This window comes from Salvia splendens, chromosome 14 (assembly GCF_004379255.2).
Source record: "Salvia splendens isolate huo1 chromosome 14, SspV2, whole genome shotgun sequence".
Classification (NCBI taxonomy): domain Eukaryota; kingdom Viridiplantae; phylum Streptophyta; class Magnoliopsida; order Lamiales; family Lamiaceae; genus Salvia; species Salvia splendens.
In genome coordinates, this window is record NC_056045.1 from 8617120 (window position 1) to 8688829 (window position 71710).

Sequence of the window (71710 nt, forward strand, 5' to 3'; positions counted from 1 at the left end):
TGCTTTTAATCGCTGGGGACTGGGCAATACGATCAGCGTCGAGGCCGGACATGAGGTCCCATGAATTGATGCTCTCGTATCGAGCATCAATTTTGTCGATATGTTATTCAAGAGAAATGTTATAGGAATTGTTATAGGAATGTTATAGGAATTGATATAATTGGGGAAATAGATGGTGATTGTTTATATTTCAGCTCTATTATTTTCACTCCAAGTTTTCTTTCATTCAAAAGAAATTTGTGTATGGAGAATACAAAATCAGTGATATTTTCTTATAGTGATCTATTTTGTTAACATCAGTGAAGTAAATACATGGTAAGAGTGATGTGTTCCACGGTTAGAATGAAGTGTATGTGATATTTTCTTATAGTGATCTAGTTTGTTAACATCAGTGAAGTAAGTACATGCTTAAAGTGATGTGTGGAACAAAGACTGATTGTGGAGTGGATGATGAGATGATTTTGTGGTGTGATCCAAATTAAAGCAGCGGGAGCTTGTTTGTGTATAGTTTTCGATTGGGTAATTGGTAATTGTCTACTTTACTGATGTTAACAAAATACATTACTATAACAAAAAATCAAAGAAACATCACTCTGACTCTAAAACACATCACTGAAACCATGTTTTTACTTCAATGGTATTAACAAAATACACTACTATAGCAAAAAATTAAAGAAACATCACTATAATACTGGAACACATCACTATAACACTGGAACACATCACTATAACCATGTTTTTACTTCACTGGTGTTAACAAAATACATCACTATAGCAAAATATCAAAGATACATCACTCTAACCCTAGAACACATCACTATAACCATGTTTTTGCTTCACTGATGTTAACAAAATACATCACTATAGCAAAAAATCAAAGAAACATCACCATAACCCTGGAACACATCACTATAACCATGTTTCTACTTCACTGATGTTAACAAAATACATCACTATAGAAAAATATCAAAGATACATCACTATAACCCTGGAACACATCACTATAACCATGTATTTACTTCACCGATGTTAACAAAATACATCACTATAGCAAAAAATCAAAGAAACATCACTCTAACCCTGGAACACATCACTATAACCATATATTTACTTCACTGATGTTAATAAAATACATCACTATAACAAAATACATCTCTAATTCTCTGCCACATGACTTTATTTTCTCTGCTAATCTCCTCAACCCGTTTGCAATTCCCTCAATTTAAAGCACAGCCGCCTCTCTCTCTCTCTACCTACATCTGTTTTGCACCAAAAAGAATTCGATCGATCGAATCTATCCACCCACCGCTTTCCACCACCATTCAATCCCATTACCTTTTCCAATTAAAATTCTATACGAGTTTCCATTAATGTTTTCCAATTAAAACCTCTTCTCTCCAACTATGTTCATCTCAGACGCCATTTCCAGAGACTTCCTCCACTCCAATCCCTCTCACACCACCAATTTCAAGCATGACGCCGATTTCTTCACCAATCATGATCAACATCAACACCAGCAGCAGCAGAGCTCCGGATTAGCTCGATACTGGTCGGCGCCGAGCTCCTTCCTTGCGGCGCTTCTCGATTCCAACACCGATAATAACAGCAGTACCGGCGATGAATTGGACGCTTTCTTCTCCGCGTTCATGGAAGCGCCGCCGTGCGATCTCAACCCCCAAGAGTAGTATGAAGTGGGAAGATGAGTGAATTTGAAGAAGAGATCGAGCTTAACTTTCAAATGAGATAAAAATTTACGTAACCTAATTTTTTCTGTGCAATGACCATTATACCCCCGCCTTGTTATTGTGAAGTAAATTTGTGATAGATGGAACTAATTTCTCCTTTAAATTCGAAAATCACATGTATTAATATTAGCCATTGATTTTCTTGATCTTGTGGCTGTGATTTGTTCTCTAGTTATGTACTTAATGGGCACTTTCCCTATATCACTACTCTGCACCCTAGTGCTCCATATATATAGGTTTCGGCTGTTGAGAAAGTGGAAGGAGTGGCTTGGGTTAAGTGGGTAATGAATGAAGAAAGAAGTAGAAAGGGGTCGTTTCAAATCCCCCGAAATTCTCGACTACCAAAAATATGGCGGTTCATATTTGGTTAAAATGTCTAGATTAACCTTATATTGCATGTACCATCCTTCTATAATGCAACACGGAAGTAGTTTTATGGACACATTTTGATCCATCGATTCCCTACATCTAACGGTTATTATTAAGAAGGAAAAAGGATGTAAGATGTGAAAAGGAGAATACTGGTGATTTTGTCGACCGAATTTCGTAGTTAGTAGCTCTCGCCGATAACATATACTCAGAAACACCGATTCATTTCTAGTTGGTATGTGTCGACAGTGATTTAGGCGTCTTTTTTCAGTGATTTGGCAGACCCATGTTGTAAAAATTGAATCTTTGAATGCGACGAGGCGCAAAAATATCCGAAATAAATTGTTCGACAATTGGTTGTAACTGATTATCCTGATGTAGATATTGTGTTGTGTTAAATGGGGATGGATTTAGGTCTCTTATATTTCTGTTTTATGCCAGGTTCAAAATGCCTAAAAGAGGACGTCCGCGCTCGCAAGCCTCACAGGATGCAGGTAGATTGTCGTCGCATCTTGTGTTTTTCAGTATCAGTTTAGTTTATTGTGTATAATAATGGTCCCAGGTCTGTGTGTTGCTTGTGTTAACCGTGCTAGAGAATAAGATATTTAACATTACTGTGTGCATTTTTTTAGGCATATCGTGCATTATGTATCATTATCTATGCATTATATTGCTGTTGAAAATGTGTGTTGTCTGTATTGTTACAGAGGATTCAGATTGACGATTGAATATAGATTCTTTACAATATGGATTGACAGTAAGAATTATTTGGTTCATTGTATGCAATATGGCTAAGATTACTCTGTGCATTTTTGTAGGCCATTCTGTGCATTATGTGTCCTCTATGATTTATGCATAAAGTTAACCTGTAAATTTATGTGCATTATTTACTTTATTCTGTGCATTATGTAACGTGATATTTGCATTGTAGTAAGTATTTGAAGCATTATTTACGGTCATAGCTGTCGTTGTTAAGTATTATACACTAATTATTGTGCCATACGCATCATATGTTGTGGTATATGTATTAATGGTGTTATCTGTGGTGTTTAAGTTTAATTTATTAATTATTGCGACTTCAGCATCATATATTTTGCTTTACATATTAATCAGTAATCAAATTCAGTTCATAATGTGTTTTTTGGTCCATTTCAGATAACCAGCTTAGAGTCGACATAGACAGTGTTGTCGACGACATTATTCCAGTGGCCCTTGCTAAAAGATTTAGGGAGAGGTTAGCCGAGATAGGACCTGGGACCTCTGGTAGTCAAGGAGAGCCTAAACAACCTACGGGGCGAAAACAGGATCGACTATACTGCCGCAGAACCCCTTCTGAATTCATTGAATGCTTGAAACAGCTGAATCCCAGACAGAAGAGGGCTGTTACAGAAATTGGATTTGGGGCGGTCCTTGATTTCGACATTAAGGAAATCCCTCTGTATCTTGCATATTGAGTATTGAGGTCCTTAAATCTTGCCCGCTGCCAGATTCAACTTACAGGCGGTGAATACCTTACTCTTGACGAAGAGGATGTCCACATAACGTTGGGGTTCCCTCGTGGTCCACAAGTCATATCAAGGCCATCAACGGGCAAGCAGTCAAACTTCACATTTAATGACCTACTGGCAGAGAGATGCCAGAAGGGACGATTTAAGATGACCCCAAAAGATATTGCACAGATGATGATGGCCGATGTGGATGGTGGAGATGAATTCAAGAAGCTATTCATGTTCCTACTTGAAAATGCTTTGGTAGAAACTCCTTCTGACGGCCACTGCAAGCCGAAGATTTTACATTTTGTCGACAATGTAGCGGATATCAGAAATCTTAATTGGTGTGGCTACGTGTTGTCGGTCCTTGAGGCCACTTACCCGAGCTGGGCTAGCGGACAGTCTCCATTGTTCTCCGGGCCAATACACTGCCTGGTGGTAGGTTTCTAATAAAAAAAAGATGCTATATATTTATCATCAGATGCTGCATTATAATGTGTCACATAATGCATTATTTGTAATGTAGTTTGCATTATTGATCAATAACCCTTATTTTTTGCATAATTTTTCCAGTGCTGCAATGTGGACCGCGTGGTCCACATCCGACGACGCGTAGTACGAACCTGGCCTACGATGAAAGGGTGGACAACCGATTCCCTAAAGCAACGTGAGGATCTAGAACGCGACCAGTTTGGTACTGGGAGATTAGAGCCACGTGTAGACAAGGACAGATTGGTAGCGGAAGAGGAAATGCAAAGGCGAGCAACTATGGCTGCGGGAGAAGGGTCCTCTACGGGACTCCACAGAGCAAGGCGCCTAAGAGACAAGTTTGTTGGTTCTAGCGCGTTGATGGCCCACGCTATCTCTATGTGGGTTGATGATTTCATCAGTATCCCTCTCGAGCTACTTGACGATGGTTGCATCCGTGTGGGAAGTCAAATTGGCAGAAAATTGTTGGGGATTCCTGAGGAAGAGGAGGTTGGAGATGACGAAATAACAACAACCTTGACCCAAGCAAGAGAGGATGAGGAGGAGTACAGTCAGGAATGGATTGCTGAGATGGAGAAAATGATGGCAGCCTACGACAAAAAAAAGTCCATTACAAAAAGCTTTACACGGCCATCTTTTGTTTTAGATGGATTTGACTGCCCCGACCCGTTTGCCACACAGCCAACCCCCGAGGCATGTGTAAGCGCTGGAGGAGTACAACCTCCCAAACCTGATGGCCAAGCAAGTGTTGCACCGGATGTGGATCGGCCGTTAAATGAAGTGTGTCAAGGAGGCGCGACAATGTCTGCTCCATTAGGTGATGTTGCCGGACTTGGAGTCCCAGCATATGTGCACACCTCAATTGCAGCAACACACATGGAGGTGGTTGGTGCCGTAAGTATCCAAATTAGTTATTCGCGCACATAATTTTTGTTATTTTGATAACATTTAAATGATTGTTGTATTGCGCAGGAGACTGGTGGAGTAGGGAAGACGGTACACGAGCGAAGGGAGATTACGAAAGGTGGAAATGCTAAGGTGGGTTCGTCGGGTGACGAAACTGGAAGAGTTAGAGAAGGTGGTAAAGAGGTGGTGACAACAACAAAACAAAAATGTGTTAAGGTAATATCAGATATGTCATGTCCCGATGGGAGAGTCAAGGTTTGATTTAATTTAATGTATTGTATATCATAACATTTTTATGTGAACTTGTAAAGACACATATCTGATTGACTTGAAAACATAGGGAAAGGAAGATAACAGATCAGGCCTGACTAGGCATGCACAAGGGTCGAAAACCGCCGGTTCAGGGTCATGAACCGGCGGTTCAAGGGTCGGGGAATGTATGAACCTGAACCGGCCCGCCTAGCTCCCGGCGGTTCCGGTTCCGGTTAAAAAAACCGGCGGGTTACGGGGCGGTTCAAAACCGCCGGTTTTCGGCTTGAACCGCCGGTTCCGGGCCGGTTCGACGGTTCGACGAATTTTTTTTTTTTTTTTTGCATTTTTCAACTTTTCAATTTTAATCAACTTACATTACACTTTTCAAGTTTGTTTTTTTATGAAATATGAGTAAATAAAATTGAAAAAAATACGGATAAAGTTGCAATTTATTGAAATTGCATGTTTACAAATTACACGTTACAAGTTACAACAATTACAAATTGAAAACATATGGCGGTCTTGAAGTCTTAAACAAAATTTAAATACAAATGAGACTACTAGTGAAGAACTAATTACAAATGACAAGAAACGATGTTGAAGTTCTTAAACGTATAAGTGTATTATATATATACTCTTAACCGGCGAAGAAGATCTTTCTACATAACTAAATTAAGGACACCTTTAGCAATTCAACTTTAAATGTTGAGTTTCGTCTAACAATCAACAAATATAGTAGAATTGTCAAAAGTTTCCCTCATTTAGCCGTATAGAGAAATATACTTCATCGACTAGAGTATATACAAATACAATTATGTAATTGTTTTTGCATATACAAAAACATATGGCGGTTCAACCCTAAACCGGCGGGTTGTCCACGGTTTCCGTCAGAAAACCGCCGGTTTCTGACCGAAAACCGGCGGTTTCTGACCGGTTTTGCAGGCCTACACACTGACCCTACGGCCTAGCCTCTGAAAAGTTGCCGGAACCGTCAGAAACCGGCTCCCTAACCGGCGGTTTACCCCGACAAACCGGCGGTTTACCCCGAAAACCGGTGGTTTACCCCACGAACCGCCGGTTCCAACGGCTATACTAAACCCCTACGCGAACCCTACGAACCCCTAACCTACGAAACACTATTTAACTCTTTGAACCGGCGGTTCGAACCGCCGAACCGCCGGTTTTGAACCGCCGGTTCAGGTTCAATATATTGCCGAACCTGAACCGACCCTTCCGACCCTTCAACCCTTCTGCCGGTTCAACCCGCCGGTTCCGGGCCCGGTTCTGGTTCATGAACCGGCGGGCCCGAACCGGCGGTTAACCGCCGGGCCGGGTCGGTTTGTGCATGCCTAGGCCTGACAAAGGAAATGGCTTTGAAGCGTGGACATGAGAAACAGCCTGTAGTGACAAAGGTTTGTACTAATCTAACGTTGTTAGGTCAGATATAATGTGCATTATACATTGCAGTATGTGCATTATTTATTATGTTTCATGCATTATATTGAGTATCTTATGCATTATATGCATTATTTATTATGTTTGGTGCATTATATTGAGTATCTTAGGCATTATGCAGTATGTCTAATTATCTTATGAATTGTATTGTAACCTTGCATTCACAGAGACCGCCCCTGTCAAAGGAGAAGGGGATAGTAATTTCTGAGGCTGGGACGGGTGGTATTAGTTCCGACGTGCCATTGAAAATCGCGGCTGGACGTGTAAAAGGAAAGGAGAAGGTCAACAAGGCTAAGGAGGCCATCCGATCGGTAACAAAATAATAGATAACATCTTTTAAGGATTTTGCCTAATTGTTGTATGTGTATTGTATATTTGCAGCAGGATTTAAACGTTGAAACGACACGTTTAAGGAAAGCTAGTCCTGCTATGCGATCTCCTTTCAACGAGCGTGCTGTAAGGCTTACTGCCAAGGCTAACGGCAATGACAAGGAACTATATTTCTGGGTTCTGAGCACAGCGGAGACGCATAAATCGATCAGGTGTGTATTATTTGTGTTGCATTTGATGTGTGAAGAGGGTGATTCTCTTTACTGATTGTTTTTTTTGTATTTCATGTATTAATTTCTAAACTTCGCATTATGAAATTCTCATTGTGCATTATGTAATCATACAGTAATAGAAGTTTATTCTACATTAGGTTTGGTATTCTTTGAAAAAAGTAATAAACCTACTGGGATTTTAGCTTCATTATTTGGATTTGATAGTGCTTATGTAGGCAATTATTAACGTGGCATTTTATATTGATATGCAGGGATGCAATTGTTTACGAAGACTCCTACAAACAAACAGTGAAGTCCGAGTTCCTTTCACTGGCACCATTTAAACCTGTCAGCCCGGTCATCGTGGACACTTGGTGCTCATATTTGAACAATATGGAGAAGCTCAAGGCACCATATACAGCGTCCAGACTCTTCTTTTCGACAAGGCCATGCGTGAGTGAATCTATTATTTTATCTATTTACGAAATGAATATTACTCTGCAACATAAGTACCTGAAGTACCGACAACGATTGTAGGCACCATCGCTGATAGATAGCCCTGAAGAGTGGGATGAAGAAAGGAGATTTGCGTCTTTTTGGACCATTCTTTTTGAGGAGGCAATAGGAGCAGGATACAGCAAATGGGAGAAACACGATCTGGTTAGTGAGAATATAAACTTATTTGTATGAGAATCAATTGTTTAGGACATCTTACAATAACATTTATTGTTATCTTCGTCGTGTAGATCTTCTTCCCAATTTGGGGGAAGATACATCAATATGTGGTCTGTTTCGATGTGCCGGATGGCAAGATCAACATTATTGACCACACCCTCACAGAGTCGCACGCATCGTTCGGCGACAAATATGGAGACACACCATCTTTGCTGGTATGATATGTGACCACTCTATTTTTTTTCCTTTTATGCATTAAAACATATTTTGGTGATGCGGTAAAATTATGTATGTTTTTGTTTTAGCGGAAATTCATGGCTGACGCAATAGATAAGTGCAACGACTCCAGACTGGCTGATGTGATACGAAAGTGCACAACACATGTAGTTGCAATGCCGTGGCGGAACAACCTGTCCATATCTGAGAATGGTGTGTATGTCATGCGCCACTTGGAAACCTACTTTGGAGAGAAGGAGAAAGACTGGGAATGCGGGCTCACAGCGAAGGGAAACAAAAGTATTGAAATGTTTCGAATCAAGTTCGCAAGGGCGTTACTGACTTGTGCTCACAATGTCCGCGGTGCCGCAAACCAAAAAAATGCAACCAAGTTCTGGAAAGAAAAACCTGCAAATTTCAATTTCGAATGCTGGGTAGAAAATTATGGTTTGTAGTGCGTGACTCTCTGGTATTTGTTGGAAGACTTAGCATTTTAGATATTATTACAACCTTCAATACACTTACCAATGTTTTTGAGAAAGTCTTTTTGAATTGTATCTTGTGAGCACTCAGCAGAACCGTATGTGCATTCCTTTTAATCAGACGGATGAAAATACTTTTTGTGTACTTGGTGTATTATGTCCTTTGTCGTGTTTGTAATTTTGTTTTGTTCAAAATAGGTGGTCGTTTAACTGTCGTAATGCTTTACAGATGCCAAATAATGCACTAATTCCTGTGCGCAATGCAATGGCAACACTAAATAATGCATTTTTTTATACACCTAATACATATTAATCCATGTATGTAGTACGCATTTATATTTGTATATAATATCTGCTCCTAACATAAGTATTCGTAATATATTATGCATTACGAAACTTTCTTTGCGTATTTTACATGGATAATGCAACAATCGTTGGGCGTAATGCTAGCGCCTCAACTAAATAATGCATTCGTTTATTGCACACCTAATAATTTGCAACAAATACATAGTAGGCCTCCATTGTATGTGCATCATGTCTGCATATACTGTAAGTATTAGTATTATATTATGCATACACAAACGTTGTTTGTGTATATTACACAAATAATGCAACAATCGTTATGTCTAATGCAATTGCAACAATAAATAATGCATTTGTTGATTGCATACCTGATATAGTAGAACGTATATTTAGTACGCCTCGAATGTGTATATATGTTTTGTAATTGTTAATGGAAACCGTATAATGTATTAGGCCTTCAACGCTTGAGTTAAAATAATGCTCATGAAAAGTGTTAGGGACAGATGTTTAACCATCTAATAAACCGACATATTTTTCACCCAAACCAAGTAAACCAAGAGATTCTATTACAACCATCCTACTAAAAATAAAGAATCGACCAAAGGAACAACAAATGCAGGAATTTTTTTAAAGATATGAGTCAAGCTGGATTTTTCCCCTTGCGAGCATCCTTCTCCATCCTCATCTCTTTAAGCACAGGACAATTCCTAGAGTCGTGATGACCCATCTCATCGCAACCCTTACACCGTCTAAGAGGCCTAGTCGCATCCTTTATAGCCTTGTCTCTCTTTGAAATCAGACGGCTCGCCGAGCTGCTGGCGTGACCCTTCGTCTTCACAACATCGGGAGGATGCACTGCAACAGTTTCAGGACTTGCCATTCCGTAAAACTCTTCAACCATATGCCTCTTCTCAGCGACTGAGGTTACCGGATTACCAGTTTGAAGTGAGTTGCCAAGTTCTTCGACGCCAGCTACAAATGCACGTAATGCGCCGATGTCGGTCTCAAACTGTCTAAGAAACCCATAAAACATTGAAATCGCCTTCTTTGACACAGTTTGCCTATCGTCAGCGGATGAGTGAGTAAGCAAGCGTTCCTGAAACTCCCCGTGTACAGCCTTGGCTAAGGGCGTCTTCATCCATCTGCTTTCACAATATTTCTCCGGGATTTTTTTCACCTCATTGTTCCGAAATAGGAAGAAAATATGACTGCACAAATAACCATGGCGACCAAAAAGCTTGCATTCGCACGAGTAAGAATCATCCGTCTTGTCATGACGAACAAAATATGCATTGCGCTTGCTATCGCCAAGCTTGTATGTGTCAGCAGTTTCTCCTGACATAAAACTCAGCACACGACATCTGCCATTACCTTCGACTATTTCTTCTTGTATTTTCCTGAACATACTGTCGGTAAACAATGTAGAAGCATGTTTCTCGAACGGCAGAGTAGTTGCGAGTATGGGTATGGACGTGGCATCGTGGTAGTCCAAAGCTGTTCTACTATTCCGCTGGAATTCTATGGCGTGGTTGAAACTCAGGTAGAATTCGGCTATGTTTGCTCGGGGCTTCAGATAATTTGTGTAGAAACTGTTCTCTGATTCAGATATGGACGTAGTCCTAATCATCGAACCCATAGGAAAATCCCTAAAGTACGCCGGTATCCAGTACCTCCTATATGCATACAGTGTGTTGAACCAGTCGATGTCCTCCAGCTGATGATGTTCAACCAATCTATTCCACTCCTCCTCGAATTCCTCCGGCTCTAATAGGTCCGACCAAACACAAGCGTTAAACTCCTTTTTGAAATCGTCGTCCCGCAATAATCTGTTTGGTACCTTGACTGCCAATTTATGCATTATATGCCACATACACCAACGGTGACGCGTGCCGACGAGGACTTCTTCAATCGCTGATCGCATACCCAAATCTTGATCGGTCACAATCATCCTGGGTGCTACACCCATACAATCTATAAAATGTCTGAACAGCCAAGCAAATGCCCCTGTTTTGTCGCTGCACACCAACCCGACCGCAAATGTCACAGGACTACCATGATTATCCTTTCCAGTGAAAGGAGTGAATATCATACAGTACCTGCGGACATGACAACAACCGGTCGTCATAAGCATAATCGTATAATAATGCAACTTACGGCAGTACATAATGCAGTAACATCAAACAAATAATGCATACAATATACAATACATTAATAGAATATAACATAAACAACACATTATTTAGTTTTGTACCTATTTGTGTTGTATGTGGAGTCGAAGGACACAATGTCACCAAACATGTGGTAATTTCTCTTCATCACACCATCGCACCAAACAAAGCAACCAAGTGGTCAAATTCGTTAACTTCGTAGTGATAGGTGAAAGCCTCGGACATCTCCTTCTTCCTAGCCATGTCATCCAACACCATTTGTACATCAACTCCTTGTGCATATGCTTTTATGTCCCATGAGGCATTCCTGATATCCCCCACAGTGCAACCAGCCAGGTCAAACCCACCAAGAATCTCCTTCAATACCTTAAATGTAAGCGTGGGTCCTATATTCGCCCTGGAACAGTCTAGTATAAATTTGTGATGTACATCATCCAACTTGCGATTACTTGACATGAATTTCTGCTGTTCCGTCTCAACCATTTGATGGTTATGAATCTCATTGAACTCCTGAATTATGTATCCTGACGAGCAATCTTCCGAGAAAAACCTGAAGGATATATTAGCTGTACAACCACACCGCTTAGATAACTTCCTACGCTTGATTGTGAAACCAGAACGGGCATTCAACTGGTCATCCTCTTCACCCTTCTTCTGTCCTTCCCTATTGCATACAACTTGATACCACGTGGTGACATCATCAACCTTCCTCATAGCTTGTTTGCGCGTATCAAAGCCAACTGCCCGGGCATATATGTCGTAGAAAGCAAAAGCGAAATCCAATGACTGGAATTTCTGACCTACAACAGACTTCATCGAGGGAGGACATTCAGGTACAACAACCACTGTACATAATTGGAAAAAAGGGGTCAGCATAATATAACAACTTTGCAATATAATATGCTGACAAGTAATGCACGATTTTCACGATTTCAATATGTCAAATTATTCAGATAGACAAACACGTGATTTATGCATACGTATAACACATACTAATAAAACGTTGTTACGGAGTACATGTTGTGGTATATGTATTAAAAACGTTGTTTTTTACATACTACACCCTACCCCCTAGGCTTATTAAACCCTTAGGGGAAACAAGCAACGTGCGCCACACCGCGCAATCCAGACGAAATCTTTTTTACCCGAAACATTGCCTCTCACGAATTATGCATTATATAGAAACCTAAGTGCATTATACATCGTCAATACGTGCATTATATGCTTCGTCTCAACCTAATACCCTACATATGCCGCTAGCGAAGCCATGGAGAAAATTCTCAAAGCAATCAGTAATGTTATACAATGTCAACACAAAACACGATTTAATTGTTGATTAAAACCTACCCCCTACATACTACACCCTACCCCCTAGGCTTATTAAACCCTTAGGGGAAACAAGCAAGGTGCGCCACAAATCGCAAACCAGACGACCCTATCTTTTATACCCGAAACAATCTCGCTCACTAATTATGCATTATATAGACATCTAAGTGCATTATACGTCGTCAATACGTGCATTATATGCCGAGTCTCAACCTAATACCCTACATATGCCGCCCGCGAATCCTTGGAGAAATTTCTCACAGCAAGCAGTAATGTTATACCACGTCAACAAAAAACACGATTTTATTGTTGATTAAAAATCAATTAATCAAACTAATACAACTTGTACATACGACACCCTACCCCCTAGGCTTATTAAACCCTTAGGGGAAACAAGCAACGTGCGCCACACCGCGCAATCCAGACGAAATCTTTTTTACCCGAAACATTGCCTCTCACGAATTATGCATTATATAGAAACCTAAGTGCATTATACATCGTACGTGCATTATATGCTTCGTCTCAACCTAATACACTACATATGCCGCTAGCGAATCCATGGAGAAAGTTCTCACAGAAAGCAATAATGTTATACCATGGCAACACAAAACACAATTTAATTGTTGATTAAAAATCAAATAATCAAACTGCTACCACTTCTACAGAAAGATCCGCAACATTAAAAAAACATGCTACTTCATGATTTACCTTCTTCCATTGCTTAAGATCAAACTCTGACTACCAACGACTGATTAACAATAGGATTTAGATTTGTGATAATTGAAACCTTCCAAAAAAATAGTAATGCAGAATCATATACGTCTGACGCTTCTCTGCCTTCTTCGACGTGAGAGAAGAAAATAAACCGTAATATTTGCAAATGAGAGAATCATGGAATTTCCATAACTAACACAATATCATCTACCAAATCTGCCGTTAATCGATTTTTAATTGATAATAATTAAATGGAATCAGCAATTTTTTTAAGCCACAAGATTGCTGGAATTAAAGGTTGAGATTAAAAAGGAAAAAGGAGGAAATATGAGAAAAGGAAATGAATACATCCCTATATATATATATATATATATATATATATATATATATATATATAGGGGGTGTGATAAACTACAAACCATCTATAATACAAACTATACAAACTTTAATCCTACTCACTTAATACAATTAATCAACGGTTAATATAATAGATTTTTCTAATGTCAACATTTCATACAAATCTGTACACTCCGTTGACATCGAACAATCAGAATTTGTACACTCCCGTTGACATAATTTATACACCCTGTTGACATCAGCCCCCGTTGACAGAATTTGTATACTCCGTTGACATCAGCCCCCCGACAGAATTTGTACACTCCGTTGACATCAGCCCCCGTTGACATAATTTGTACACTCCGTTGACATCAGTTTGTATTATAGAGAGTTTGTATTTGATCACACCTCTATATATATATAGAGAGATTTAGTTACAAATATTAATTTTCAAAACATTGGCAATAAAATAATATGCATCCTAGTCCTCCCCGTATATATACAGATTTAGTTACAAATATTAATTTCAAAACATTGGCAATAAAATAATTAATGAAGTGAGCTCACAAGAGCATCATTCATTTTGTCCGAGGTATATATTCTAACAATTATTAAAGATAAGAAAATGTTGATACAAGCAATCAGATACTCAATTATTCCTGTATTGTTCTGCATAGTCAATAGAATTTCTTAATTTGTCTACGTCTGTTCCCAAAATTATACGTTTATTGTGTGTAATTTTAATCGCATCACTTCAACCGCATGATTGCTATGTTATAAACTGTGTTTCGAAATATTCTATAATTTTCATATCAATTGATGCCACGTATGATGATGATCACCTTAAATATACTTTAATATTAATTGAGTTATTATTAAATAAAAATAAAAACATATATTAGAACAAAGGATGCCAACTTCATAATCCTGAAATATATATTAATCTAGATCATAATATTAGGCTCTAATTAATTATAATCAAATTTCGAAGAGAAGATTGCTAGTTCATGGATCCAAAGTCTATGTTGCAGTTAATATCGAGTATTATTTATATATTGTCAAGAGATAAAGAATATATTTTTTAGAGCACATGTACTCCCTTCGTCTCATAATATATGACACATTTGGATAATAACACGAGATTTTAAGATATGTTTTTCATAAATAGATACAATTCTATTTAGTTATACCCCCAGAATTAAACACTACTCCCTCTGTTTACTATTTAAAGAGTTCTTTTGACTTGACACGAGTTTAAAGAATTAAATTGTTTAACTTTATGAAAAAAAAGTAAAGATAGCAAATGAGTGGAATGTGAGACCCGTTTTTAATACTATCTAAATTTCACTAATTGGATTGTCGTGTTGTTGGAAATAATAGAAATAAAAAAAATACTGATGCTAGCTGTTTTTCTATAAGAATTGTGCGTGGATATGCACGTGAAAATAACAAGAATATCGACATAAACAAAAAGGTCATTTTTATAGATTTTAAGTTTTAACTTCTCATTTGATATTGATCAGATATAATTATTCAAAATCACATTATTTGACATAGCTATATTATGACGTAAACATTTGATTGAATAAATTGGTTTTCGCATTTTCAGGTTTGTTGAAAACTTCCCGTAATGACAAGTGTTCAATAATTATTAATTTGCTTCATCGTTTAAATTTATCATCACATCTACAAAGCGTGTGACCAATGTGCCATCGCCACCGCCATCGCAATCGCTATATAATTATTTTTATATTTTTGTGTAATTAAATAGTAAATTATGTTTCGTAGTTGATAATTATGAGGGTTTAATTGATGGATATATATGTGTTCAGGGTGCTTTCTCAATGATTTTGTTTACCATTCAGGATTAAAGGTTATGGGGTGAATCAATTATAATACAATTTTTAAATTATATTTATTTATGAATTAAAAAAAGTTATATTAATCTTATAGTTATATTATATGGAATTCAATTTAAAATTGTAATGTTTTAATTTAATTAAAAATTGTTTGTTTAGTCAAAATTAAGTAAATCAGTAAATGGTTATAAAATTGTAATTTTGAAATACAGCTTACGAATTAAATAACCAACCAAAATTTGACATTTTTTAACTATGATTTTTTTTAAAATTTTATGTATATATAATGCTTCCTCCGTCCTAACTTAAGAGTCCTAATTAGCTAGGACACGGATTTTAAGAAATGTAAACAAATGTGGATTAAATAAGTTAGTAGAATACAATGACAGATATAGAAATTTTACTCTGGAGAGTCGTTCACTTTCTCAGTTAAGTAAAGGCAAAGAAATAAAATATGGCCAGAATTACATTGTGATGGCCCACCAAGAAAATGACGACTTCTTGTTTGAGTGAGTGGACCAAAAAACCCTTACACATGCATTGATTTGTGCAATTTAAAATCGGAGGAATAAAAAAATGCAGGGTTCAATTAGTCAATTTGCTTCCAATTCCGGGTCTAAGCTTTCAATGCATAATTGAAAACCACCTTATTGTCCATATTTGATTCTTGTGTATTGTGAGGTGAATAGTGCGGGCGCTGCCTCATTTGGAGGGCTCGCAAGTTTGAAATAGTGTAAACTGAACATGAGAAATTGTAAAGAATTAAACCCATTTCTATTCATTTCTTATAAACTGAACGGGTCCTGGGGGTACAAAAAATGTACGGCAAATAATCACATCACCTATTAGAAATAAAATAATACTAACTATAAAAAAAATCTGTCCACCCAATTTAGTTGAGTTGTATTCCTTTTTAAGACGTCCCGACTTAGTAAAGTCGTCTTATTAGCAGAGAAACAAAACATATTGTCGATCTTACTTTATTTTATATATCATACTATAATCGCTCTTAACTCTACTTTATTCTCTTTTTTATTTTATTTTATCTTCATTTATTTTGTATAACACAAATTTTTTATATTTAGTCCCAAAAGAAACGCTTTAATTAAATTAGGACGGAGAGAGTAGTAGTGTAACCAAATTAACAAGCTATATTCGTAAAAATGACTACTATATCCGCAAAACAAAATAATAAAAAATAAAGTACTATAAAAATATACACACATACTAGAATTATTTTAAAACAATCATACTAAACCATTAAAAATATTTTTGAAATAAAAATTAAATTGCAAACTATCACCTAAGAATATAATTCAGCTAAATGAAAAATGCTATAAACTGCAATATAGATCAGATCAATTAAGATCGAAAAAGAGGTGCTACCGCTAATTGGAAAGAAAGTGGCAGCAGGAGGAATCGAAAACGAGTTCGAAGTAAGGTAAGTGGAGCGCTAAACCACTGAACCACTAATGCTTGTGTGTTTTTACTACAATTATATATTAAGACAACTAAATATGGGGTACAGTCGTACCCCTTGCTCCCATGTGGCTCCGCCACGGGTGGAATATGAGTCTCACTATATATTACTTTTATAATAAAATGTAAAATGTGAGTGGAATAAGTCGGTGGATTGTGGAGCCTACTTACCATTTATAGTAAAAGTGAAATATGATTCTTAAGTTTAGGCAAAACAGAAATCTTAAGTTAGGACGGAGGGAATATAAAAGTCGGGTTCACCGCCGCCATTTGAAGGCGTGCATCCGTCGTTACCTTGGCGGCATTTCTTAAATTTACAGTCGAAATTGTTCCAAGAGTTTTCTGAGAAAATTGTACTCCTATAACAAAATTGATGTAGATTAGAAAGTAAATGTCTACGGGAGGAGAGAATGAGTGAAAGTATTACTAGGAGGAGAGAGAAGGTAAGACGGAATTACAGAGGATGAGAGAAATTAGTGACAATGAGAGAGAGAGGAGAGGAGATAATTATAAAAGTCAATGCAATAAAATTATTACTCTAATAATTTATATTCGTAGCATAGGTTGTGTTATGTGTCTCAGTTGATATAGAAATTTGAAGGAAAAAATTGAGAAAAGGGTAATTAAGTAAAATTATCTTAGCACTAACTATTATTATTAATTTATTGCATTGATTTTTATAATTATTTACAAAAATGACATTGTGTGGCGGGCCACATTATGGCTGCATAGCATTATTCTTGTTTATATATGTGTATTTTGTTTGTGTGGAGTGTGTGTTTGATATGTCCCTAATTTTAGAATTATTTAGAATTACAAATTTTTCTTTTATATAGAATTTAAATTTTGAAATTGAAAAATATAAATATTATTTTTATGTACTACTCCTCCGTCCCAAGAAAGATGATCCCTTCCTTGGGCGGCACGGGATTTTATGCAGCTTTATTTTGTGTATTAAGCAAGAGAGTAAAGTAAGAGAGAGGGAATAAAATAGAGATAAAATGTGTTTTTAATTTTAGTAATGTGTCATCTTGGTTGGGATAATCCAAAAAGAAAAGTGGGTCATCTTCAATGGGACGGAGTGAGTACTTTATAAGTTAGATTGGATACCCAAACCATCTATCGACATATGAGACGTAAGAGTTACATGTTTGACTTTGTAAGTGAGAGTGGTAGAATAAAGAATGCGGGTCACTTTTTTATACATTTGCTTTTATAATAAAATGCGAGTGGAGTGAGTTAGTGGAATGTGAGGTCCACTTACCAAAAATAGTAAAAATGAAATAAAACTTTTAATGGGGATTAAAAAATGGCAAATGAGATTTCTAATGGGGACTAAAGGGAGTACACTATACAATTTTCAAGCCAACACATATGTTTTTTTAAATATGAGTCTACTAAATTCTTTGCGAGCTTGACTATGTAATCTACCATATTTGAACTACTTGTGTCGGGAAGGGGACCAATTTCCTTGGACATATTGGTCGGCTAACCTGGTCGATGACTTACAGTCATGGTGTATACTAGTCTATGTGGTATTTGTTGTCTTGCTAAGACTTATTTTCAATTCTTTACTTTTTGTTTACTTTTTGTCCTAGTTAAATAGATAGGTATCTCATCATCGAATAGTTATGGCATGAAGAAAATTGAAACTAACTCCAGTTCTATTTGGAGAAAGTCGATAATGTATAGTTCCAAGAAAAGATTATTAATTTGTATTCACGCTAACGTGTTGGATAAATAAAACCAGTTTGATTTGCTTTTAAATCCTCAAACAAAAGTCTCTGCGCTCAAATCAGCTCAAATCAGCTCAAATCAAATAATTCTCTGGAGAGTCGTTCACTTTCTCAGTTAAGTAAAGGCAAAGAAATAAAATATGGCCAGAATTACATTGTGATGGCCCACCAAGAAAATGACGACTTCTTGTTTGAGTGAGTGGACCAAAAAACCCTTACACATGCATTGATTTGTGCAATTTAAAATCGGAGGAATAAAAAAATGCAGGGTTCAATTAGTCAATTTGCTTCCAATTCCGGGTCTAAGCTTTCAATGCATAATTGAAAACCACCTTATTGTCCATATTTGATTCTTGTGTATTGTGAGGTGAATAGTGCGGGCGCTGCCTCATTTGGAGGGCTCGCAAGTTTGAAATAGTGTAAACTGAACATGAGAAATTGTAAAGAATTAAACCCATTTCTATTCATTTCTTATAAACTGAACGGGTCCTGGGGGTACAAAAAATGTACGGCAAATAATCACATCACCTATTAGAAATAAAATAATACTAACTATAAAAAAAATCCGTCCACCCAATTTAGTTGAGTTGTATTCCTTTTTAAGACGTCCCGACTTAGTAAAGTCGTCTTATTAGCAGAGAAACAAAACATATTGTCGATCTTACTTTATTTTATATATCATACTATAATCGCTCTTAACTCTACTTTATTCTCTTTTTTATTTTATTTTATCTTCATTTATTTTGTATAACACAAATTTTTAATATTTAGTCCCAAAAGAAACGCTTTAATTAAATTAGGACGGAGAGAGTAGTAGTGTAACCAAATTAACAAGCTATATTCGTAAAAATGACTACTATATCCGCAAAACAAAATAATAAAAAATAAAGTACTATAAAAATATACACACATACTAGAATTATTTTAAAACAATCATACTAAACCATTAAAAATATTTTTGAAATAAAAATTAAATTGCAAACTATCACCTAAGAATATAATTCAGCTAAATGAAAAATGCTATAAACTGCAATATAGATCAGATCAATTAAGATCGAAAAAGAGGTGCTACCGCTAATTGGAAAGAAAGTGGCAGCAGGAGGAATCGAAAACGAGTTCGAAGTAAGGTAAGTGGAGCGCTAAACCACTGAACCACTAATGCTTGTGTGTTTTTACTACAATTATATATTAAGACAACTAAATATGGGGTACAGTCGTACCCCTTGCTCCCATGTGGCTCCGCCACGGGTGGAATATGAGTCTCACTATATATTACTTTTATAATAAAATGTAAAATGTGAGTGGAATAAGTCGGTGGATTGTGGAGCCTACTTACCATTTATAGTAAAAGTGAAATATGATTCTTAAGTTTAGGCAAAACAGAAATCTTAAGTTAGGACGGAGGGAATATAAAAGTCGGGTTCACCGCCGCCATTTGAAGGCGTGCATCCGTCGTTACCTTGGCGGCATTTCTTAAATTTACAGTCGAAATTGTTCCAAGAGTTTTCTGAGAAAATTGTACTCCTATAACAAAATTGATGTAGATTAGAAAGTAAATGTCTACGGGAGGAGAGAATGAGTGAAAGTATTACTAGGAGGAGAGAGAAGGTAAGACGGAATTACAGAGGATGAGAGAAATTAGTGACAATGAGAGAGAGAGGAGAGGAGATAATTATAAAAGTCAATGCAATAAAATTATTACTCTAATAATTTATATTCGTAGCATAGGTTGTGTTATGTGTCTCAGTTGATATAGAAATTTGAAGGAAAAAATTGAGAAAAGGGTAATTAAGTAAAATTATCTTAGCACTAACTATTATTATTAATTTATTGCATTGATTTTTATAATTATTTACAAAAATGACATTGTGTGGCGGGCCACATTATGGCTGCATAGCATTATTCTTGTTTATATATGTGTATTTTGTTTGTGTGGAGTGTGTGTTTGATATGTCCCTAATTTTAGAATTATTTAGAATTACAAATTTTTCTTTTATATAGAATTTAAATTTTGAAATTGAAAAATATAAATATTATTTTTATGTACTACTCCTCCGTCCCAAGAAAGATGATCCCTTCCTTGGGCGGCACGGGATTTTATGCAGCTTTATTTTGTGTATTAAGCAAGAGAGTAAAGTAAGAGAGAGGGAATAAAATAGAGATAAAATGTGTTTTTAATTTTAGTAATGTGTCATCTTGGTTGGGATAATCCAAAAAGAAAAGTGGGTCATCTTCAATGGGACGGAGTGAGTACTTTATAAGTTAGATTGGATACCCAAACCATCTATCGACATATGAGACGTAAGAGTTACATGTTTGACTTTGTAAGTGAGAGTGGTAGAATAAAGAATGCGGGTCACTTTTTTATACATTTGCTTTTATAATAAAATGCGAGTGGAGTGAGTTAGTGGAATGTGAGGTCCACTTACCAAAAATAGTAAAAATGAAATAAAACTTTTAATGGGGATTAAAAAATGGCAAATGAGATTTCTAATGGGGACTAAAGGGAGTACACTATACAATTTTCAAGCCAACACATATGTTTTTTTAAATATGAGTCTACTAAATTCTTTGCGAGCTTGACTATGTAATCTACCATATTTGAACTACTTGTGTCGGGAAGGGGACCAATTTCCTTGGACATATTGGTCGGCTAACCTGGTCGATGACTTACAGTCATGGTGTATACTAGTCTATGTGGTATTTGTTGTCTTGCTAAGACTTATTTTCAATTCTTTACTTTTTGTTTACTTTTTGTCCTAGTTAAATAGATAGGTATCTCATCATCGAATAGTTATGGCATGAAGAAAATTGAAACTAACTCCAGTTCTATTTGGAGAAAGTCGATAATGTATAGTTCCAAGAAAAGATTATTAATTTGTATTCACGCTAACGTGTTGGATAAATAAAACCAGTTTGATTTGCTTTTAAATCCTCAAACAAAAGTCTCTGCGCTCAAATCAGCTCAAATCAGCTCAAATCAAATAATTCAATTACTTTGAGATTAATTCAGATTAATTCATCATAAGATTAATTCAAAAACTAAATCCAAATATTTACTTCAATTAAATTACTAATTTATCAAGAGATTAGTAATACTTTCTCAGTCCCATAAAAATATGGGTGGATGAGATGACATGAGAATTAAGACAAAATTGGTAAAGTAAGAGGGATGAGGGGAATGGTATGGTAAAGTATGAGAGATAATGAAAATGGTAGTTAAAGTAGAGTTAGTGGGTAGTGAGACCTATATTATTAAATTGATATAACTTTCCAAAAATAGAATGCACATATTTTTGTGGGACAGACGAAAATGGAAAGTGCACATATTTTTATGGGACGAAGGGGGTATAAATTTTAGGGACTTAAAACACATGTTTGCCTGGATTTAATTTTGTAAATATTCAAACACCCAAGTCACCAAAGTAAGAGCATCCACAACGGTGGCGTCCGTCGCCACGGCGGTCCGCGCCGCTGGCACGGACGCCACCCGCCGCCGCTGCGCTCGCGCCGCTGGCAAGGCGCTGCTCGATGCATCGAGCAGCGCCGTGCCAGCGAGCAGCTGACGTGGCGCGCCCTCATTCGTCAACGGCATAGCCGTTGTGTTTAAATTTTTTTTTAAATCGGTTTTTAATTAAAAAAATCGATAAAAATTAAAAAAAATTCACTTCCCAAAAAAATTATATCAGTTTATAACCGTTTTTTCCCACTTTTTAATTTTTTTTTTTAATTTTTTTACCCCAAAAATACACACTTTCATCTATAAATACCCTCAATTTCACTCCCAAAAAATTCACATCAAACTACACAATTCTCATCATCATTCTCTCATCTCCATTCTCATCTTCAATCTATCATATCCATTTTCATCTTCATTCTCTCACACCCTACAACACCACTATGTCCGGTCACGACGATAACCCAAGCGGCTCCCACGGTTGGAACCCCGAATGGTTCGGTTCACAACCGTTTCCTAGTCCGGAAACGGACTATTCGGCCCCTCCTCTCACCCAAGATTCGGGTGTTCCGGGTGGCTACCGGCCATACCCGGTCGACGACCAAGGTGGCTCCGATGGGCGATACGGGTGGACACCGGAGCCTAGGCCTCCCGTCCCTTCCCAAACTACGACTCCTCCATCTCGCGCCGGTGTCCGCACACCGTACTCACCGGCGGAGATGGATAGATTGTTCAAGGCGTACTTGGAAATATCCGAAGATGCGGTGGTTGGCACGAACCAATCCGGCGATCACTTTTGGTGGCGCGTCTCTCGGCGGTACAATGCAAACCGGCCACCGGGAACGATCGAGCGCAACGAGAGTATGGTGCGCAACTGCATCGGCGAGCCAACGACGAAATTGGCAAGTTCAATGGCTATTTCCTCCAGGAGTCGCGGAATGCCGGGAGCGGCAGAAGCGAGGTCGACATCATCACTACGGCGCTGAGAACCTACCAATCCATGAACGGTAAGTCGTTCAAGTACCTAAATGTTTGGCAGGAAACGAGGACGCACCCGAAGTATCTGGGAGGCGTAACATCCTCCTCTAGCGGCTCCTCCAAACGGTCACGGTCGGCATCCCTATCCGACACCGGCGAAGAACTGGCTAGCCAAATCGCCGAAGCTAACTTGGGTAGCCCCGACGCCGGACCAAGCGGTTCCCGACGCCGACCGCAAGGAAGGAAGAAGGCGGCGGCCGAACGCCGTCGCGCCGCGACTCCATCTGCCCCCGCTCCCGAACCCGCACCCTATGTTCCACCTCCATCCCCGAACAACTCGTTGTAGGCCCTTTTGGCCCAACTCAATATGGCCGATAGGTCATCTATGACCCCCACGCAACTTCAAACGCACGAGACCATGGTATTGGGTCTCCAAAAACAATTGGGGTTGGTGCCGCCGGATGCGTAGTCCCCCTCGGGTAATATTAGCCAATAATAGTGTAATTTTTAATTTTTATGATTTTAATTATGTAATTTTTAATTTTTAGTATTTTAATTATGTAATTTTTAATTTTTAGGTTTTAATTATGTAATTTTTAATTTTTAGGATTTTAATTATGTCTTTTTTATTTTATTTGTAATTTGTAATATTTATTGTGGTTTTTTAATGAATTTTAGTATTATGGAAATGTTTTTGTGTAATTGAATTTTAAATTAATTGTGTTCGTCCTTGTGGAAGAGCACAGCTGTGGGTGTTGTGCTCTTGCCAGAGAGCAGGCAGAAAAAGTGGGGTCGGGCCCACAACCGTGCCGCTAGCAAGAGCACGGTTGTGGATGCTCTAAGAATCTAATGCTGCACAAAACTAGCAACACAAGAACTAGAATTGCATATATTAACATTCAATCTATACAAACATTAAGTTCATAATTATAGCTTAGATATTTGAGTTATGGTTTTTCCTTTAATTATCCTAAGCCTTGAGGCAGATTAAGGCTTGATTAAATTCTGTTGGTATTTAATTTGCTGGATAATTAAATCTTTCATTTACTTTGGTATCTTCCTTTAGGAAACCATTGTTCTAGAATTTAATTCTTATCCATGTCTACCATAAAATATATCTAAAATAAACAAGTTATTTAATTCTTAATAAGACATGAAAAACTAAATTCAAATTATTTCCATGTTCAAGATTAGGAAGAGAAATTTTTATTATTTAATGTAGTCTTACATATCTATACTTATTAGGATTCTAGATATATAAATATTAGGAAATTATTAAATTATTCTTGTCCATATCATCTAGTAATCAAAATAATATTATTTATTTCCATAGATATGGATAATAATATAAATATTCCTAAAATCTAGAGAAATCTTCCCAAAATATTTTATTTCCATTAAATAATAATATTTTTAATGATATCTTTTAATTAAAAATTAAATAATTATTAAAATAATCTTTCATCGTTATCTCATCGCACGAGCTTCGCACGAACGATGAACGACGAAGATCGGACAAGTTCGTCGTCGGATCACGAAGCGCACGACGTCTCGGCCAGCAGCGCGCGTGTTGCGCGCCAGCGTCTCGGCCGCCTAGCTCGTCGGGTGTCGCGAGTACTCAGCCAGCAAGACGCGCGGTGGCGCGCCTGCTCTCGGCCACCTGGCTCGTCGGTTGGCGCCAGCATCTCGGCCAGGAGATCGCGCGGTGGCGCGACTCCTCTCGGCCAGCGGCGATAGCCCGTCTCGACCATTCGAGACTCGCCGCTCCCACTGCTCCCGCACACGTCACGCTGTGAGGCGCGAACGTCTCGGCCAATAGCTTGGAGCTACGTCTCGGACCTTCCGCCTAGGGTTGGAGCTCTCGGCGTCTCGGTGTCTCGGCGGATTCTCGGTTGAACCGCCGCACCGCGCCAGCCACGGTGTCGACCTCGACGTGGGTTCCGTCTAGGGCGTGCGGTCTCGGCTGGCGGCGCGCACAAGCCCACGCTTGTCTGCGCGTCGCCCCGTGGTGTGATCCGTCTTGGCGTGATCCGTCTTGGTGCAAGCGCCGACGGATCGCACGTCTCGTGCGATCGAATAATTCAAGTTGTTTGATTCGATAGTTCTTGAGTTCAACATGCATAAAATATAAACAAAAAGAAACAACAAGAACATGCTTCGTAAATAACACATGCATACATGAATTTTGCGAAATTTAAATCCAAATAATCAAAGCCAAAGACTGGCTCTGATACCAATTGAAGGGGTTTGCTGCGGAGGCGTGCGTTCTAACGGATCACATAAAAACTTATCTATTTAGCAGATTATTTAGATGAACTCTATACGCGTAATTCTTACATGTATCATGCTCACAACTTGAATTTAAACATGCTTTAGCACAAATAATCCTTAAAACATGCTTGCTACGGAGTTAGCCAATTTACCTCGTTGATTCACTTAAGAATCGAAGATGGCTTGCGTCTTTTCCACGTGAAGATCTTGAGTACTCGACCTCGGATCTTCTGACTGGTATCCCGGACTGTAATCTGATATTTGTGTGGGCAAATCTCACCAGAATACCAGGACTTAATTAAAGAAGACAGAACCCTGCTCACGGAAGGAGAGCAAAAATCGTTCATCTCCTTGGAATAGGGGGGACGAAAATTGTAAAATAAAACAAGTGTGTTTTCTGTCTCCTTTATTCTCCTATTTATATTAAGTCACATATTGGGCCCAGTCAGGGATCTAAGGAAGAATTTGGATATGGCCTCCCCCGATTAGCTTTTTACTAATTAAATCGAACAAACAATTTAATATGAGCTTATATTGGAATATTACAATCAACCACTAAAGAAGTAATATCGCACTGCCCATCCAAATCCGAAATTACAAGTATTCCGGGTTTCCATTTGATTGTCATTTATTTTCCGCGCTTAAGATAGAAACATCCATTAATTAATCAATGTCTGCTATGGACTTAATTAATTAACATATTATAAACTCCAAGAGTGGACTTAGCAAGAAACACTTATTTATTATTCATAGAGTAATCAAACTCCAACTAGCTAGGTTCCGAATAATAAAACCTTGTTTCGAGCTCCTCTTGTTGATGTTATCAAACGAGACTCACCTCGCGCACGATTCAATATAATAGCAATCCTAGCACCGCTACATATTAATCGCCACTACCCAAGATACCAGGATCGTTGGGTTACGAAAAAATTGCACCTATTGGTAAGTCAAAGTAGTAGATAATCAATATCGTATGCTCAATGCTAACGTACATTGATTAAGAAATTAATTATCAAGACCCCGTCTTTCAGTAGATAGCATAAAAACTCGTCTTGCCGTTTAGATCCAATTCAGTGCTATACCACACCAACGTCATCTTATTTCAATAAGGCTTAGAAATAATCGGACTGACATTGCAACCTTTCACGATAGGTAGTCTAGGCCTATCTAGGTTGTGAAATTCTTATTTTTCTTTGTTCGGAACTGACCGTGTTACCTTAAAGTGGACGACGCCCACAACCGGTCTACTAAAACAAAGACTTAGACTTTGTTATGTTCGCTTATACATTTAAATATGCAATAAATATCCATTAAATGTAAAACATAACAACATTATGACAAAATTAATATGTTGCATTCATTGGAAAAGAATATATAGAGTTTTACAGTATTCAATCACTCGAAAGGTGATTTCTAGTATACAAAACTCTAACATGATGAATGATGAATAGTGAAAGAACTTAGTCTGCGCAGCCGGACTTTTAGCCCACAAATGAATTTAGTAAGCCCGGGCCTTTTAAGAAAATCCATGCGTGTTACTGTTGATGGCTTGACAACTTTATAATATATGTTTTGATTTTCGGCATGTGTCCACTGAGTACTCTTGTACTCAGTCCTGCATATATTTCTAAATGTGCAGGTTGAACATCAAGACGGAGGAGTGGTGATCGGAGTCGATGAGTATTTAAATAACCAAGTGGATCTTCCAACACTTCGTGTCTTCATACACGAAGTCGTTTAGCAAGGACTTATTCCGCTGTATTTTGTTAAGTGAGAATTGTAGAATCTCATAATCGAACTCCGATTTATTTTGATGAGATATTATTTCTGTTTCCAAGACTATGTAATTAAGTACTTGGCTTCTATTCTATGATGTTATCGCCTTTGGGCAAGTTTCTACCCCTTTCTTTCCCCACTTCCTTAATCTCCCTCATTAGTCGCGGTTTACCCGCCTTAGCTATCCTTAGCAAAGTGCGGTCGTGACATGAGCAGTGGCGGGGTGAAGTCAGTGTTGTTGGTCCATCAAGAATAAACTCTCGGAGGTTCATGTCTTCATACATGGAACTGAGTTATTTTGCTTCCGCTGTGCCTTTAGGAAGGCAACGTTTATTTCATCTAAGACTCTGATATATTCTACAGTATTTCGTTTAAGACTCTGATATTTTTGCATATGTACGAACAGCCACTCGAGTCTGCATGATCGAGTGTTTCTCTTGTTAAGTACTATTCCCTTTATTTTATCTTGAATATCTAATTGTCATTTGGCTTTTATCCTTCTTGTTTCCCCTCTTCTTATATCCCCCCTAGTCACGGTACCTCGGGCTAGGTTATCCTTAATCAGCCACGGTCGTGACAATAGAAGAGTTTTAAATATGATTTTAATCATTAAAAAATTCGTGCCCCTTTCTTCCAAGAAGTGGACGAAATTTTATGTTTCACGGAACTGAAGTTCAATCTTCTGTCTAGTCAAGTCCTTTATATTTTGATAAGTTTTGCCCACCCAAAGGTCATTATCTGAGTTCGGGATACAAATTAGAAGGTTCGTGGTTGAGGATGAAGAACTCCACGTGGAGAAGGTGCAAGCAATCGACGATTCTTTGGAGAATCAAATCGGTAATTCTAAACCGTAGGAAATTCATGAATTATTGTTTTAATTCCTTTTACATGAATTATTTGCGTTCTTGTATGCAATTATGCATTTAACATATGATTAATTGATCTCATAGTCAGTCAAATAGATATGTATCTCTGATTTATTTGTGAATGCATGACTTCCGTTGTGCAAGGGGCATCAAACCCCAACAATATATATTAGTGTGTGAAAATAGTTAATAAAAGCTAAAAATACACACCAAAACGCTTCTTCGGAAAAGTCTCACGGGTCGTCAGGTACGCATGCCTTGCGAGCTCGGCAAGTCGCTGGGTTTGCACAACTCTGCTCAGCCTTCGTCAAAAGGCCATAATGTCTTCATCTGGATTCCGATTTAGGCTTACAAGGTAACCACGCCAAGCTCTTTCAAAGAAGAAGAAGAAGAAAATGGTGGTAAGATAAGAGAATTTAGGCGTCATCTTGATAGGAGATCACTCTTTCAATCAGACCCCAGCTCTAGCTTGGCTGCTTCACTTAGCAGTGCGCACTCTCCGTAGAACGGCTATATCTCTCTTATCCGGACTCTGATTGAGGCGTGTAAGGTACTCACGCGAAGTTCTTTAGAAGACGAAGAAAATGGTGTTCTTAGAAGAACATTTGACTCATTGTATGTATTCACTTCTCCTTCTCTTGGTTTGATGCTTCCCAGATTGACATCATTAAGTTTTTAAATTTAAACCAAAAATGTAATCATAATGAAATAATTAATCGGGAGATCAAATTATCTTATTAGACTCGTAAATTTAATTGGATGAGCCCATCACTTAAATTATGCACACAGCCCAATCACTTAAATTTGAAAAGAGCCTAAAATAAGGAGTAAAGCCCAAAAAAAGTACTGTACATCTTGGCCCGTATAAAATACTCAAAGAAAGGCCCAACAATAAAAGAAGTGAAGAGAGTCACTCTCAAGCGAAGACTACAACGTTTCTTCTCATCAGTGAGCAATCTACTGAATCTACTCACACTTTGAATGATTCTCCTTGTTCTGATTCACTAATCATCGCCAAATTTTCGTCAGGAAATGGCCCGAGATTTAGGGATCCTGGTCATAGTGGTTTTGGTGTTGGCGGCGACCTGCCAATCGGCCGTCGTCAGTCCGGTCTCGGAATCTCATCGATCTGCGGCATTGGAGCTCTTTTCTCCTGCTCATGGATCTTATGGAAGGTTGAATATAAACACTCTCGAAACTCATCCTCTTCGCATTGTGTTTGACTCCCAAATTGTAGGTTCTAGTTGAATATTTTGGCCAATTTGATTTCTTCGAGAGTGATTACGCTGGGAAAATTTGTGATTTCACACTCATTGATTAATTGGAAGATCTGGTATTCCAGTACAAGATTAGTTTAGCACTCGGTCATGTCTAGTAAGTTGGTTGGACTTACTATTTTCCGAGCCTCCCATATCGAGTTTTAGCTAATTTAAGTAGAATTTCTGATTTGCCTTGATTACCGTGCTTAACATGGAGTGTTCTTTTCGAGATTGATTACATTTCTATTCCCCATTTGCATTGGGATTTTGCATAAACCTTGGCTTACTGTTGCAGTCCAAATTACTGCTTTTGTGCAATATAATTATATTTCTCCTCGCCTCTGTATATTCCCCGATGCTAATCATTATTGTAGCTTGCTTGGTAAAAGAATTCCGCCTAACGCATGCGTTTAAGATAGCTGGGCATCTTACTATGTTGTACTTCTTATTTCCAGTTTGGAGGAGACATATGAGGCTTTAAAGACGTTTAAGGTTCTTGGTATTGAAAAGAAGCATGCTATAAGAACTTCGTCTTGTGCTTCTGTGGCGGACACCTTAAAGTCAACTTCTTCAGCTTTAAAGGATTTTTTCGATGCATTAAGGGTTAACAGCATACTGAAGTGTGAGCTCAATAGTGAGGCTGTTCGGGTATTGAAAACCTTTATGCCATCAGCTACATTATGTGTAAAATCTTGTTCTTCAAAGAGGTACTGTTCTTACTTCTCACCCTTATGTTCTTGATCCCCAGGGAACTCAGTCTAGACTTAAGGACTCTCTGAATGGTGCCAGTTCGCTTATTGATTTTTACTATTCTATTGGTGGATTAGTGCTTTTGAAGGTAAAGATCTCATCTATTCCTGTTAAGATCTCTTTTTGTTAGTTTTCAACTAGGTTACAAAAGTATACCCATGTTGAGAGAAAAAAAACTGAAAGTGGTGTTAATGATTGTTCCTCAAACCGATCACTAGCCCCCGCCCCCTCCCCCAAATGTAAGTTTATGCAAAAAATTATGCAGTCCCTAAGCTTTCTGGAGAATCATTTAGCCATTCATTTCTTATCCTCATTTTCTGCTGTATTGAATTCTTTTCACATGGTATATTCATTTGGTATCAGGAACAGATGTCTGAAGTTGATGTTAATCTCGGAGATGCTGATAGAATTTTTCGCTCAATAAAGGTCGAATCTGGATTAATTGCATATTTTGGGTTACTAAATGTGCTCTTTACTTACTCCATGTAATACTTGAATGCCTATCTTTCTGTCCTTTCTTGCAGGCGCTTGGTCAGAGTGATGGAAGGTGGCGTCTTAGTTCCAACAATCCAGAGTCTAGTAACAATGCTGCTGGTATTTGGCTTGTCCTCTAGATATAATTACATATCGGGACCCGAAAAAACCGGGTACCTGAACCCGAAAATCATCTAAAATGTCTACCCAAAACCCGACCCGATATATTTTCGGGTACTCCAATACCCCGTCCCGGGTATCCATACCCGACGTATCGGGTACCCAAATACCCGACTCTTTACATGTGTTAATTATAACTAATAAAAAAATTCAAATTTTATATATTAATATAAATATAGAAATATTTAAATTGACTAATATCTTTGATGTTGCATTTATTTTGTAGTATAAAACTAAAAAAAATGGTCACTTTTATTTTAAAGTATACGATTATATTTATGGGGATTGGTTATGCAATATGTAAGTAAAATAATAAAAGTTACGCATTTAAATAAACTGCAGAAGCAACCAATAATATAATTCAAATGTCAAAATAATTAACTAAAAGAAACCACATGAGTTGGTTATGCAATACGTAAAAGTCATTAAACATCTAAGCAAAATATAGAAGCAGTCATTGCTAAATATAGAAGCCAAAAATGGCTAAACCTGATTTTAAAAAATACTTTAAATAATAAATTGGATATTCGGGTAATACCTGATACCCATTCGGGTTATCCAATTCCCGATTTATCTTAAATTTCAATACCCAATCCCATAAAACTGGATATTGAGTATCCAATACCCGACAGCTATCGGGTCGGGTACGGGTAAACCCAATACCCGATATCTGTATTCCCACCCCTAATTACATATGCTAGCTTACATAACCCTTTTCAGTCTGACAAATAGACGATGCTTATTTACTGGAGTATGTTTCTGTTACCATTGTTGCTTAGCTTACTATGATGTGCTACTCTTTGTACTCTGTTAGCATTGTTTATCTACTTTGCATTTATTTTACAGGGATAGCACTTGAAGCCCTGGCTGGAGTTATTTCTTTAGCAACTCCTCAGATTGACAATTCATGGGTTAGTTTTGATTTCTGTAGTTTTGTACTAGCCAATTCTATGAAGGTAGACTATAATGTAAAGGCTGTACAATAACTTCATATCATTGAGTACATTGACATTAAAATAGACAGTTGATGCTTGTGTAGACATTTACCAAATGCATTAAGAATGTGATTGTGGAGTTTAGGCCACATTAACTGTATGACAGAATTGATTTTGTGATTCTCTCTCTCTATAGTCTATACTTTGCTGCTATACTACCATCCTATCTTCTTTATCTCAAGATCTTAAAGGTAGTTATTCAGTTTCCATGTATAATCAACTATCTAAGTCTGCTTCCTATGCCAGATTACAACTTTGAAAAATGACATCCTGAAGCTCTTTGATGGTATTGAGCGATACGGTAGGGTCTTCTCTTTTATCCTAACCATTTTTAATATATTTTGCTTTTGATCATGCTCCATATCTTATACTAAGCAGAGTTGCTATTGGATTGTAGTGGTACAAAGTCACAAAAATTTTAGTCTATTTAGAAGGATTAGGAGTTAGGTCATTTTGGATGTCTTTAAATGTTGCACAAGTATACGATAAGGTTTAATCAAGTGTAGACATGAGTTAAATTGTACTCTTATAGATGCTTATTCGTTGGTTGCAACTTCAGATTTTTACTCTCCGATTAAATGAATAGTATTCTATGTCTCACCTGACTGTGTCATATTGACATACCTCCTATGCTTTTATTAAAGGACAATTTACTGTAGAAATGGTTGGTGCCCCACTGGAACCACTATATGAGAGGACAAACATGATTGAAATTAGTGAGTGTTAACTGCAAATTTTAACTGTGGTGAAGGTCTCTACTCTTACCATGTTATCCACTCCATGATAAATTGATGATACGTGCTTTCCTTACATCCTCTATCTTCCATCTTCCAAGCAGGCCTATTCCTCTCTTTTCTCACTTCTCTTGAAATTAAAGTATGCATTTACTGTATTAAAGAAGGCTGATCTATGTAGATTTCCTGATGCTTGCAACTGCAGTGATAGTAACTGAACTTGTATTCTGATGCTGCCACAGAATTTACTTGGACAATATTTTCTGCTAGACCTTCTATTTTGTTACTGAATCCAGTAATGCTAGCAAAGAGTTTTAGGTCAAACATTGAGCTGTGCTGTTCCTTTTACCCATTCTTCTGTTTAATGTTCTCTCAGATGATGGGACTTATTACTTTGATGAGAAGCATGTTGGTGCGCGGGGACATCAGAGTCCTCTTTCATCCTCTGCATCAGTAGTCCGTGGAATTGCAGCTGTTGCAGCAGCCACATCTGAAACTTTAAATGTATGCTTTCACATACTTGGAATTGCTATTGTATAACTTGTTTTTTGACTCTTTTTCTTGTAAATTATTTCGTTTTAGACGTACTCTGAGATTTTAACTTGCAGCTTCCTGGGGAGAAAATAATGGGCTTGGCTAAATTTTTCCTTGGTGTTGGAGTTCCCGGAAGTGCCCAAGATTTGTATCACCAAATTGATGCCTTGAGTTACTTGGAAAACATTAGGCATGTGCTTTGGAAATTAACATCCTTTAGGACTTTGTACAATAAAGCACATCCTGATTTGAAAATTTATAGCTCGGATCATGATTTTGTAGCTGCTCTTGTAAGACTCTGTACTCTACCCCTAGTGACTAACAATGTTTTTCTAAATTTTGCTCCAGGGAATCCACTCCTCTGATTTTATCTCTTCCTGCTACTGTCATTTCAGTTACCAAGAAAGATCAACTTAAGGTCCACTATCCGATAGTATTCTACCCTAATTAATTTTATTCATTGCATATTGGTTTCCTGTTCTGTATTCAGCTACCTCCTTGAATTCTATTTTACTGCTTCCTCGTGGAAATGAGGAATGAAGTTTTAATTTCAGACGTCAGTGAACCCTGCATGAAATTACTGCCTATGTTAAATCTATATAACAGAATGATAATGGAGCTGATTGATAAAGTTGATTGTTTTATACTTTTACTGAATCTTGTCCTGAAATTCTTTCTCCAATGCTGCCAATGTGGGGGCTGTACTTACTCTCAGTTTTTTCTTAGGTTCGGGTCAGCACTCTATTGGGTTCTCCTGCTCCTACTCTATCAGTCAGGCTCATGCAGATTTTTGTCTCTGGTTCTAAAGATGCTTCTGTCATTGACCAGGTACTTCCATTTATAAGAAGCTAGAAGTTGTTGATAATTAACTTAAAAAGAGTCACCTTCATGCTTCAAACACCTTTAACTAAGGGCTTTTTGATATCCCGTGATGCAGGAGCTGAAGTTTGATGCAGTCAGTGGAATGCATGTCTTGGAAACGTTGCCAAAAAATATTGATGTTGGGAGCTACATTTTTTCTTTTGAGGTAGTAATTTCTTCTGTTCATCTCCTTTGTTGTTCCATCTCTCACTCTTCCATTTAGTAAATACAATCTTCCTCTTCTCTTCACTTCATATTTTTATATTTCTAGCTGCATCTGTCACCTGTAGGTTATATTTCACAACCCAGAACATAAGAAAACCTATGTGTCTGGTGGGCGAACTAGAGTGCTTGTACATATAACTGGAGTTATCAAGATTGACAATGCAGAGATTGTTATACTCGACGGTGATCGTGGAAGTGTAGAGAACCAGAAAAAGTAGCTCCTTAACTTATCTTGTTATGACAATGTGATCTTTTACTTCTTCTTGTTTGATTTGTTTAGAATGCTGGGTTCTGTTATTTTCTACGTTTATCACTCTTTTTATGATTGAAGATGTAGTTATGTCCTGCAACTCTTTCTGCACTGATTATGCACTTTGTGGACTCTCATATAGTGGCTGCATTTTTATATCTCTAGTTATGAAATGCTTACTTGAGTTGTTGTCCCCTGACCCCTCACTTAAATGATTTCTTTTTCATCAGCATTTTTTTCGTGCTGGAGATCTTTTATGTGATTGTGCCTCTGGTCATCATCTTCTTCCATTGCTTTGGTCCCATTTAGTAAAATTAATTTAAGGTCCATCGAAGTTCATATGGTTCTCATACACGACCTGCAGTATTTCTTGGGAATCTTATGATGTCTATCATCAACGGATGTAAATAATAGTGATTCGTATGCCCTGTTATGTAATCCAGGCTAAAGTTACCAGGTGACAATGCTGTTGCTTTATCAGCTAATCATCTCCAGAAGTTGAGGTTATCCTTTGACATGAGCACTCCCTTTGGAAATGCTTTCAAGCCTCATCAGGTTGCCATCAGTCTTTATAAAGTGAACTATATGATTTCCTAGTGAAGTCTTTCTGACCATCATGTTCTTTTCAGGCATTTCTCAAGTTAAGACATGAAAGCGGAGTTGATCACATCTTCTTGGTGGGAAACTCAGGGAAGAAGTTTGAGATAATACTAGTTAAGTACTTTTTACCATTTTCATCCAAATGAACTTGAGTCAAATTCTGCCTGATAATTGATACGATTTGTCCAGAAGGGCCTCCAGTCTAGGTCACAACCTGTATGTTGTATAATTATAACTGCTCCCACTATATGTACTTCCAATTTGAGATTCTTATATGTTTGCAGTCCTCCTATTGGTCATTGGTGTAATACTTTTTGCACTTAGACCTATATCATTTTTCGTTACTGTATCTTAACTGCATTTTTGTCTTGTAGGATTTCCTAGGGCTAGTTGAAAAGTTTTTCTACCTACCTGGTAGATACAATATCCAACTTACAGTTGGAGACGCTGACATGGTAAATTTCTCCGACTTAAAAAAGCATTTCACTAATTCACTTGATTTTCTGTTGAGCTCCCAATTCATTGTTATAGGATCGACTGCTAATGCTGTCACTAAATCTGTTTGATCTATTTCAGGAGAATTCTTTCTTGCAACCTCTAGGCTTTGTTGAATTAGATCTACCTGATGCACCTGAAAAGGCCACGCGTCCTCCTCCACAAGCTGTTGACCCATACTCTAGATATGGACCTAAGGCGGAGATCACTCACATATTCAGGGCTCCAGAAAAGAGACCCGCTAAGGAGCTTTCTCTTACTTTTTTGGGCCTTGTACTCGTACCATTTTTCGGCTTCTTGGCTGGGGTACATGTTTATTAACATTTTCCTCTTGTTACTTGCACAAGTCATATAGCCACTGTTCGGATGCTAAAGCTATCTAATTTTTCTTGTGGCCCTGCAGCTCGTTCAGCTTGGTGCTAACCTCAAGAATTTCCCAAAATCAACTGTCCCATCAACTTTTGCCATTCTCTTCCATCTGGGGATTGCAGCAGTTTTGGCACTCTATACATTGTTTTGGTTAAAGGTTTGCCTCTTAATTTTCCTTAGATTATAGATTCGCATTTTTAGTTTGCTTACCAGTGGGCTGAGATCTTATATAAACATAACTTTCGTTTGAATTGGCTCTTCTTTGGGATGTTTTAGTATTTTTTTTTTCTAAAGTGCATACAACAGGATATCAATCTTGACTCTATCTTAATCAATTTTCACGCACTTGCATATTGCAGCCCACAATGTTTAAGCATCCAGTATTCTAATCACTTACATAGTCTATCCATATGAGTCAATATGACTGATCTTTTATGTGAAAAATTATGCTGTTTAGAAATTCATGGATCTTGAACAAGTTTTATAGTCATCAATCTTCTTGTGGTTCCATTTTCTGCCATTCAATTGCAAAGTCAAAGGGTAGCTTTTTTTTTATTATCTTTCTTGCTCATATCTGCATTTCTTCCCGCAGTTGGACCTATTTACCACGTTGAAGGCACTTGGCTTTTTGGGAATGTTCTTGATGTTTGTCGGCCACAAAACACTATCTCATCTTGCATCCACTTCTTCCAAGTTGAAATCTGTATGAAAGTAGCAATTCTTATTCTGGGAGTTTCAGGTGCAGGAAGCTGCTCAAAGAGAACTCGGTTTGAAATCTAGTTCTATCTTGTTCGAGTCTGATTCCTATATCACGTACCTATATTTTCTGACACAATTTTGATATTTACATGGGATTAGCTAGTTGCATTACCTGTTGAGTCATAGGCATAGAGTGAAGGAGGATGTTGCTAGAGAGAGTTGGTTTTCTTGGCTGGTACCTGAGTGGTTTATCTGATTCTCATACAGCAGGTGATTGCATAAATGTATTGAAAGCAGATATTTAGATTTTACTCTTAACTGAAATATGACCAAAGATTAGATTCCCTGGCTTTTGGATTTTATGGTGCTATATTTTTAGCTGGGATCAAATTCATGGACTGGTATACATGGGAGAGCTGAATCTGTAGAGATGTGAAGTTTTTGCCCCAGCCGATATGCTTTGTTGCACTGAGAAGCTTTGGAGCATGTCTTATTTTGCACAGCCTTCCTTAATTAATGTACATGATGTTTAAAATTAATAAATGAAATGACACTATGTACTATGTATACAGCCCTTAAAATACTACCTCCAGGCCTAGTTGAGTGTGCGCGTGTTTTAAAAAATGTAAAGGAAAGCAGAGGAATGTTAGTCTCATTTTTATATATTAGTTTTATAATAAAATGTGAGTTGAATGGAGTTAGTGGAATGTGGAGTCTATTATAATTTATGGAAAATTCTAAGTAGGACGAACTAAAATGCAAAACTGTGACTGCTAAAATGGGACGGAAAATTATTTTCATTTTATTCTGTCCCATTAAATTACAATGTTTCTGAACTCTCTATTTTAAGAAAATTTTGAACTATATATTACTTGTTGAAACACTATTAATAATGTGGATCCTATTATATAGTACTACATCCGTCCCATAGTAGATATCACAAAGTTTCTAGCAGTATTTGTTAAAGATAAGAGAGTAAATGTCAAAATTGGTCCTGAACATATGTCCATTTTATTATTCTGGTCTTAGATTTTATCTTTTGATTTTTTGCATCCCGAACATTTCAACTCGGATGTCCTACACTAACTGTTTCGTTAGTTTTTAACGGTAAATGGGTTTAATCCTTAATTATTTTAATAAGTTATCATTTAAAATATAAAACATATCCCATTACTCCTTCTCCCCTCTCACCGCCATCCTCGCCGTCAATTTCCTCGACCGCTTCCTCTCCACCCTCCCCGCCAACAACAACCAGCCATGGATGATGCACCTCGCCGCCGTCACCTACCTCTCCCTCGCCAAAGTCGAAGAAACCCACGCCCCTCTTCTCCTAGACCTCCAAGTACCCTCTCAAACCCTTCCCCCTCAATTTCGTAAATTCTGATGTTTATGTAATGAAACTATTCTCCTTCTCCGTCTCTTTATCCTTATCGTTATCCTTCTCCATCTAGGGTTTCGTCGTTGTTTTGGTTAGGGTTCCTTCGTTCCGCCAAGAAAATAGGGTTAGTCGAGAACAAGGTTAGCTCTAGGACTAGGTTACGCCATCGTCTGCCTTAGATTCTCCGTCCGACCGATCACCGTCGGAGAAGGGTTCCATCGAAGTGAAGGGGAGGGTGAGAGAGAGACGTTTCGAATGACTTCTCAAATTGGCTAAGTGTTTGTTCAACTCAGCCGTGTTTTTTGAATAACCCATTCTATTTCATTTTCTTTTTAATATTATTTATTTTATATTTTAAATGATAACTTATTAAAATAATTTAGGATATAATTAGGGAGTAAGTAATCATAATTAATAGCTTAATTTGGTCAAAATCGGGACTAAACCCGTTGACCTTTAAAAACAAACGGAACAATTAGTGTAGGACCAATTGTGATCCGAGTTGAAATGTTCAGCAAAAATTTTGGTCTTTACTCAAGATAAAGTCTATGACCAAAATCATAAAATGGGCATATGTTCAGGACCAATTTTAGCCTTTACTCAAGATTAGATAGGAGGTAGAAAATATAATTTATGTTGCTAATGTGGTACGGATATAAAAAGATATAGTTGTACTTGTTGTGACAGAACAAAGCAATTGTATAATCGAGAAAAACAGAAACATAAAGTGACATAGAATTTACGTGGTTCATGCATGTTATGTTGGCTATGTCCACGGGCGGAAAACGGAGAACAGATTGCATTCAGATTACAGAGTTATGCGCTCTACTTCTATATAAATAGGCACACAGACGTGGGCTAGGCTCAACATAACAATTAGGCCCAATATAACAATGAGACCCTCGTTCGGTTAGCGGCAAACTATACAGATTCAAGACATACTAAAAGTACTATTTTTGGAGAATGCAAAATATTGCATGGGTAGACGACGCTACCAATAATGGATTTGTCTACTAAATATTGGGTGCAGTTCACCCGCCCCTATCCAATTAAGTTTTTGAAAATAGTACTCTCACTATTCCAATTAAGTTGAGTTAAAACTTTTGATTACGGAGATTAAGAAATTGTGTTGAAAAATAGGAGAGAAATAAGAAAGATAAAGAGAGAATAAAGTAGATAATGGAGTAAAATAAGAATGATTGAATATTTTGTTTTTTGTCAAAAAATGAAATGACTCAACTTAATGGGGACAATCCAAAAATGAATAGACTCAACTTAGTTGTGACAGAGGAAATAGCACTCTTCTATATGCCAAGAGTGTGTAAAATTAAGCTTTTGGGGGTCGTCTTGCTCTGATTAAGAGCACATTAGCCGCCATCCCTCTGCACATTCTACAGGTTATGAGCCATCTGATTGGATTTCTTGATGAGTTGGAGCGGATCTTGGCTAGATTTTTCTAGGGCACTGTGGGGGGGAAGAGGAAGTTGCACTGGATCTCATGGAGACAGATATGTCTACCTGTTGAGAAGGGTGGCTTGGGCATTCGCCTGTTCAGGGAAGTGGCAGTGGCTTTTGGGTTCAAGCTGTGGTGGAGACTTCTCGCTCATGATTCTCTCTGGGCCAGTTCATGACCCAGAAGTACAGTATCCTCCCTTGTCATTTGCATACATCTCCTTGTTGGTCACATGATAGTCCTACTTGGCGTCGTTTGGGTCGTATTTGGTCATTCATGCATTATTATATTCGTTGGTCCTTGGGTGAGGGGAAGATCAACATCTGGGATGATGTCTGGCTTAGGGCTAGCCCCATCCGGAATCTGTGCGTCCCGGGATATGATCCTCCTCAATCCCAGGCCGATGCATCATACTGGCATGGGCATGCATGGGATGAGGATATGCTGCATAGTTTGTCTTTCAGGTTTGGAGTACCTCTTGATGCGATCGACCAGATTAGAGCCATACCGATCGAGTTGGGGGCGAAGGATGTGAGGCGCTGTAGTCTGACTAGCCAAGGCGAGTTCTCTGTGACCTCAGCTTGGGAGAGCATCCAGACGAGACTGTTGAAGCAGGAGATTTTTGGATTGATTTGGAATGGAGGGTTGACCCCCACCATCTCAGTGTTCATTTGGAGGTTGTTGTTTGGTAGGTTGCCGGTGGATGAGAAGTTGCAGAGGCGGGGTATTGAGTTAGCTTCTAGATGTCAGTGTTGTCGGTCTCATTCTTTTGAGTCTTTCAGTCATGTCTTTCTTTCGAGTCAGACGGCGATTTCTGCGTGGGAGTATTTCAATACTTAATTTCCTTCCTCGCACACACCGATTCACACGAGCACTGATATTGCACTTAGACTAGGTCACTGGCGGAGGTCCTCATTTACTAGGGCTCCCGCTTTCTTGTTTGATCGTTTGGTTCCTTTGGACGGAGAGGAACGACTGCAAGCATCACGGTCGTCCTTTCCGTCACTCTCATGTTATTTGGCAGGTCACTCATCACCTGCATACGTTCGTGTTGGCCGGTAGGATCACCCCGATTCACTGGAGGGGATGTTCACCGTCGGTTGATTTCATGCCTTCTCCTCCCAGACAGCGTGTTCTGCGATCACTCATGGTCCTTTGACATCCCCCTGATGCCTCTTGGGTGAAGCTGAACACTGATGGAGCCTTTTTTGCGGGCTTTCTGTTCTCTAGTTGCTACATCTTCGAGCTTTGAGGCGGAGCTTTTGGCTCTTATTCGGGGTTTGGAGATGGCTATGGAGTTTTCTACACACATTTGGATAGAGCTGGACTCAACAGCTTTGGTTACCTTGCTGTCATCTGGACAGTTTGGCTCTGCGGATCTTAGATATCATATGGCTTTGATCCGGAGTATGACTTCTCAGCGGCAGGTTCGATTCTCACACATCTACTGAGAAGGAAACCGTGCTGCCGACTTTCTTGCAGGTAGGGGTCCAAACCCCTCCCTGACGTATTATGATTCAGTCTCTGCGCCTCGTACATGAAAACGCTTGTTAGGATGGACCAGCTGGGATATCCTTACTTCCGTTTCCGACGTAGAGATGTGGATTGATCTTGTTCTCTTGTTAGTTCTCATTTTTACATACTGGTTTTTTTTCCTTTTGTTTATTTAATTACTAGTTTATCTTTGATAGCATGGAGGATCCCGACTTGTGGGACCTCTAATTTCCTTTCTCATGTTCTTGATTTGGATCCTAGTCACTTTTGGGCTAGAATCATGTTTTGGAACGTTATATTTTGACTCTATTCACGGGTTGGGGGTCTGCCTAAACCTCCGCCCACACTAGGTGTTTTGATTAAAAAAAAGAGTGTATAAAATTAAGATCGACACTTATTTTAATGGTGGGCAAATCATTAAATAAATTATTCCCTCCGTCCCACTCAAAATATTCACATTTTCTTTTTATCTTATCTCATTCAAGATGTCCACTTTCTAAATTTGGAAAATCTCTTTCTTCCCATTTCATTAAAATATTTAATTATTTTTTTCATTCTACTTTATCACACATAACTACTTCACCTAAAGTCTCGTTTCATTCAAGAATGTTGACATCTCGAATGAGACGTAAAAATATGTCATATTTTGGTTTGTCCCATATTATCCAAAGTTGCAATGGTGAATTATTAAGTTTCAAAATTTTGCAATTATTTTATTTGGAAACCTACGTGGAATGATATTTATGTCATGGAGTCAAATGTGTATTTACCTAAATAGATTTACAAACTAAAAAGACGTCGTTTTTAGGTCAACCAGACAATGTTGTTGCGTGGCACTTTCATTTTGTTCAAGCAGATGAATCTAGTTGCCACATTACACATGAGATAAATGGGAAATTTTGAAACTAGTAATCTATCATTTCAACCTTAAAAAATTGTGGGAGAAACCAGAATTTAAGTAGTGATTAATTTAGCAATGGACCTATTTTTTAGTTTGGGTTATAAAAAATCTGACTATTTATCAATTACTACTAGTAAAATATTGAGATGTACAGTATACCTTCTATTGAATGCAAGAGTCTCCAAATTAATGGCGTAGTTGGTTGGTGAGAGAGTTCGATTCCATATTTCCATCCATACAATGATTCAAACCCCGTGGCATGACCATACCCGCCAAACCCCATCGCTACCCAACCTTTAACCACCTCCACCTCCACCTCCAAACCCAGCCAAATTCCTACAATGGAGGAAGGATCCCACACCATTCAAGTCAGCGGCATGCAATTCTCCTACGACGCCGCTTCCCCTATCTTCTTCGATTTCAATCTCAACGTATCTCCCGGATCCTGCTGCCTCCTCGTCGGCGCCAATGGATCTGGTCTCCCCTCTCCCTCTTTTTCCCCCAAATACGCCGCTTATTAATTACTATGTGGATTAACACTTTTTTAAAATTGCTGAATCCAACTACGCAGCATTTTCGTCTTTCAATTTTGGATTTTGATTGATCAGGAAAGACGACTCTGCTGCGGATACTGGCGGGGAAGCACATGGTTGGCGGCCGTGATGTGGTGAGAGTGCTCAATCGCTCCGCCTTTCACGACACTGATCTCGTTTGCAACGGTGATTTGGCCTATTTGGGGGAATCCTGGAGCAAGACTGTCAGCTCTGCTGTGAGTTTAACCTTCCTTTAACACTTTCATATGTATTGTAATCCTGATTTTGTTCATGCTGCCCTAGAATATGTTTCGTTATCCTTTATATTTGCAAATATACGGTTGCCGATGCAAAAACGTAGTTTGGGAGAGCTAAAATTTAAAATTCTCTTCGACCAAGGGGTGTTAAAATATAAAGCCTAAACTCCAAAATTGGTCATGTACATTTTCCCAAAACATATTGCATAGGACCAGAAGCTAACACACTTAATGTGTAGGATCAAAAGTTTTTTGAGCAAACGTACGGGACCAATTTTGGACTTTTGTTAAATACAAATAATAAAGATAACACGAGTACTATTATATGGTTACAAAATAAAACAAAAAATGGTTGCGGTATGCTGGTCGCATTGCCCATCACGGTAGAAGTAGACAGTTGTGCTTGGTGTGGCTTGCCACATGACTTTGTAATCCAATTGAAGAAAGAGAGGCACACTAGTGTATACGCATTACTTATCCTGGTTATGATAAATGAATCATAAATAGGGATTAGTAAATCCTAGTTGGAAATTGACGAACTCTAATACAGATGGATGCAAATCCAGATGCACACAAGCAAGTGTTTAGCTTGAAGAAAATGACGTACTTATGATTGTGATTGTGTGTGAATATTTGTATACCTTATGGGCTATATTGCTTGCATTGAAAGTTTGTTTCTTTATTTATCTGCTGCAGGATTTTAGAATCTAAATGAGTTGTATGGTTCAATTGATTGCTGTCATAAGTTCGTTTTTGTGTTTTGACATAATTGTAGGATTGTCATTGCTATTACTTTTTTAGTGTTCAATGTTTTGATGGTAGTCTGAGTTTATGTTGCCTGTTGTGCTTGATATTAGGGGGACCTTCCGCTTCAAGGGGACTTCTCAGCCGAACATATGATCTTTGGAGGTATTTAGTTATTACTAGGAATGTTTTTTATCTGTCACAGTCTTGCACCATGGCATTTGTAGATAATGCATTTGGTAGTTCATGTTTTGAGTGTAGAGTGCCTTACGCATTTTGGTTTCTTTGAGTGGATATAAAAATTTTCTCAAAATTAAATGCATTAGATTAATTATGCAGCATTGCAGTTTATTTTGCCTTCTCCACATGATGAGAATTAATTGGTCTCCTTATTTGTTTAGTCTCGTGACAAGTTAGGAAGTTGTTAATCTTTTTTTCTTTAATTCTATGTCATAATCCAGTTGAAGGTGTTGACCCTGTTAGGCGGGATATGCTGATCGAACTTTTGGATATTAATCTTGAGTGGCGAATGCACAAAGTTTCTGATGGCCAAAGGCGTCGCGTGCAAATTTGCATGGGTCTTCTTCATCCTTATAAGGTAAGCTTGCACTATCCTTATAAGATAAGCTTGCACTTTGACCATATGATGGCGATATGAAGATTTGTGTATTTGGTATGCTTTCTTATGTGTGCCGCCTTATTTGGATACCCATTCTTATCAATGACGATTGTGAAACTCTGATGGATTTCTTGGCCACATTATTGTTCTCGACTTCTCGTTCATAATTAGTAGCTATATACACATGCCATCCATTATTTAGTGGCCACATTATGTGTATATAATTGAATTTTTTGGGTTGGTGGGTGAGGAGTCACGAGGAATCAGTTTATGACATCAAGTTGACGAATCTTTGGAATATAATGTCTTGTTTATGGATCTGTCTTATTCATAAGCCGCTTTGCTAACAAAGGTGGGGATTCAGGTACTTTTGCTAGATGAAGTCACTGTCGATCTAGATGTTGTGGCTAGGATGGATTTGCTGGAATTTTTCAGGGAAGAGTGTCAGAAGGTATGCCGTGTTAATATTTTCTACATTCATCGTAAGCTGCTTCATCAACAGTGATAGCACATCACCATATTTTGGCTGCCAATTCTTATATCACTGTGGTTTGTTAGCATTGCATATCATGTGTTCCTTTCATGGAAGAAAGCTGTTACAACAATTCTCTCATACAAAATCGGTAATAAAAAAAGGCGTACACAAAATATAGTAGTAATTCATTTTGGTGTCTAATTTCAGAGAGGAGCAACAATTGTTTATACAACTCATATTTTTGATGGACTCGAGACATGGGCAACTGATCTTGTGTATGTTCAAGATGGTACATTGAGGAAGTCTGAGAAGATGGCCGCGCTCAATGAACTGAAGCATAACCCAAATTTACTCTCTGTTGTTGAGTCATGGCTAAGGTCTGAAACAAAGATTGAGAAGAAGAAGCCAATTAACTCCCCATCCCCGCTCAAAACATCTTCTCCATTCGATGCTTCTCCTTTTAGGTCTACAAGGCATATGGCGTATTACCGTTGAGCTACATACATTTCAGGTGAAATTCTAATTCATCATCCAGTAAGATAATTAGATGCCCCCATATTTATTTAGCGAAGCTCTCTCGTTCTTTCAGAGGCACCGCATAGCAACATTTCCTTTACCTTATATTCTGCTGCCTCTTCTTAAAAATGTACTTCTATTGTTTTGATTCATAGAGATCTTATAGATATCAGGCCTCTGTTTATTTCAGATTTTTTTTGTTGTTGATTTGTTTGGGGAAACTACCCTTGCAACACTGGTTATACATATAGATATTAATTATGTTTGTGTTTTTTTGTGAAAGAAATTTGTGATTGTTGGTGGAGAGATTGGCACAATACTACAATACCAACAAAAACTGTCATTGTTTATTGCCTAACACATTTACTTATGGATAGTCACATTTCTCCCACTCCATTTACTTCTCCTGCACGAAAAATACAAGAATATTGACAATTTAGTGCAATTTAGAGTTTATTTAAATTTGGTACTACCTCATATTAATGCTTAAGTGAAATGGGTTGATTATAATATAATATCTTATAAGATTTATTTTCTGTATTATTTAGTTACAATTGCTAATAATTTTTAATTATGTTTATGGTTGATTTTGATTAATATGATTGGTGTTACAGTGAACTTGGTTTTTATGAAATGAATTGGGTATATAACACAAGTAATAAACATATAAGTAAATTTTCATGAAATATAAAAGTAAAATTCTTTGGTATAAAATCGACATTATATGAATATTGCTACTAGTAGTTTATAAACATGTCAACATGTTTCTTAATTTTTTAATCATTCCTAAAATAATCATACTTGTCACGAAGTAATTGGCACATGCATATCAAATTCATGTGGTTATTTTTAACTAGATCAATCATAGGATTTCTATGATTGTCCCTGTCTTTTTTTGTTTTAAATACTAAATTAATGGTTAGATAGCCTCGTGTATGAATCTGTCGTTTAATTAGCATACAAAATCTCTGTTAATTTGATTACATGAGTTAAAAATTGTCGTTAATTTGATATAATGATATTTATTCTCCTGTTACAGTATATCGATAAAGTTGTGATTAGTTACTTGGTCACTTTAAAATTGTTTTTAAGGGGAATAATATCATTAATTAAATAAGATCAGTAATTTAACAACATTCTTCAATCAAATTGGAAATCACCAATTGGAAGTACCAGATTAGATTACAGTTTCTAACTCTAATCTCCTAAGAAACAATTTATAGTCAAAAGATTTATTTGATGTTTATTGACGAAAATACATTATTGGAAATTAAAATTATCTCTTGATTATGGATAAATTGGCCAACACGTGTTACTATATGATTCAACTATTTGAAAGTGTCATATAATAAAACAAAGATGAATAATGTCGTCGACATTAATTAGGTGTTCGCTATATTTTACTTGTACACAAATACAATAATATAATAGTAATATCCAACATTACCAAAATTGTAAAATTGATAATGAAAATATTGTTCAAATCATACCCATAAAATAGTGAACCCTATTTTCTTATTAGAGCATCTCCAGTGGGCGAACATCCCACTAGGACATCCCAAAAACACATCCCATAAAATAGTGAACCCTATTTTCTTATTAGTAAAATTGCAGATTTCCTAATTAGAGAATTACTATACATTTCTTTTCTTCTCTTCTCTTTTCTCCAAAAAGTTGACAATATAAATAGCGGAGAAAACGTTTAGATCATGCGAGCTCACCTCTTTGTTTCCAAAAGCAGCGAAAATGGCGAATTTGTTTTCGGCATTACGTATGCAGTCGTAGACAATCAATCAATTTCGAATATTGCGATTATATACATATAAATGTGTATGCGTCGTGCACGGCTGTATTTTCTTCGATCGGTTTCATCTCTCTATCTCTAAAAGCTTTGGCGGTAAGCAATCTTTTCTGCCTATCGCTCTGTTTATTTTCAATTTTTTCTGAATGTATTTTGTGATATTTTTTTTGGCCGAGACGCATTTTGAAATTGTGTTTTTATTTTTAGTTCCGTCATCTTCTAGCAATTGCATTCGTCTACAGGAATCTCTTGTCCTCGATTTCTGCTGCATGTCAACGAGATATGTAATTCTAGTAATTTTGATTCGCCGGCTTTTATTTTTAAATAGGTTTTCAGCAGCGTCGGCGAGTTTTTGACATTTAGCAATTTCGGAATCAAGTTATCAATGTTGACGTATTTTTTTATCATGTTGTTTATGCTGTGTCAATCTTTGAAAAGAGTTGTGATTAGACGGTTTGCGTGTGTGGTAAAACTAACTTATGTGCTCCAATTTTATCGTTTTTGTTCTGAATCACATTTCCCTATGAAAACTGTTGTTTATGTGCTTAATCACATTTACGTTTGCGACTCTAGGTTTTTTATGTGGTTTGGGTAACACGTGAGATTCATTTGATTTCATGATTCGTTGGTAATTTGAATAATGTTCTGAAATTGGTAATGTTTGTGCCATTTTGACTGGACAGGAATAGAAGTTTCTAATAAGTGTAATACAGAACTGTTTAGGAGGAATACACATTGTATTAAGGTAACAACTCTCATCTGCCTGTCCTGAGTCATGAATATTCAGGTGGGGATGTAACTTTGTCTAAAATAATCGATGTCATTGTTAGATTTTTGGCAGATGAGATTATGGTGTCAGTATGATGGAAGTTGCCCGGGGAGTTACGTGTAATTTACCTCTTAAGCAGAGGTAAACTACTTGATGGATTCAGCCAAAAGTTGGTTCCACAAGTTTCAGCAAAGCGACCGTTTGAGGACATTGAGGACAGTGAGTAGGAAGAAAGACTCAATGGGTAGTGCAAGAGAAGAACCACCGGCAGACCTACTTGCTGATGACGAAGCCTCAACTCTCACAAAACAGAAGGTGGCTGCTGCAAAGCAGTACATTGAAAATCATTACAAGGAGCAAATGAGGAATCTTCAGGAAAGGAGGCAGCGGTATAGTATATTACCTAAACTTGTTTTGGCTGCATTATTTTTGAAGAAACTTTCTTCTGTACACCTCTTGTGTTAAGATTTTTTTTATTTCAACTCAAGCACGTGCATTGCATAAAAAAATATGTATCAGTTTCTTTACTGTAATTATTCCGATTAGAAATTTCTATAATCGTGGTTAACCTGCAACATTATTATAAATTTTATGTCTTATTGGTATCCTCTAGCCCCTATTTTATAGCCCTTTGTGTCTAGTAATAGTTATTTGAGGATTAGGTAAATATAAAGTGAATGAACCCTCAGCTTTGTGGAATATGTGCAAAATTTCCTAATTTGTAAGGTCTTGTTAGTGAAAGTTGTTATTCAGTTTGGGCCCATTTAAAACTCAAATAGTCAAATGTCAGTAGTTCGATGCTTCATATTTCCAGAAGCAGAACTATTCTTAATTTGTTTCATGGAGAGAATAAGTTCATAGACATTATACATATATTTCTCTTCTTTATTGGGATATGTTCTCTTATGTTACGGCAATATCCTAAATGGTTTTCTCTCCTCAAGAAAATTAACTGACTATCTTTTTCTTAGTAGTTTTGGCTTTGCCATATACATTCTTAGTATTTTTTCTTTTTCAATAATATATTAGCTAAAAGTTAAGCTGCTGTAATGGACCAGGTAAATGATTAAAATATGTTTACGCATGGTCATTAACATGTATAGTGATTAAATTCTAATGTCAGGTTCATTACTTAGTTTCAGCTGTTAGAAACTAGATGAATAAAAATTTATTTATGGTCCAGAACTTACTTTCTGGATCCTAATAACGATCGACTGCATTACGTTTACTTCTTTGACCACATTATGTTTTGGATTTATGAGTAGGAAAATGTCACTTCTCTTATATTGATGACAAGTTATTATTTTACATTTGGTTGTTAACAGGCGAAACGTACTTGAAAAGAAGCTAGCTGATGCTGATGTATCTGAGGAGGATCAAAATAACTTATTAAAATTTTTGGAGAAGAAAGAAACTGAATACATGCGCCTTCAGAGGCACAAAATGGGTGCCGATGACTTTGAGTTACTCACTATGATTGGGAAAGGTGCTTTTGGGGAGGTAAAGATTATTATAACTTATATGCCTATCTCGGCTTTTATTACTTGCTTCAGTTGAAATTCTGTATGTCAAGTTCCCTATTGATTCATATCCAGACCTCAATTCGTCAAACTCCTAATTTCCTCAGCTCTGTCCAGTTATAGACTGATTTTTCCAAATTCGGTGATGATCCATGAAAAGGTTCCCAAAATGGAACCTTTTTATGTTTTCAATTTCAGGAAAAACGCACACAAAAATGCCCATGCTTTAGAAATGGACACACTTGACTTAAATGAGGCAGAATACCTTCTCCTCCTATTATTCTTGAACATACCATACAAACACATGAGTTTGGGAAATTTGAAACTATTTCTCGCAAATTAAGCTATGTATTTTTTGGTTTGAAATCATCCTCAATTTTGTTAAACTGTACTCCGTCCGTCCCACCATAAGCGATACATTATTCTCTCTAATACTTAAACTCTCTCTCCACTTAAACTATTAAATATCATTTCCCAAAACAAGGGCTTAAAAGAAGCGCCTCGCTTATGGTGGGACGGAGCGAGTACATGCAGATGTTAAATGTAGGATTTAGTTAAAGTAACCTAAATTTAAGGTTACATGTAAAATTAGGGTTTGGTTAAATTTTGTGAAATATATGGCTTGATGTGTATTTCTTGCAGGAATTATGTGTTTTTGTTTTTAAAAACGCGCAGGCTGTGTGTGTTGCTAAAGATGGTGCGTTTTCCCTATAATGTAAACATAAAAAAGATTTCCATTTTGGGAACCGTTTTTGCGGATCTTCCCCAAATTACAAAAGAACCAATTGCATGTCTGTGCCTTCTAGGTTTGACCCTTTAGCAAATGTTTTTCTAATAAATACAGTGGCAGGAAGTGAAAAATAGTATCGTAAGTGTGAGTGATGGGGGCACTGAAGGATGCGTATATCATATGTACATATGTAACTGGAAAGTTGATCCATTGATCATTTATGACCTGGACAGGCGACTTGATTATATCTCTAAATGTTATTAAAATGATTGAATATATGATCCATTTCTTAGGGGTTATTGGCTTTTGTTCATTAACTTGCTAATGAAAATTGCCATGGGAATGTTGAGTTGACTTGGCATGGTTTTTCCTAGACTATTGCACACCACAAGATGCTATTTGAGTGAATGTCTTCTGTTACTAAATGCCTGAAAGATAACATTCTAATGAGTGGTTATGCTGTACAGGTTAGAGTCTGTAGAGAGAAGACGGCAGGTTGTGTATATGCAATGAAAAAGCTTAAGAAATCAGAAATGCTTCGTAGAGGCCAGGTATCTGATTATTGATCTTCAGTTTGTCTCAATATGGTTATGTTTATTGTGTCATTTGACTTTTAATTCTGTATTTTCTAGGTTGAACATGTGAAAGCTGAAAGGAATCTGCTTGCAGAGGTGGATAGCAATTGCATTGTCAAATTGTATTGCTCTTTCCAAGATGACGAGTATTTGTATCTTATCATGGAATATCTTCCGGGTGGCGATGTGATGACTTTATTGATGAGGAAGGATACATTGACTGAGGATGAGGCCAGATTTTATGTAGCAGAGACAGTTTTGGCTATTGAATCTATTCATAAACACCACTATGTACATAGGTATGTAAAATTTCAAGTTTGCATGCTGTATATCTGCATTTCAATGAGCTACCTCAGTGTCTAACTTCTTTTTTCCTTACATCTGATTGGTTGCAGAGACATTAAGCCTGATAACTTACTACTTGATAGGCATGGTCATTTAAGATTATCAGATTTTGGCCTGTGCAAGCCTCTAGACTGTAGTACTCTAAAAGAAGATTTTGCAGTTGGAGACGGTGTTAATGGAAATTCAAAATGTGAGGATAGCTCAGCTCCAAAACGCACGCAACAAGAGCAATTGCAACATTGGCAGAAAAATCGGAGAATGCTTGTAAGTTAGGCAAATGCTCTCTTGTTTTTTCTGAACGTTAATACTATGCTAGGACAACAGTGGTTGGTAACTGATTGTGTTTTGGTTAGTTAGCTATGCTCTGTGCTTCATTCTTGCAGAACATTAGGAATGATGTACACTTGAATTGTCACGATATTGTTCTTCTTACTATCAGAAATACTTGGTGTGCAACCTTTTTCTCATGTCAAATTCGCTGATTGCAGGCTTATTCAACTGTTGGTACACCCGATTATATTGCTCCAGAAGTTCTGTTAAAGAAGGGCTATGGAATGGAATGTGATTGGTTAGTTTATATATACCCGTTGAATTTTTTTTAGTTTTACTCAGTTTTTGGTTATCCTATTCCCATTCTGGACTATAACTTTTTTTAAATATCTGCCACATTCTTGTAAATAATTTTGCTTGCTCCTTCCCATTTCAACATCTTTTCTCCTGCCATAGGCATTAATTATCAAAGCAATCGTCTCAAACCCACACCTATACTTAATTGAAGAGGCTAATTAGCCGTGGAGTACTTTTCTTCCACCCACTACTGTAAATTGAGGGTTTTTCCTTGTTATGTAGGTGGTCCCTTGGTGCTATCATGTTTGAAATGCTAGTGGGTTATCCTCCCTTCTATTCTGATGATCCTATGTCTACATGCCGGAAGGTAAGACAAGGAATTCCCACTGATGTGGCAGAAATTCATAGCTTAATGCTTTGCTTTTTTACGGAGTTTGATATTTCTCTTATGTGTCTGTTGAATCACTTCACTTCAAGGATCTCTGCACGAGTAACCTCTATCAATTAGTCTCACTACCCGTGCCAATAGAACTCTGGGACGCTGGGACCTTAATTCTGCTAAATACTATTAAAAGTAATATTGTATGAAAGTTATGAATGATTCAACTGATGTGTTTTGCACTAAAATTTGTATCCAGACATTAATTGGATTAATCCTATGATTTAATAATCTCAGTGAGCTCATGGACTTGAGATGTTACTTCCAGCTACCTATCATTAGAGTCTTGGGAAATTATTTATCTATGTGAGTGTTCACATGGTTTTTTTGAGTTCCAAGGTTGCTGAAGGAAATATATTTGCTCCTGCCAATGTTATCAATCTCGTATGGCGGCTTATGGCGGTTTGCCTAAAAACCGCCCAGGGATATGGCGTATTAGCATGGCGGATATGGCGGTCAATAATTAAATAAATAAAATAATACATATATATTTATTTATAATTCAATAAATAAAAAATATTAAAAATATAACATCTAAAACACTTTAAACAATTAATAAAGCATATAATACAACTTCAACCTCCATGTTTCTTGCATAATGCCCCATTCCTAAATGCAGTACACACGCAATGTTGTCTTATGTCGGATATAGCGGTGCTATGGCAGCGACATGGTGCTATGGCGTTTCCTCCACCGAACGCCATGCCATAGCGCCATGGCGTCGCCATATCCGCTATTTGATAACATTGGCTCCTGCTCAGGCTTTTTCCATTGATAATCATTGAAGTTGGATTAGTTGGACTTGGATCTCTATAATATGGAGTTTTTAGTGAAAGAAAGTGTCATCATGCTATAATTCCAACCTTTGAGCAATTTGGCATATCCACCAGTTTTAATTTTTTTTTATATCCACCAGTTCTAATTGTGTCAAGCTAAAGGAAGTAATTTTAAATTCATTATTTTTAGACTTATTGCTCTCATTCGCAGATAGTGAACTGGAAATCACATCTAAAGTTTCCAGAGGAAGCTACACTTACTTTTGAAGCAAAAGATCTGATAAGCAAACTACTCTGTAGTGTTAATCAGAGGCTTGGTTCAAATGGTGCAGATGAAATAAAGGTGTGGTGTACAGTGTGATATGGCATGTTCTTTGGACTTACACAAGTTGGTGAGAAATGGGTTGATGATCTGTTTGTTTAGGTACATCCTTGGTTTAACGGGATTGAGTGGGATAACATATACAATATTGAAGCAGCATTTATTCCCGAGGTTAAAGATGAGTTGGATACCCAAAATTTTGAGAAGTTTGAAGAGGTATCACTATCTGTCCAAATAAGACTTTTAGTGTCTTCTATAAAATCTTTAAAAGGTGTAGCTAATCAGACCTATTTTGTGCTGCAGGCTGAACACCACACTTCAACTTCATCAAAATCTAGTCCATGGAGAAAGGTATTTTTTATGCTTCAAGTTTTTAAATGTATATTTGGAAAGATGTTCTACTTCTATAAATGTTATGCACAAATTATAACCATATATTCTGCAGCGCTTTTTGCCATTTTCTACTACATTTTTGCCTATTGTGTTACTTGCTCATGGCATTCCCTGAGATCTATGGAAGAATGTTGTTTTAGTTTTACATAGTGGAAATACTTTGATGTAAAAATTAGAATGTTGTACTTGCAAAATATAAGAAGATGGTGTTGCAATTGCAATGTTTAAAATTTTTGGCTGCAACCCGAAAAGATTACTAACAAAATGATGAAACACTATCCTGTTGTAAATAATATAGATATCAGGTCATCAAATTTCAGTAACTTTTCTGGTAGTTACACATGCATGTCATTTGTATATTTTTTTTTGTATAACTGTTTTGCCAAGGGTGGGATAGTTTGGATGGACCCGATTATCATGTTGTTGGTATATGATTGGATCTCCACATGACATTTGGCTGAGTGCATAGTAAAACATGTTTTCATTAGTCCAATTAATTGTATAGTTTACTTTTAGCATACTTTTAACCTTTATGTATATCTCAACAGGTCAAACTGTAAATTTGGGATAGCCTATATTTTTCAATTTTTCGTGATACATCCACTATATTCTCGATATTTTAGCAAAACTCTGGAACAAAACATCCTTATCTACAATCCAAATTCGTCTCCTGAAAAGTTAATACCCCTGAAATATCCACGATAGTTAACAATAACTCAAACATTCCTAGCAATAGATGCTTGCTTCTTGAACCCTTTGTTTCAATAATCCTTGGCCTGGATAAAGCCAACTTTTACTGCAAACTTTGTTTGATGAAGTCCATATCTAGTTTTATCTGTCTGATATTACACTACAATTACTTCCACTTAGTTTTTCTTTCTATTATGAATATTACTACCACAGTATGAGGTACTTTTTCCCCTCCATTGTTAATATTATCTTTTCATATAACAGAATATGCTTTCTTCCAAAGACATCAACTTTGTGGGGTACACATACAAGAACTTTGAAATTGTGAATGACTACCAAGTTCCTGGAATGGGTATCTCTCTCTCTCTGTGGCTATGTGTTGTGCATGCTTTATGCACTTAGTCTCATGCTCGTGCATTTTATATAGCATTTGTTGTTTTGTATCTCTGACAAATACTTAGTTTATACGTATTAGTGCATTTGCCATGTACTCCCTCCGTCCGCTACTGAATATCCCATTTTTCCTTTTTACATCCGTCCGCTAATAAATAAATGTCTCATTTCACTTTTACTATCTTTGGTAAGTGGACCCTACATTCCACTAACTTATTTCACTCACATTTTATTATAAAATAAAACTACTCCTTCCGTCCCATGTTACTTGCACTGTTGCTTTTCGGCTCGTCACAAACACCTTACACTATTTATAGTTTAAGTTAGAATTAATGCATTTAATTAATATGTTAATTTAAGTTAAGAGCTCCTTTATTAAGTGATGTCTCATTACATTTAAAATTCTAATTTAATTACACAAAAAAATCAATCCCAAATTTACGGCCTAAAATGAAAAGTGCGAGTAACATGGGACGGGAGTATTATATAAAAGTAGGTCCCACATTTCTCTAAGTTTTTCTATCCACTTTACTTCACAAAGTCATACAATTTCTTAAAACTCGAGCCGGTCAACTATGGGACATTTATTCGTTGGACGTAGGGAGTAATATGGAATAGCTGATGATATCAGCAGTTGCATGCTTCTAAGTTACATTTCGTCCTTCCACGGTGACTGATACTAGATCTCTTTAATTTTATTTCTTCAACAGCTGAACTGAAGAAGAAAAATACCAAGTCAAAGAGGCCAACAATCAAATCACTTTTTGGTAGGTCACATATATTTTCATTTGACAGCATCCTCATCTTTGAACAAAAGGCAATCTCTGTTGCATTAGCTAGCAAAAGTATCCATGATGTTTGGCCCGTTTAAGAAAAAACCCTAAATATGTAAAACATCCTCACTAATGATTCCTCAGCCATACGAGGCCCAGGCCTTAGTAACATCTGTGCATTATAGGCCACAACTAATGGAGGTTCTGCAAAAGTATTGTTTCAAATACTCAGTAGCCATATTCACTTTAGCTTCGGATGGAGCTTCTAACTTCTTCTTGTCTTGAACTTTTATCGTTTATAAAATTGTGTGACTTGTAACAGATGATGATTCGGAAGCATCTGAGACTGGTGGCAGCCAATAAAATGACCCTTATGTATGTTTCACCTTCTCATTCCTCTCAATGATATGGCATGACAGAACAAACTAATGCGGTTGATCTCTCTCTCTCAGCCTCAGCATTGTTTCAACAGATGTGGATTTGCTTGCATTCAAGTTACTGCTGTTTCGTCTTCAACGAATATAGAGTTTGTTAGGTTCCAGAGAGGGAAAAAGATTTCGAGTGGCTCGTTGCTTTCGATCTGCAACTGATTTGCTGCCCTCGACCTTTTCTTTACATAAAGCAGAGATCATTGACTGACTCATTTGTAGGAATTTTTTTCTTGTTGTCAACCTTTTCGGGAACCACAGCTTATTGCATGTAGAATACAGAATGACCAATTTCTTGTTGAAACTCTATAAAAGTTAACAAATTGTAGCTTATCTCTTTACACACGGTTCAAATTGAGCTCTATGGCAGAATCGTGTTATATTTCATGGCGTATTCCAACAATATGTTGCATTAATGGATGATTTACATGCTTCAAGTTGTTTTATAGTTTTTCCATACATTCAAATCCTTATGAGAAGTTACACAATTTGAACTTTTCTTCACAGTGGCATATCCATGTGTGACACAAAAATTTATTTGATAAGATATAATTTCCATCAACAAACACTATAACATGGGAGGGGATTTGAGGGAATTAAGATATTAAAAAAAGACATAAGCATGTATGATTAGGTAAACATGTACTCAATCTTCCGTTTCCCTATCATATTATAATCATGGCAAATTGCTGGAAAAATCGCGAAATTTGGTTCAATACTTATCAATCATGCAACTTTGAAAAATAGGCAATTGTATGATAACTTTGATATTTGTTTTTCAATTGTCCCATTTATTTCTACTTGGAGGAAATTGTGTATGACGTAGAAGCTGAGATCCATGACTTTTTTGCAAATTTGTACTCCTTCCGTCCCACAAAAGATATCACACTTGTTGGACGGCACATGATTTTAAGATGTTTTATTTTATGTGTTAGGTGGAAAGAGAAAATATAATATTTATATTATTGTAAGATAGAACTTTTTCTAAAAATGGAAATATGACATTTTTAGTAGGACAAACTAAAAGGAAAGTTAGACATCTTTTATGGTGGGACGGATGTAGTACTATATACTACCTTCGTCCGTCATTAGGAGTCTCATTGACTCCTATTCCCGGGCGGAGGGAGTAACTACAAAAGTTATTGATGTCAGTATGAAAATCATAAGAATATAAGAATAAGCTATAAATTATGGAGTACTTAATTTTCCCTTTAAATTTAGATTAATTGGTCAATTAAGTAAAATGTTAACATTATAATATAGTTGGCTTATTTCTAAAACTTGTAGAATAGACTAAAATATAACCAAAATATTAATACGCTCCTCAACCCTGGTGCACAAGTAACATCAAGGTTAATTGAAATAGAAGACAAACACAATAAAATATTCAATTGAACAAAACTTAGTAATTATTACACAAAAATCACTACCAAACCGACGTGTTTTGTTTGGCATTTTACCATTAACTTGTTCCCTGTGTCTCTCTATGCCGGCCAAACTATCTCGCTTATTTGATCTCCCTTATTCCCTTCTCCCTTCTTTAAATACTCGGTTGCACCACACATTTCCACCCCTCCCATCATTCCATTTTAATTAACACACTCAATTTGATCAAAAATTGATGTGTTCATGTAATGCAACCTCTAGAAGAGCAGTTGAACCACTCCGGAAATCCATTTTCCCAATGGGTCGAACACGTCACCAAGCAGCTCATCGACGACGACGCCGGCGCCGGTCTCCTCAGCCCCATCCCTACTGACCAAAACGACGCCGCAATGAGCATGCTCACGGCCCTCTTCGAGTGCGCCGTGGCCATCTCCCTCGACAACCTCGGGGAGGCCCACCGCATGCTCCTGGAGCTCTCGCAGACGGCCTCTCCCTACGGCCCCTCCCCGGCCGAGCGGGTCGTGGCCCGCTTCGCCAAGGCCATGTCCAGCCGCGTGGTCAACAGCTGGATCGGGGTCTGCGCCCCGATCCCTGTTGACTTCAGGGCCCTCCATGCGGCCTTCCACGTCTACAACACCGCGTCGCCGTTCGTCAAGTTCGCGCACTTCACATCCAACCAGGCCATCTTGGAGGCCAGCAGCCGCCACCACAGGCTCCACATCATCGACCTCGACATCATGCAGGGCCTGCAGTGGCCGGCCCTGTTCCACATCCTGGCCACCCGGGCAGAGGGGCCCCCTCACGTCCGGATGACCGGGATGGGGGCGTCCGGAGAGCTGCTTCTCGAGACAGGGAAGCAGCTCTCCAGCTTCGCTCGGCGGCTGGGGATGCAGTTTGAGTTCCACGCCGTCGAGGGGAGGTTCGGGGACGTGGCTGACGTCTCGGCCCTCCAGGTCAGGAGGGGCGAGGTTGTGGCGGTCCACTGGCTGCAGCATTCGCTGTACGACGCGACGGGGCCGGACTGGAAGACGATGAGGCTCTTGCAGGGGGTGGGGCCGAGGGTGGTGACGCTGGTGGAGCAGGAGATTAGCCACGGGGGGGCCTTTTTAGACAGATTTGTGGCGTCGTTGCACTACTACGCGACGATGTTTGATAGCGTGGGGGAGAGCGGGGAGGGGGAGAGGCAGAGGGTGGAACAGGGGGTGCTGCAGCGGGAGATAAACAATGTGGTGGCGGTGGGAGGGCCGACGAGGAGCGGGGAGGAGAAGTGGAGGAGGTGGAGGAGCGAGATGGCGGGGAAGGGGTTTATGCAGATGGGGATGAGCGGGAACGCTATGGCGCAGGCGCAGCTGATACTCAACATGTTCCCGAGGGGGTACAGCCTTGTGCAAGGGGATCATGGAACGTTGAGCCTTGGATGGAAGGATACCAGCTTGTACACTGCCTCTGCGTGGACTTGGCCTAATCATCATCACTTTTGAATCGTCAAATTCAAATATATGCGTGCAACAATCCAAAATCTTATTTATTTATTTAATGCTATTTTCATGATATGTTATTCTACTCCATCACAATAGTGTATTATTGTCACTAAAATCATGGGCTAAGTTAAATTTATAAATTATTTCATCCGTCCACAAAAAAATAGTCTCTTGTGGACGGCACGAGCTTAATGATAAATAGTAAAGTACTAAGAGAGGATGAGAAAAGGTACTACCTCCGTCCCCCAAAATTCGTCCCGGTTTGACCGGGCACGGGTTTTAAGGAATGTAATGGAAAGTGGATTGAAAAAGTTAGTGGAATGTGGGCTTGACTTTTATATATTAGTTTTATAATAAAATGTGAGTAGGAATGAGTTAGTGGAATGTGGGGTCCACTACCAAAAATGGTAAAAGTGAAATGGGACAAATTTTGGGGGACGGACGAAAAAGGAAAGTTGGGACAAATTTTCAGGGACGGAGGGAGTAAGTCATGTAAGAGTGATATGGAGAAAAAGTAAGTAAAGTATGGAAGAAAGGAGAAGACCGCGTAATATTGGAGATCCTTCGAAATTTGTTGAGGGACTACCCGGATTCATTTTTTGTGGTGTAAGGGAGATAAATGAGATGAGAAGATTTGTAGTGAATGAGTTATGACATAAGGTGTGAATTGGGGTAATTATAGAGTAAAATCCATGACCAAAATTATATATAAAATATTTTTGAAATACGGCAGCGGATTGCGTCCGCAATAGTGCTGCGGAGTCCACCGATCACCGGACGGACCGTCGCACGGGCTGGCGCACGCGCCCCTTGTCTCCCCAAATGCTATAAAGCCCTGAAAATCATCGCACACGACCAATAGGTTTTCGGGCGCTAATGCGCATGAATGAACCAAAAACTTGAAATAATTTATAAATAATAGATTTATTATCCAAAGTTTGTTAATAAATACTTCATCTGTTCCAAAATACAAATAATGTCATTTCTACTTTTTCCTCTCTTACTTTAATCACTTCGTCTACTCACAAAATAACAATGCATATTATCTCGTGCTGGAAATCAAACAATTTCATATTTGTTGGGATCTATGGAATAACTTTTCTTGCTAAAAAAGAATTTAACACAAAGCTTTGTATTTAAAAAAAAGAGTGAACTACAAAATTAGCCCCTATGTATGGCAAGTCGAACGCTAGAGGTATCTATGTTTAAAGAAATGCACTATAAGCCTCTCTACGTATAGATATAATATCATTTCATACCCTTTTTTTTTATTATTTTGAGTCTTTTATGTCCTTTTTTCCCTCACTTTTAACCTAAATGCCATTCCTAGGGTGTTTTAGTCTTTCTCATTTTGATAATTATTTATGGCTTCTTTCTTCTTCCCTTATCTATTTGTTTTCTCATCTTCTTTCATCAATGGTGGTCATGGCTATAATCAGGGACGGACCTAGGCGTGGGCCAAGCCACCACTCCAGCGGTGCTAGGCCGTTGCCTGTCCCAAGACTTCCACCATGGCTGTCTGTATCTGCTAGGGCTGGCAAAATATACCGAAATACCGAAACACCGCACTTACTGTACCGAGAAAATACCGAAAATACCGCATTTTCGGTATACCGCATTTTTCGGTACGGTATGATACCTTACCGTTAGATTAAGGTACGACAAAGGTATCAATTTTGCATATACCGCGGTATACCGCATCATACCGCATTATACCGCAATTAAGGTATATACCGTAATTTTGCGGTATATACCGTTAATAATTATATATATTTAATATATTTATTATTTATAAAATTATAATATTTAATATATTTATTATTTATAAATCAAACAAGTATGATTTGCGGTATACCGCGGTATACCGCAATGTCGGTAAGGTAAAGGTTTTCAAATATTGACATACCGAATTTTCGGTATACCGCAATGCAGTATACCGAAAAATTCTGTAAGGTATAGGTATGATATTTTTTCATACCGCAATTTGCGGTACGGTATGCGGTATGACATTTTCGGTGTGGTATACCGTACCATGCTACCCCTAGTATCTGCGCACTGCATCTTTTACATTTTTTCACATAAACAAGAAAGGATGAAAGGGAGGGGAAAGGGGGAGACGAAAGAAAAGGGAGAGAATGAGAAAGTAATTATGAGTCAGGACAAATTGAATTTACAGCTCTGTGTGTGGGGGTGGGGTGTCCTCTATCTTTTGGGACATTAATATACTCCTAATACTATAAATTTAAATCATATTGTTTCGAGAGATATGAGAATAGATATAAATCAGGTTTGCATTTTATTTATTTATTTTTGGAATAATACTAATATATGCTAATTTTCTTGCATTTATATACGTAACAAATTATTTTACGTATCTCCATATTATCACAATCGAATTATTTTCGTATCTCTATATTATCACAATTTATGTGTATCTACGTTGATATATAAAATGTTAGTCAAAAGTAATCAAGTTAATTTATTTTATATATTAAAATAAATGATGAATAAATGGAAAGACTGAAATGCTCTAAGGTGGCATTTTAGATAAAAAGAAAGGTTAGGAGGGCATGGAAGATCATTAAAAGTGAAAAAAAGATTTAAAATGATATTATATTCATACGTAAAGGTAAAGGTCTGTTATATTTTTTGAAACATAGATACCTTCAACAATTACGTGGTGTTTTTTTAGTTAATTCACAAAAAAAGAGAAATTTCGGAATAAGGGGTTAAATTCGCTGACCTTTCGTAATTAGGGATTCAATTCGCAGGCCTTTCGTAATTTAGGATCGAGGCATGCTTATTCTCCAGAATAAGGGAATTGTGATATTTTATCTTATTTATGTTCTTTTTTAATATTATTTCCCTCTAACCATTTATCAATTGCTTAAATTACCCCCTTCAAATTTTTACTTAAATTCTACTTCATAATTAGAGATTCAGCCGTCTCTTTCTAAATAGGATTTCTCCAACTTTTTTTTTGTAAATGTCGGTGCATTGGTGCAATAGTAAATTCTACTTTTTTTACAATTATGCTGGTGCATTGGTTCGTTTACAAGAATTAAACCCGTCTTCTGCAAATTTCAAGCAAGGAGCCTAATTTAGGGTTATTGGGAAGTAAGTATTCGATCAAGCTAACTTTATGTTATTTGGTGTGGTTTGATTATCTTTTCGAAATCTCTTCTTATTTTGATAGTAATTGTTTATGTAGGGCTTCTAAGTTTGGAATTCTAAAATGTCTTATAAGTAAAAGACGCATTCTTGATTGATAATATTAGAGATTTATGAGATTCCTTTATGTTGCATTTTTTCAATAGTATGATTGAGCATTTTATCGAACACCTCCCCTGCATGTGAGAAACTTTGTTTCAAAACTAAGCTCTGGCCTTTGGAGAGTCTTGTAGTTGTTGTTTTACTATTCAAGATTTGAAGAGCGATCTATCATATATATATATATATATATATATATATAGGGGTGCGTTATATTGATAAACTCTAAATATCGTAATAACCCTATAACTAAATCTGGACCGCATATTTTTAAAATCACGCGGTTGAGATTCAAACTTAGATTTACTTCATAAAAAAAAGGCGGAGGGGTAAAACTGTCATTTCGCTCATTTAATTTCTGAATTTCGCCAAATATCACGTAAAATGATACAATGATGAAATGATAGGTTTATTGCATAGAATGATAGTTTTACCGGATACAATGATACACTGAGTTGATAAAATGATACACTGAGTTGATAAAATGATACTCTGAATTTCGCCAAATATCACGTAAAATGATAAAATGATAAAATGATAGGTTTATTGGATAGAATGATAGTTTTGCCGGATAGAATGATACTATGAGTTGATAAAATGATACTCTTGACTGATAAAATGATACTCACAGCAGATAGAATGATACTCTGAATCAGTCACATAGATTTTATCAGTCAAGAGTATCATTTTATCAACTCATAGTATCATTCTATCCGGCAAAACTATCATTCTATCCAATAAACCTATCATTTTATCATTTTATCATTTTACGTGATATTTGGCGAAATTCAGAGTATCATTTTATCAATCAAGAGTATCATTCTATCCGGCAAAACTATCATTCTATGCAATAAACCTAACATAATCGGCACAATACATAATATACAAACCTACAAAACAGTAAATGTATCATTTTATCAACTCAGAGTATAATTTTTATAAGGTTTCTGTCATTTTATCCGCTTAGATTATCATTTTATCAGGTAAAAGTATCATTTTATTAAACAAAAATGTCATTTTATACACCAAAAATACCTATCATTCTATCGGCTGAAAGTATCATTCTACCCTCCAAAACTATCATTCTATCGGCTGAAAGTATCATTCTATCCGGCAAAACTATCATTTTATGCAGTAAACCTAACATTTATAAGCTAAAAGTATCATTTTATCAACTCAGAGTATCATTCTATCCGGAAAAACTATAATTCTATGCAATAAACCTAACATATATCATTTTATCAGTCAGTCAAAAGTATCATTTTATCAACTCAGAGTATCATTCTATCCGGCAAAACTATCATTCTATGCAATAAACCTAACATATATCATTTTATCATTTTACGTGATATTTGGCGAAATTCAGAAATTAAGTGAGCGAAATGACATATTTACCCCTCCGCCTTTTTTTATGAAGTTGAGTATCATTCTATCCGGCAAGACTATCATTCTATGCAATAAACCTAACATATATCATTTTATCATTTTACGTGATATTTGGCGAAATTCAGAAATTAAATGAGGGAAATGACATATTTACCCCTCCGCCTTTTTTTTTATGAAGTAAATCTAACTTTGAATCTCAGCCACAAGATTAGAAATATGTGCGGTCCAGATTTGTTATAGGGTTATTACGAGATTTAGGGGTTATCATATGATCACAACTCTATATATATATATATATATATATATATATATATATATATATATAGGGGAGCGTTATTCTCCTTTTCACATCTTAGATCCTTTTTCCTTCTTAATATTACGCGTTAGATCTAAGGCATCAACGAATCAGATTGATTCTATAAAACTGGTTCCGTGTTGCATTATAGAAGGTGGTTGTATGCATTACAGGGTTATTATTGACATTTGACGGAAAAGTAACTGCCACATTTTGGTATCTGCGAATAATGCACCACATGGTCACGAGTAATGCATATAATTGACTATATAATGCACAATATGTGAACTGCAATGCATACGAATAAGATGTACCATGTTATGATGTTTGGACACACGTTTCTTGTCTCCCATAAGGATTTAATAAGCTTAGGGGCTAGGGTATAGTACGTAGACACGTATGTAATCTTCATATGGTAACGAGTAATGGATATATTTGACTATATAATGCACAATTTGTGAACTGCAATGCATACGAACAAGATGTGATGTGTTATGATGTTTGACACACGTTTCTTGTTTCCCCTAAGGGTTTAATAAGCTTAGGGGCTAGGGTATAGTACGCACGCATGAATAACAAATTATAAACCGATACGAATAATTCACCAAATTGTCACGAGTAATGGATGTTATTAACTATATAATGCAAAATATGTGAACTGCAATGCATACGAATAAGATGTACCATGTTATGATGTTTGACACACGTTTCTTGTTTCCCTAAGGGTTTAATAAGCTTAGGGGCTAGGGTATAGTACGTAGACATTACTAACAAATTGTTGTTATTGGAATATACGTATGTGCATTATTTGGTTTAGGTAGTGCATTATGTAGCTATTAATTGTCATTATCTCAGTATATTATGCATTATTAGAGGTATTGTGTATATGGGTTAATCAACGGATTGAAGATTACATACGTGTATTGAGTAATGTCTACGTACTATACCCTAGCCCCTAAGTTTATTAAACCCTTAGGGGAAACAAGAAACGTGTGTCAAACATCATAACATGGTACATCTTATTCGTATGCATTGCAGTTCACATATTGTGCATTATATAGTTAATAACATCCATTACTCGTGACAATTTGGTGAATTATTCGTATTGTTTTATAATTTGTTATTAATGCGTACGTACTATACCCTAGCCCCTAAGCTTATTAAACCCTTAGGGGAAACAAGAAACGTGTGTCAAACATAATAACACAGCACATCTTGTTCGTATGCATTGCAGTTCACAAATTGTGCATTATATAATCAATTATATGCATTACTCGTTACCATGTGAAGATTACATACATGTCTACGTACTATACCCTAGCCCCTAAGCTTATTAAACCCTTAGGGGAAACAAGAAACGTGTGTCAAACATCATAACACAGCACATCTTGTTCGTATGCATTGCAGTTCACATATTGTGCATTATATAGGCAATTATATGCATTACTCGTGACCATGTGGTGCATTATTCGTAGCGGTTTCCAGCCTAGATTAGATTACTATTGTACCCTCATAATGCACAAAATAGGACAAATAATGCAACACGGGATTAATTACCCAATGTTGATCTTGATCGTCCATTTCTCTAATCTAATGGCTGATATTAAGAAGGAAAAAGGAGGAAATATAGGAAAAGGATATGAATACATCCCTATATATATATATATATATATATATATATATATATATATATATATATATATATATATATATATATATATATATGGGTGCATTATAATGATAACCTCAATTTCCGTAATAACCCTATAACTAAATCTGGACCACACATTTTTAAAATCACGCGGTCTAGATTCAAACTTAGATTTACTTCATAAAAAAAGCGCGGGGGTAAATATGTCATTTCGCTCATGATAAAATTTACGTATCCAAATTTCGCTCATTTAATTTATGAATTTCGCTCATTTTATCATTTTATCAGTCAGTCAAAAGTATCATTTTATCAACTCAGAGTATCATTCTATCCGGCAAAACTATCATTCTATGCAATAAACCTAACATATATCATTTTATCAGTCAGTCAAAAGTATCATTTTATCAACCCAGAGTATCATTCTATCCGGCAAACTATCATTCTATGAAATAAACCTATCATTTTATCACAAAGCAGTAAACGTATCATTTTATCAACTCAAAGTATCATTTTTATAAGGTTACTGTCATATTATCCGCTTAGATTATCATTTTATAAGGTAAAAGTATCATTTTATTAAACAAAAATGTCATTTTATACACTAAAAATACCTATCATTCTATCGGCTGAAAGTATCATTCTACCCGGCAAAACTATCATTCTATCGGCTGAAAGTATCATTCTATCTGGCAAAACTATCATTTTATCAGTTTTATGTCATTTTGTCACGTTAAAGTATCATTTTATCAGCTTATATGCAATTTCTCCAGCTAAACTATCATTTTTATAAGCTTATTGTCATTTTATCCGCTTAGATTATCATTTTATAAGGTAAAAGTATCATTTTATTAAACAAAAATGTCATTTTATACACCAAAAATACCTATCATTCTATCGGCTGAAAGTATCATTCTACCCGGCAAAACTATCATTCTATCGGCTGAAAGTATCATTCTATCCGGCAAAACTATCATTTTATCAGTTGTATGTCATTTTGTCACGTTAAATTACCAATTTATCAGCTTATATGCAATTTCTTCAGCTAAACTATCATTTTTATAAGCCAACTGTCATTTTATTCGCTTATATTATCATTTTATCAGGTAAAAGTATCATTTTATTAAACAAAAATGTCATTTTATACACCAAAAATACCTATCATTCTATCGGCTGAAAGTATCATTCTACCCGGCAAAACTATCATTCTATCGGCTGAAAGTATCATTCTATTTGGCAAAACTATCATTTTATCTACTCAGAGTATCGTTCTATCAAGCAAAACTATCATTTTATCAACTCAGACTATCATTTTATCGGCAAAAGTATCATTTTATCAACTCAGAGTATCATTCTATGCGGCAAAACTATCATTTTATGCATTAAACCTAACATTTATAAGCCAAAAGTATCATTTTATCTACTTAGAGTATCATTCTATCGGCAAAACTATCATTCTATGCAATAAACGTAATATAATCGGCACAATACATAATATACAAACCTACAAAGCAGTAAACGTATCATTTTATCAACTCAGAGTATCATTTTTATAAGGTTACTGTCATTTTATCAGGTAAAAGTGTCATTTTATTAAACAAAAATGTCATTTTATACACCAAAAATACATATCATTCTATCGGCTGAAAGTATCATTCTATCCGGCAAAACTATCATTTTATCGCCAAAAGTATCGTTTTATCTACTCAGAGTATCATTCTATCAAGCAAAACTATCATTTTATCAACTCAGACTATCATTTTATCGGTAAAAGTATCATTTTATCAACTCAGAGTATCATTCTATGCGGCAAAACTATCATTCTATGCAATAAACCTGTCATTTTATCAGTCGGTCAAAAGTATCATTTATCAACTCAGAGTATCATTCTATCCGGCAAAACTATCATTCTATGCAATAAACCTATCATTTTATCATTTTATCATTTTACGTGATATTTGGCGAGATTCAGAAATTAAATGAGGGAAATGACAGTTTTACCCCGCGCTTTTTTTTATGAAGTAAATCTAAGTTTGAATCTCAAAACTATCATTCTATGCAATAAACCTATCATTTTATCATTTTATCATTTTACGTGATATTTGGCAAAATTCAGAAATTAAATGGGAGAAATGACAGTTTTACCCCACGCTTTTTTTATGAAGTAAATATAAGTTTGAATCTCAACCGCATGATTAGAAATATGTGTGGTCCAGATTTGGTTATAGGATTATTACGATATTTAGGAGTTATCATATGATCACGACTATATATAAAAACTCACATGTTGATGGAAGAATGAATGAAACGAAGAAGAGTCCATGCATGCTTTATTTTTTCACTTCTCTGCATTCACCCATTAATAATAGTTTTGGTTGTAATGAGAAGTTGCTGTGCAAATCAACACCATTGGATTAAAAGATCTAACGACCTCCGTTTGGCATTTGTTCTACGTTTAAGAATGGTTCTACGTTTAAGAATGGTTCTGTCTTGATCACAATCCTATATATATATATATATATATATAGGATTTTGATCAATACAAAAATCAATCCTAATACCAAACATAAGCTAATTATTGTCCATGAGATTTGCCGTTATTTTAATCTTAGGACAAGATCTGAAGGCTGTCCTATTTTCATTTCTTTCTCATTTTTAAATAAAAATAATCGTATAAGGCTAGTATGGAACTTATACATTTGTGTTGTTATGGAATCTCCATTAATCATGCAGTATGATTACTCCATGATCATCTCTTTCTCTCACTTCATATCTGCGTGAAATTTCTAACCACGATTCACTCCTTCACTTTTATTTCTTCAGCTGATTCCATATTCTCGAATCATTCTGTCAAGTTATTCATCCTCTTCTTCAGCGATTTTTTTCACCTTCTTCCATAAATATGAATATTTTTTAACTCTCGATCTCAGAATGTGTGTTCATCATCTTCAGCGATTGCTTCATAATCTTTTTTAATTTCTCTACATGACATGTATTCAGTCTTTTTCTTATACCGACTCTTATTTATCATCAGAATGCCCTGACTTCTTATAATGACTCGTTTATGTTTCAGAATGACATGTATTCAATGTTATTCTTAAATCTTATTATGTCAAAGTGTCAAACATTATGTCCAATATTTACCACTTCGAATAACCCATACTACATTGTCGCAACACATCTGCATTGTAAAGACAGGACTTAAAAATCAATTCAAAAGCAAACCAAGTTCTCGTAAATTACATAGCCCAAGATGTGAGACATAAAATCCAATGACATATCCCAACAACAAACCTATGAGATACGTGGAAATTCTAGAATCTGAAATTTCAAAACAAATAAAAAATGTCGATGTAGCCGTCTATGAATCTAAAATTCTAAGACAAATCCAAAACTGAAGCTTTGTAGTCCGCAATCATCTTCTCAACATCTATCTTCATTGTCTTGTTGTCATTTGCGTAATGTATGGATGCCGTTGTTTTATTAAAAAATGAACTATGATTATTATCGGCCAACATCAACGCACAACAGGTTGAGCAGCCAATACTTAAAAATGATTTTGTATCATCAAGGTTTTTATTCATTCCAATAGCGTCATGATCGATGATATTAGCTTCTTTATTAGTATCGTGTGCTTGGTACATTCCAATATTATTTCTAGTCTGATCTTGCGATGACATCATATTTTGCTAGTAAAAAAATCTGACACATATCTTACATCATATTAGAACATCAAATATGTCTTGACGATAGTATTTTCCAAAACATAATATTAACAGGCATTAAAGGTCATACAACAACATCGTTTAGGTCATAATATTACAACAAATAATACTAACAGACATTAAAGGTCATACATCGGCATCGTTTAGGTCATAATATTACCAGACATAATACTAACAGACATTAAAGGTCATACAACAACATCGTTTAGATCATAATATTACCAGACATACTACTAACATACATTAAAGGTCATACAACAGCATTGTTTAGGTCATGTTTTCCAAAACTAAATCTATTACCTTCACCAAAAATAGAAACAATTCAACGTCATATAATAGCAACATCTAAGTCAAAATATAATAGCAACTTACATTACTTTCTCCAAAAGAGAACCCAGTGTCAAATGTTGGCCCAACCTCGGCCAGCTTCTTCAGTACATTGATAGGTTAAAACAAAACTAAAGAGCAAATATAGTGGAGAATAAAAGATAACGGCTACACAATCAGTTGGATTAGATTAGTCATGTGTCATGGTTAAATGCCACACATGTCATTCGATGGGACCTTTTACGTCAGCATAATATAATAGAATCAAACAAATGCCCAATCTGCAAACCATCTTATTTTGATCGTATACTAGCATATTGGTTTTTTCTTGATGGACTACAGTGCAACTAGCAAATACAGTTGCATACTAAGTTGCCAATTATGTCATTGCAGAGCACAGTATTCATTAAGAATGTTATACCTTTGTCCTTGTTCAGATTGTCAGCAGATGCATTACCGTCAGCTGTTGACGAGTTAGGTTTGATAACATTGCGTCCCTCAACATTGCTCTTTAAAGGTGGCTTTCAATGCATAACAGCTTTGAACAATAATAAGAATTAAAAAAAATTAGGGGATGCTCTGTCTTATCATCACTCCACAGTATAATTCAACATGATTTACGCAGAAAGTATTTCTTCTCATTTGTATGTAATTTGGAATGTTCTAATTTAACAACACCAGCTTCCTCCAAACAACTAATGACCCACAATTTCAAACAATTCCACACTTCCAACAATTCAATTGCATCATGACTGGTGTGTATCCGCATTGGCTTAAAGCATGCAATTTGTAGACATAAGGGTTCAACAATATGAACCAAATAAAACCTTTTGCGGGCTCCGTTTTTGCTTCGGTCTTCCTTTTTGCTGTAGACCTTTCGTAAACTAGTATAAATCGTGGCAACCAGAAATCAGTTTTCAGCATTGTACCGATTCTAGGAAAAAGAAAACACCCAAACAACACCATTACTCACCTTCCCCCTCTTTGTTTGATGTTGCAGACCCCCGAGTTTCAACCATTGTTGCTGACAATGTCCCGATTCAAATCGTCGGAGAGTAGCGTTAGCGAAGTAGGGTTTTGTGTCACGGAGATGGAGATGAATCGTCCGTCAAAAGCTTCTGTCTATAGAGCGGGAATACGGAGAGTTTTTGGAAAGTGTGTCTAATTAAATCCCGTTAATTGATCATAATTAATGCAATCAAGTTGTTCAAATGACTCGTTTAGTGTTAGTACCCAAAATACCCTTATAATGACCGAAATCTTTTTAATTATGACACAAAATTGTTTAAAATAAGAATCAATCATATCCGTTATTTACTACATCCAATGGCAGGAAATTGTCCTAGGTTTTTGTACTAAGAGGTGTTTTTGGATGGATTAAGACTCTATATATATATATATATATATATGATGGCTAATTGGAACTGTTTGGTGATTTTTTTTTTGCCTTATTTTGTATGTATAAAATGGAGCATGTATCAAGAACTTCCACAGCTAGCTTCCTATCTAGTTTAAGTTGGACAAATCATATTAAAAAGAGACGGCTGAATCTCTAATTATGAAGTAGAATTTATGTAAAAATTTGAAGGGGGTAATTTAAGCAATTGATAAATAATTATAGTAAAATAATATTAAAAAAGAACATAAATAATATAAAATATCACAAATCCCTTATTATGGAGAATACGTATGCTTCGATCCTAAATTACAAAGGCTTATGAATTGAATCTCTAATTACGAAAGATAAGCGAATTTAATCCCTTTTTTCGAAATTTCTCCAAAAAATAGGAATCAAGTAATCAATCATCAACAATCATCTTTCGCAGAGCCTCCCTCACTTCATCTTATTTGATCATTTCGCTTTTCCTCTCTCTCACACAGCGCACACAGTCACAAAATCCATTGTTTTGCTAGTTTGGCCCCCCAACCCTTGTCCCTCCTCTCTTTCCCCAATTCTCGCTCATTTGTCTCCTCTCTGTATAGTTCATTATCATCATTATTTTCAGTCTTTAGATTCGTTCATTTGCGATTATAATCATTTTTGGTGCTTACTCCGTCTTCATTTTGATCGGCTGTATTCCCTATTTTGATCAGTGAGATCAATGACTAGTGATTTGCAGTTCGTGATTTAGGGTTTCGTCTTTCCGGCGGTGTAGTTCGAGCAACTTGACCGATAACTTTTTGCTTATTTATTGATTCAATTGAGTGAAAGCCGGCTTGGGCACTCTCTTTTTGCATTATTTTTGGACGTTTCTCGGCTTCGATTCGGGTTTTTTTTTCCTTAAATCCCGATTAAGGCGTAGTCGACTAATTCCTGGGGTTCTAGTGATTTTTTTTTTGGAATTTGGGTTTTCTTAATCCGGCCAGTTGCCATGGATCATGTCGTGGGTGAAAAATTTAAGCTTGGTAAGAAAATTGGATGCGGTTCATTTGGTGAACTCTTTTTAGGTACACCGCCATTCATCGTTCAGTTCATTCTGCTGTTTGCTCTTGTTGGATTACTAATCTGTCATTCTTTATGTAGGCGTGAACATTCAGAGTGGAGAAGAAGTAGCTGTCAAGCTGGTATTATTTCTATAGATTTTTCATCATCTTCATTGAAGTTTTCGCTAAGTGCTAAAAAGTAGGGGGTTTTATTTATTTTTCTGTGGAGTGTAGCTTGGCTTACCATTTCATCTATTCAGTCTGTTGTGATCATCGATTCATGAGCTTAAATAAGCAAGTGTGTGGTTGTTTCGTGAGTGCTAAACCAAATTTAATAAGTTATATATTTCACACTCAACAGTACTAGATATTAGATATGTGACGGCAATACTGATGTATTCTTGTAACGTTGACAAACCGACCTGATTAATGGCAGGTTCGACTTCATTTTTATGTGTGGATATTCTCTGTGCCTATGTTTACATATATCTGATACTGTGAAGTTTTGTTGTTTCCTGTGCATTGAAGTTTGTATCTATGACTTTTATAACTTTATTAATCT

General features: G+C 36.7%; 7 protein-coding genes and 1 long non-coding RNA gene across 15 annotated transcripts in view; 6 read left to right on the top strand and 2 right to left on the bottom strand.

The window, feature by feature from the left end:
• The first annotated feature begins 6925 nt into the window (after positions 1-6925).
• LOC121765210 lies at positions 6926-7599 on the top strand. Its single transcript, XR_006042799.1, has 3 exons — positions 6926-7017; positions 7088-7248; positions 7521-7599. It is a non-coding gene; the product is annotated as an uncharacterized LOC121765210 (long non-coding RNA).
• A 1965-nt stretch (positions 7600-9564) lies between these two features.
• Positions 9565-11049, bottom strand: LOC121764134 (protein FAR1-RELATED SEQUENCE 5-like). Its single transcript, XM_042160200.1, has one exon. The coding sequence runs from the start codon at positions 11047-11049 to the stop codon at positions 9565-9567; it is 1485 nt and encodes a 494-aa protein (XP_042016134.1).
• Positions 11050-11239: 190 nt separating this feature from the next.
• LOC121764135 (protein FAR1-RELATED SEQUENCE 5-like) lies at positions 11240-13136 on the bottom strand. The gene is made up of 2 exons (XM_042160201.1): positions 13127-13136; positions 11240-11937 (listed from the first exon to the last, which is right to left on the bottom strand). The coding sequence occupies exons 1-2, from the start codon at positions 13134-13136 to the stop codon at positions 11240-11242; spliced, it is 708 nt and encodes a 235-aa protein (XP_042016135.1).
• Positions 13137-28820: 15684 nt separating this feature from the next.
• Positions 28821-36882, top strand: LOC121765470 (dolichyl-diphosphooligosaccharide--protein glycosyltransferase subunit 2-like). Of its 2 annotated transcripts, none has more exons than XM_042161647.1 (20): positions 28821-28838; positions 28920-29065; positions 29605-29797; positions 29898-29987; positions 30263-30325; positions 30424-30493; positions 31400-31464; positions 31795-31849; positions 32659-32786; positions 32891-33006; positions 33165-33234; positions 33543-33644; positions 33754-33843; positions 33968-34116; positions 34596-34707; positions 34782-34865; positions 35127-35207; positions 35329-35553; positions 35651-35773; positions 36209-36882. In XM_042161647.1, exons 2-20 carry the CDS (start codon positions 28923-28925, stop codon positions 36323-36325), a joined length of 2076 nt encoding a protein of 691 aa, XP_042017581.1. In that variant the 5' UTR covers positions 28821-28838; positions 28920-28922; the 3' UTR covers positions 36326-36882. The 2 variants fall into 2 exon arrangements, 1 of the variants encoding a protein (XP_042017581.1); XR_006042834.1 differs by lacking the exon at positions 28821-28838 and having other exon boundaries at positions 28846-29065; positions 36209-36585; positions 36695-36882.
• A 4841-nt stretch (positions 36883-41723) lies between these two features.
• LOC121765840 (ABC transporter I family member 19-like) lies at positions 41724-44967 on the top strand. The gene is made up of 6 exons (XM_042162098.1): positions 41724-42018; positions 42150-42310; positions 43189-43240; positions 43537-43673; positions 44059-44145; positions 44377-44967. The coding sequence occupies exons 1-6, from the start codon at positions 41883-41885 to the stop codon at positions 44662-44664; spliced, it is 861 nt and encodes a 286-aa protein (XP_042018032.1). The 5' UTR covers positions 41724-41882; the 3' UTR covers positions 44665-44967.
• Positions 44968-46339: 1372 nt separating this feature from the next.
• On the top strand, positions 46340-55539 carry LOC121765929 (serine/threonine-protein kinase tricornered-like). 3 transcript variants are annotated; one of them, XM_042162226.1, is made up of 16 exons: positions 46340-46582; positions 47170-47231; positions 47317-47644; positions 48581-48755; positions 49973-50056; positions 50138-50379; positions 50476-50689; positions 50914-50993; positions 51275-51359; positions 52419-52550; positions 52632-52745; positions 52833-52880; positions 53877-53964; positions 54716-54772; positions 55101-55153; positions 55231-55539. In XM_042162226.1, exons 3-15 carry the CDS (start codon positions 47409-47411, stop codon positions 55139-55141), a joined length of 1596 nt encoding a protein of 531 aa, XP_042018160.1. In that variant the 5' UTR covers positions 46340-46582; positions 47170-47231; positions 47317-47408; the 3' UTR covers positions 55142-55153; positions 55231-55539. The 3 variants fall into 3 exon arrangements, with proteins under 3 accessions (XP_042018160.1, XP_042018161.1, XP_042018159.1); XM_042162227.1 differs by lacking the exon at positions 46340-46582 and adding an exon at positions 46607-46770; XM_042162225.1 differs by lacking the exon at positions 46340-46582 and having other exon boundaries at positions 46607-47231.
• A 1175-nt stretch (positions 55540-56714) lies between these two features.
• On the top strand, positions 56715-58073 carry LOC121764136 (protein SCARECROW-like). Its single transcript, XM_042160202.1, has one exon. The coding sequence runs from the start codon at positions 56841-56843 to the stop codon at positions 58071-58073; it is 1233 nt and encodes a 410-aa protein (XP_042016136.1). The 5' UTR covers positions 56715-56840.
• A 12464-nt stretch (positions 58074-70537) lies between these two features.
• Positions 70538-71710, top strand: part of LOC121765220 (casein kinase 1-like protein 10) — a 7639-nt gene continuing 6466 nt past the window's right edge. For all 5 annotated transcript variants that reach the window (XM_042161270.1, XM_042161272.1, XM_042161271.1 and 2 more), the window contains exons 1-2: positions 70538-71172; positions 71249-71289. In XM_042161270.1, the coding sequence (XP_042017204.1) occupies positions 71097-71172; positions 71249-71289 (117 nt within the window). In that variant the 5' untranslated portion in view covers positions 70538-71096. The remainder of the gene's footprint in view (positions 71173-71248; positions 71290-71710) is intronic.

What these genes read in the sequence shown, in the direction of transcription:
- LOC121764134 (XM_042160200.1), bottom strand. Translation starts at nt 11,049, where the DNA reads ATGACGACCGGTTGTTGTCATGTCCGCAGGTACTGTATGATATTCACT.
- LOC121765470 (XM_042161647.1), top strand. Translation starts at nt 28,923, where the DNA reads ATGGCCCGAGATTTAGGGATCCTGGTCATAGTGGTTTTGGTGTTGGCG. An exon ending in TGATGGTATTGAGCGATACG is followed by an intron (nt 31,850 to 32,658) that starts GTAGGGTCTTCT and finishes ATGTTCTCTCAG; the next exon opens with ATGATGGGACTTATTACTTT. An exon ending in CCACATCTGAAACTTTAAAT is followed by an intron (nt 32,787 to 32,890) that starts GTATGCTTTCAC and finishes TTTAACTTGCAG; the next exon opens with CTTCCTGGGGAGAAAATAAT.
- LOC121765840 (XM_042162098.1), top strand. Translation starts at nt 41,883, where the DNA reads ATGGAGGAAGGATCCCACACCATTCAAGTCAGCGGCATGCAATTCTCC. An exon ending in CGAACATATGATCTTTGGAG is followed by an intron (nt 43,241 to 43,536) that starts GTATTTAGTTAT and finishes GTCATAATCCAG; the next exon opens with TTGAAGGTGTTGACCCTGTT. An exon ending in TCAGGGAAGAGTGTCAGAAG is followed by an intron (nt 44,146 to 44,376) that starts GTATGCCGTGTT and finishes GTCTAATTTCAG; the next exon opens with AGAGGAGCAACAATTGTTTA.
- LOC121765929 (XM_042162226.1), top strand. Translation starts at nt 47,409, where the DNA reads ATGGATTCAGCCAAAAGTTGGTTCCACAAGTTTCAGCAAAGCGACCGT. An exon ending in TATGGAATGGAATGTGATTG is followed by an intron (nt 50,994 to 51,274) that starts GTTAGTTTATAT and finishes CTTGTTATGTAG; the next exon opens with GTGGTCCCTTGGTGCTATCA. An exon ending in CTATGTCTACATGCCGGAAG is followed by an intron (nt 51,360 to 52,418) that starts GTAAGACAAGGA and finishes TCTCATTCGCAG; the next exon opens with ATAGTGAACTGGAAATCACA.
- LOC121764136 (XM_042160202.1), top strand. Translation starts at nt 56,841, where the DNA reads ATGCAACCTCTAGAAGAGCAGTTGAACCACTCCGGAAATCCATTTTCC.